Source organism: Oncorhynchus masou, unplaced genomic scaffold (assembly GCF_036934945.1).
Source record: "Oncorhynchus masou masou isolate Uvic2021 unplaced genomic scaffold, UVic_Omas_1.1 unplaced_scaffold_893, whole genome shotgun sequence".
In the NCBI taxonomy this organism is placed as follows: Eukaryota; Metazoa; Chordata; class Actinopteri; order Salmoniformes; family Salmonidae; genus Oncorhynchus; species Oncorhynchus masou.
This window is the reverse complement of record NW_027016860.1, coordinates 115705-187793: the sequence shown is the minus strand read 5'-3', so window position 1 is coordinate 187793 and position 72089 is coordinate 115705. Positions and strand designations below refer to the sequence as shown.

The 72089-nt window shown below is 42.3% G+C and overlaps 1 protein-coding gene and 3 long non-coding RNA genes across 9 annotated transcripts in view; 3 read left to right on the top strand and 1 right to left on the bottom strand.

Moving 5' to 3' along the window:
* LOC135539271 (uncharacterized) overlaps nucleotides 1-2275 on the top strand; it is a 15458-nt gene extending 13183 nt beyond the window's left edge. The window contains exon 3 of the long non-coding RNA XR_010455593.1: nucleotides 1642-2275. This is a non-coding gene — a long non-coding RNA (uncharacterized LOC135539271). The remainder of the gene's footprint in view (nucleotides 1-1641) is intronic.
* The window catches only part of LOC135539268 (myosin heavy chain, embryonic smooth muscle isoform-like), a 94261-nt gene extending 77762 nt beyond the window's left edge, over nucleotides 1-16499 (top strand). For 3 of the 6 annotated variants that reach the window (XM_064965101.1, XM_064965100.1, XM_064965095.1), the window contains 5 exons: nucleotides 7751-7771; nucleotides 8574-8594; nucleotides 11559-11579; nucleotides 13373-13447; nucleotides 13887-16499. In XM_064965101.1, coding sequence (XP_064821173.1) covers nucleotides 7751-7771; nucleotides 8574-8594; nucleotides 11559-11579; nucleotides 13373-13447; nucleotides 13887-14044 — 296 coding nt within the window. In that variant the 3' untranslated portion in view covers nucleotides 14045-16499. The remainder of the gene's footprint in view (nucleotides 1-7750; nucleotides 7772-8573; nucleotides 8595-11558; nucleotides 11580-13372; nucleotides 13448-13886) is intronic. The other 3 variants (XM_064965099.1, XM_064965098.1, XM_064965092.1) reach the window with 2 other exon arrangements.
* Nucleotides 3205-6015, bottom strand: LOC135539265 (uncharacterized). The gene is made up of 3 exons (XR_010455591.1): nucleotides 5979-6015; nucleotides 5697-5798; nucleotides 3205-3700 (listed from the first exon to the last, which is right to left on the bottom strand). It is a non-coding gene; the product is annotated as an uncharacterized LOC135539265 (long non-coding RNA).
* Nucleotides 16500-47564: 31065 nt separating the features above from the next.
* LOC135539264 (uncharacterized) lies at nucleotides 47565-63218 on the top strand. Its single transcript, XR_010455590.1, has 3 exons — nucleotides 47565-47650; nucleotides 49381-49851; nucleotides 62858-63218. It is a non-coding gene; the product is annotated as an uncharacterized LOC135539264 (long non-coding RNA).
* Nucleotides 63219-72089: the final 8871 nt, after the last annotated feature.

Genomic DNA, 72089 nt, shown 5'->3' with positions numbered 1-72089 from the left:
ATATACAGGGGGTACCAGTACATAGTCAATGTGGAGGCTATATACAGGGGGTACCGGTACAGAGTCAATGTGGAGGCTATATACAGGGGGTACCGGTACAGAGTCAATGTGGAGGCTATATACAGGGGGTACCGGTACAGAGTCAATGTGGAGGCTATATACAGGGGGTACCAGTACATAGTCAATGTGGAGGCTATATACAGGGGGTACCGGTACAGAGTCAATGTGGAGGCTATATACAGGGGGTACCGGTACAGAGTCAATGTGGAGGCTATATACAGGGGGTACCGGTACAGAGTCAATGTGGAGGCTATATACAGGGGGTACCAGTACATAGTCAATGTGGAGGCTATATACAGGGGGTACTGGTACAGAGTCAATGTGGAGGCTATATACAGGGGGTACCGGTACAGAGTCAATGTGGAGGCTATATACAGGGGGTACCGGTACAGAGTCAATGTGGAGGCTATATACAGGGGGTACCAGTACAGAGTCAATGTGGAGGCTATATACAGGGGGTACCAGTACATAGTCAATGTGGAGGCTATATACAGGGGGTACTGGTACAGAGTCAATGTGTGGGGGTTACGGTACAGAGACAATGTGGAGGCTATATACAGGGTACTACGGTGCAGTGTCAATGTGGAGGCTATATACAGGGGGAACCAGTACATAGTCAATGTGGAGGCTATATACAGGGGGTACTGGTACAGAGTCAATGTAGAGGCTATATACAGGGAGAACCAGTACAGAGTCAATGTGGAGGCTATATACAGGGGGAACCAGTACAGAGTCAATGTGGAGGCTATATACAGGGGGTACCAGTACATAGTCAATGTGGAGGCTATATACAGGGGGTACCAGTACATAGTCAATGTGGAGGCTATATACAGGGAGTACCGGTACAGAGTCAATGTGGAGGCTATATACAGGGGGTACCGGTACAGAGTCAATGTGGAGGCTATATACAGGGGGTACCGGTACAGAGTCAATGTGGAGGCTATATACAGGGGGTACCAGTACATAGTCAATGTGGAGGCTATATACAGGGGGTACTGGTACAGAGTCAATGTGGAGGCTATATACAGGGGGTACCGGTACAGAGTCAATGTGGAGACTATATACAGGGGGTACCAGTACATAGTCAATGTTGAGGCTATATACAGGGGGTACCGGTACAGAGTCAATGTGGAGGCTATATACAGGGGGTACTGGTACAGAGTCAATGTGGAGGCTATATACAGGGTATTACGGTACAGAAACAATGTGGAGGCTATATACAGGGTGTACCGGTACAGAGTCAATGTGGAGGCTATATACAGGGTATTACGGTACAGAGTCAATGTGTGGGGGCTATATACAGGGGGTACTGGTACAGAGTCAATGTGGAGGCTATATACAGGGGGTACTGGTACAGAGTCAATGTAGAGGCTATATACAGGGGGTACCGGTACAGAGTCAATGTGTGGGGGCACCGGTTAGTCGAGGTAATTGAGTCCAGTGGTGTAAATTACTTAACAGAAATGTATTTAAAACTTCACTACATTCTGTTTATATCTGTACTTTTACTCTCTGTTTCTTTATAACTTTTAATTTTACTTCACTACATTTCTAAAGAAAATAATTTATGTTTTACTCCAGACAGTTTCCCTGGCACCCAAAAGTACTTGTTTCATTTCAAATGCTAAGCCGGACAGGAAAATGGTCCATATCACACACTTATCAAGAGAACATCCCTGGTCATCCCTACTGCCTCTGATCTGGAGGACTCACTAACCAGAGAACATCCCTGGTCATCCCTACTGCCTCTGATCTGGAGGACTCACTAACCAGAGAACATCCCTGGTCATCCCTACTGCCTCTGATCTGGAGGACTCACTAAACAGAGAACATCCCTGGTCATCCCTACTGCCTCTGATCTGTAGGACTCACTAAACAGAGAACATCCCTGATCATCCCTACTGTCTCTGATCTGGAGGACTCACTAAACAGAGAACATCCCTGGTCATCCCTACTGCCTCTGATCTGGAGGACTCACTAAACAGAGAACATCCCTGGTCATCCCTACTGTCTCTGATCTGGAGGACTCACTAAACAGAGAACATCCCTGGTCATCCCTACTGCCTCTGATCTGGAGGACTCACTAAACAGAGAACATCCCTGGTCATCTCTACTGCCTCTGATCTGGAGGACTCACTAAACACATGCTTTGTTTGTAAATTATGTCTGAGTGTTCCCATGGCTATTTCTTAAATAAAAAAACTAACGAACCCCACCTCAACATTGTATAATTTTATAATCCAATTTCTCGTTCGGTCTAACGTACTTCCGGTTCCCACCTCAACATTGTTCTGTCAAGGCAGCAAAAGCAAGTTGGCGTGAAAGGAATTTAACTCACAACCTCTCCTTTGGGAATTCACCACCATAACTACTACTACAACTATTTGTAAACTATCTTAACATGTTTCTTTCTTCAGGGGGACCAAGACTAGGAACACCTTTGAATGGTCTACAAAGAATGGCCCCAGGTAAAAGTTGGCTTTTGCAGAGTATGGTTGTGTTGTTACTCCACAGCATAGTATGTTATCACAACTCTATTCAAATTACATTTGAAACAAGGTGTCACTTCATTCTTGCTATTTGATGGGAACTAGCCCCTTTTCCCCTATATACCTCTGGTTTGCTCTTTCAGGCCCACAAAGACAACAAGAAGTTTCTCCATTAACTGTTTCTCTGGGATTTGATCTCTCTGGTTTGGGGAGCAACCACCATAACCACTCCACCAGACAGACAGACAGAGATGTTAAGGTCTACACCTGTTGTATTAAGCACGTGATGAATACAATTTTATTTTATTTGACAGCATGGCGTCAGAATTGTAGGTAGAGTAATCTGATCCTAGATCTGTGGTTAGGGACAACTTCTATTTAAATTATCATCCATGTCTGCAGCCAGGGAATGTAATAGATGTATCACAGTGTTTAGTATTACACCATTACAACACATGGAGCACTGCCGTCTAGTGGACAAATGGAGCACTGCCATCTAGTGGACACATGGAACACTGCCATCTAGTGGACAGATCAGGATACAACACATGGAGCACTGCCATCTAGTGGACAAATGGAGCACTGCCATCTAGTGGACACATGGAACACTGCCATCTAGTGGACAGATCAGGATACAACACATGGAGCACTGCCATCTAGTGGACAGGTCATGGAAGCTTTATTTGGCAAGTTGGCACCATAAACTGGTGTTGCTCAAGATAAACACACAATAACATTCAAGTAAAATGCAATTTACAATTTTACATAAACAATTAGAATATAAAACACATTGAAGCCTTCACATCATTCATCATGGACACAACACTACAACTTTCCTTCTGTTAGTAGTAATGACGTCTTTACAACTGATACTGTCAGCTGGTTCCAGTCAGTGGTGTCTGTATGTTCTCATGATAAACTAACTCTAACTGTGTTGTGGAAACTTCGCACCTCTCTGTTGCTGAAGCTGTTGATGGAGGTCAAGGCTGCAGTGTCTAAAGATAAGTCCGTTGGTGTGAAAAAGGAAGGAGGGAGAGAGAAGATAAGAGAAAGGAGAAGTTAAGAGATGGACTGACAGGGTTGTGGTTATTCACCGCTGCTGAAGAGAGCATATTTTTCCTTCCACCATGACGTTCTGATGAACAGGGTCACTAGGTAAAGAGAGAGGAGAGAGAGATGAGTGAGGGTCAGGGGAGCAGATCCAGTCTACTACAATGAAGACTTCCAACACCATGACGTTCTGATGAACAGGGTCACTAGGTAAAGAGAGAGGAGAGAGAGATGAGTGAGGGTCAGGGGAGCAGATCCAGTCTACTGCAGTGAAGACCTCCAACACCATGACGTTCTGATGAACAGGGTCACTAGGTAAAGAGAGAGGAGAGAGAGATGAGTGAGGGTCAGGGGAGCAGATCCAGTCTACTATAGTGAAGACCTCCAACACCATGACGTTCTGATGAACAGGGTCACTAGGTAAAGAGAGAGGAGAGAGAGATGAGTGAGGGACAGAGGAGCTGATCCAGTCTACTACAGTGAATACCTCCAACGCCATGACGTTCTGATGAACAGGGTCACTAGGTAAAGAGAGAGGAGAGAGAGATGAGTGAGGGACAGAGGAGCTGATCCAGTCTACTGCAGTGAAGACCTCCAACACCACAGGAACAGTTATAGACCCCAACAGGTCTCAGTGTTTAATGTGTAGTTAGATACATTTATAGACCCCAACAGGTCTCAGTGTTTAATGTGTAGTTAGATACAGTTATACACTTGTGTGTGTGTGTGTGTTGTTTTCCTGTGAGGCTCAGTTGGTAGAGAATGGCCCTTGCAACGCCAGGGTTGTAGGTTCAAATCCCACGGGGGACCAGTACAGGACAAAGTACAATAATGTATCAACTCACTACTGTAAGTTGCTCTGGACAAGAGTTAAATGACCTAAAAATGATGAAATGTGTGACAGAGGAACAGAGGTGTTTAACAATGGGTGATGTTGTTCACAAACAGCTACAACCTCAAACAGACACAGATCTACTGCAGATCTACTGCTCTGATATGTCTATGTGTGGGGTGGAGACAGCCTCTATTTTTACGAATGCTTTGAGTTGTAAGAATATTTGGCTTGGTGACTTTGGGTATTTTGAGCATCATGTTATACTGTTTAAATGTCAGCCACCAGACCAGAGCATCATGTTATACTGTTTAAATGTCAGCCACCAGACCAGAGCATCATGTTATACTGTTTAAATGTCAGCAACCAGACCAGAGCATCATGTTATACTGTTTAAATGTCAGCAACCAGACCAGAGCATCATGTTATACTGTTTAAATGTCAGCAACCAGACCAGAGCATCATGTTATACTGTTTAAATGTCAGCCACCAGACCAGAGCATCATGACCTTGTATAGCCCACGTTATTTACTGATTTCTCTGATCTATTGTCCTTGTGAACTGTGATAAAAATCATTGTGTTGGGCGATTTAAATGTTGACAAAAAGACTGACTCCAATGCCATTGAATTTCTGAATCATTTTAGCTCTATGGACTTTATCCAACATGTTACTGGGCCCACCCATAACCACAGTCATACTCTGGGCCTGGTTATTACCAAGGGGCTTTCTACTGGGCCCACCCATAACCACAGCCATACTCTGGACCTGGTTATTACCAAGGGGCTTTCTACTGGGCTCACCCATAACCACAGCCATACTCTGGACCTGGTTATTACCAAGGGGCTTTCTATTGACATATCCTCTATAGTTGATGTTGCTTTATCTGATCACCACTGTGGATTTATACCTTGTTGCCCACAGGGTAGTTCTGAACGCATTATTAAGTACTGTTCAGTTTATATAGGTTACCCCTTATCAGTTATCAGATAGCACAGCATTGATTTTCAATGCTACGCAGACCATACACGATTTTCAATTTCTGTGACACCAGAGGATTTAGGCTCCATGGAGAAATTATTAGACTGTATTAGTGATTTAAATACTTGGTTGGCTCACAATTTCCTCCAGTAAATCAAGACTTGACCGAGGTACTTATTGTTGAACCAAAGCACTGCTATACAGTATTACAGTACCTGTGGTGTTATAGTGTTATACAGTATTGCAGTACCTGTGGTGTTATAGTGTTATACAGTATTACAGTACCTGTGGTGTTGAATACTCATTATACATGGCTGTATGTTAGAGTCTTATACAGTACTACAGTCTTCACTGCAGAGTCGACTCGATCAGCTCCTGGAGACTTCTCTAGAGGAGAAGAGACAATGGTTTAAAGACATAAAGACACTGTACTGTGTGTGTGTGTGTGTGTGTGTGTGTGTGTGTGTGTGTGTGTGTGTGTGTGTGTGTGTGTGTGTGTGTGTGTGTGTGTGTGTGTGTGTGTGTGTGTGTGTGTGTGTGTGTGTGTGTGTGTGTGTGTGTGTGTACCTCTCCTTCTCCTGGATTCTGGTTCCTGTATGATTCTCACGTCAGCATACGTAACATCTCTGGGTTCAGCTGCTACATCTTTGTTCCTCTTGCAGAACAGGACCAGTAGAATGATCAGAGAGATGGAGAGAGCAGCCACCAACCCAGAGACAGACAGAGGGAGGAGGAGAGAGGGGGGGAGGGGGTTGGGGAGGGCTTTGGGAGGAGAGGAGGATGGGGTGGGTGGGCGGGGGGTGGTAGCTTGAAAAACACCAGAGGAAACAACACAGTAAATAGTTAGAAACTGTGATCTGATCTTAGATCTTCGTATGAATTACTTATATTGATCAATTAGAGATAATAACTATTATGAATTTAATGTCTCACTCATGATGAACCTGGAACCACCCAGTTTATAATGCAGGTTTCAGCACCTCTTAACAGTGTAAAGAAGAACCACCCAGTTTATAATGCAGGTTTCAGCACCTCTTAACAGTGTAAAGAAGAACCACCCAGTTTATAATGCAGGTTTCAGCACCTCTTAACAGTGTAAAGAAGAACCACCCAGTTTATAATGCAGGTTTCAGCACCTCTTAACAGTGTAAAGAAGAACCACCCAGTTTATAATGCAGGTTTCAGCACCTCTTAACAGTGTAGAGAAGAACCACCCAGTTTATAATGCAGGTTTCAGCACCTCTTAACAGTGTAAAGAAGAACCACCCAGTTTATAATGCAGGTTTCAGCGCCTCTTAATAGTGTAAAGAAGAACCACCCAGTTTATAATGCAGGTTTTGTAGTAGAAAATCGGATCAAATACAACGCATTACAGAACTTGTGAAGTCAATTCGGCTTTTTAATACAAGAATATAGCAAGCCGGGAAGGTCCATGGAACACACTCCACTTCCCAGAGCCCCGGCTCCAGTATTTATCCACATATTGCATATGAGCCCATCCCACATGCAAATAAAGTTACATTCCAATCCGTGCATCCCGCTTGTTCAGCTCAACAACGCCCATACCTGCTTTCCGTCAGATTATGATGACAAGACCCTTGCCTTGTTCTTGTATTTAGCTAAAAGCATTACTTTGTTTGTGGACTATCCAGGATCAGCAGACTATGTGTCTCCTCAGTTTCTAGCATGTCCAGCTATACTAAAAATAGTTTACATTCCTCTATTTTACAGCCCTATGCTTTGGCTCTGTAATTAACTCTGTGTCCCTTTTGTGTGTGTGTCTTCATCTCCTTTAGCTTTAGGGTGCCCAGCTGTTCTGGTCGCCTTCACTTCATAGGGTTGTCTAAGATCAAACAGACTTGTATCTCCCCTGTGATGTGATTGATATCTGTAATCCATCAGTTGGTCCTTTGGCTGACCCCCTCCTTATACAACCTCTGACCTTTGTATGTCCAGCTGGACTAGGCTTCTATGTGTCCTTCTCTTCATGTAGTCTGGTTTTAATGTTCAGCTATTCTGTACATCTTATGCATTTGTCTATGTGTTATATTTGCTCCCACAGTCCCCACAGCAATGCTCCATCATCTAGTGGAAAGCCTTCTCAGAATAGTGGAGGCTGTTATAGCAGGGGGGGACCAACTCCATATTTATGCCCATGATTTTGGAATGAGATGTTCATTGAGCAGGTGTCCACATACTTTTGGTCATGTAGTGTATCTACCTACTGTTAGATAATAGCAGGTGTCCACATACTTTTGGTCATGTAGTGTATACATCTCATCATTCAATGATTATTTAATTATCACTATCTCACTATCTTTGTTTTATTTTTACACCAGATGAACTCAAAGGAGAGCTGAGTAAGTAGTGTGTGTGTTTGTGTCTGTGTGTCTGCGTTGTCATGTTAAGATTTACTCACCAACGTGTGTTCTGACTGACTCTGTTCTTGTTGAGATGTTCAATGAGCAGGTGTAGTGTATAAATCTCATGATTCAATTATTATTTAATTATCACTGTCTCACTATCTTTATTTAATTGTGATGTTGTTACTCACCAACGTGTTCTGACTGACTTTCTGTTCTTGTTTATCTATAGTCAGATATATGGATCTATCTGTTAGATAGTCAGATATATGGATCTATCTGTTAGATAGTCAGATATATGTAGGATGTAGTCTGTCTTCATGGTCTAGTACCCATAATACATCATGTTTTATCTACTGTCTACAGAGGAGGTCAGAATAGAGAGGATGTAGTCTGTCTTCATGTTCTCGTACCCATAATACATCATGTTTTATCTACTGTCTACAGAGGAGGTCAGAATAGAGAGGATGTAGTCTGTCTTCATGTTCTAGTACCCATAATACATCATGTTTTATCTACTGTCTACAGAGGAGGTCAGAATAGAGAGGATGTAGTCTGTCTTCATGTTCTAGTACCCATAATGCATCATGTTTTATCTACTGTCTACAGAGGAGGTCAGAATAGAGAGGATGTAGTCTGTCTTCATGTTCTAGTACCCATAATGCATCATGTTTTATCTACTGTCTATATCTATATCTACTGTCTACAGAGGAGGTCAGAATAGAGAGGATGTAGTCTGTCTTCATGTTCTAGTACCCATAATGCATCATGTTTTATCATCTCTATCATCTGTCTACAGAGGAGGTCAAAGGAGAGAGGGGTGAGTTGCACAACTCCATGAAAGTCTGCATGCATTTCATTGATTTAAGTGATTTAAAAAATTAATACACTATATATTACACTATATATTACATTGGTTAACTACACTATATATTACACTGGTTAACTACACTATATAATACACTGGTTAACTACACTATATATTACACTGGTTAACTACACTATATATTACACTGATTAACTACACTATATATTACACTGATTAACTACACTATATATTACACTGGTTAACTACACTATACATTACACTGGTTAACTACACTATATATTACACTGATTAACTACACTATATATTACACTATATATTACACTGGTTAACTACACTATATATTACACTATATATTATACTGGTTAACTACACTATACATTACACTGGTTAATGACACTATATATTACACTATATATTACACTGGTTAACTACACTATATATTATACTGATTAACTACACTATACATTACACTGGTTAACTACAATATACATTACACTGGTTAACTACACTATATATTACACTATATATTATACTGGTTAACTACACTATATATTATACTATATATTACACTGGTTAACTACACTATATATTACACTGGTTAACTACACTATATATTATACTGATTAACTACACTATACATTACACTGGTTAACTACACTATACATTACACTGGTTAACTACACTATATATTACACTATATATTACACTGGTTAACTACACTATATATTACACTATATATTATACTGGTTAACTACACTATATATTACACTATATATTATACTGGTTAACTACACTATATATTACACTGGTTAACTACACTATATATTATACTGATTAACTACACTATATATTACACTGATTATATTTCAGCCACACCCGTTGCTGACAGGTGTATAAAATCAAGCACACAGCCATGCAATCTCCATAGACAAACAGTGTCAGTAGAATGGACTTACTGAAGAGCTCAGTGACTTTCAACGTGACTTTCAACGTGACACTGTCATAGGATGCCACCTTTCCATCAAGTCAGTTCGTCAGGTTTCTGCCCTGCTAGAGCTAACCCAGTCAAGTGTAAGTGCTGTTATTGTGGAGTGGAAACATCTAGGAGCAAAAATGTGTCAGTCGTTTAGTGGTAGGCCACAGAATCTCACAGAATGGGACCGCCAAGTGTTGAAGGGCGTAAAAATCGTCTGTCCTCGGTTGCAACACTCACTACAGAGTTCCAAACTGCCTCTGGATGCAACATCAACACAATAACTGTTTGTCTGGAACTTCATGAAATGGGTTTCCATGGCCGAGCAGCCGCACACAAGCCTAAGATCACCATGCTCAATGCCAAGCATCGGGCGGAGTGGTGTAAAGCTCACCGCCATTGGACTCTGGACTAGTGGAAATACGTTCTCAGGAATGATGAATTACGCTTCACCATCTGGCAGTCCGACAGATTAATTTGGGTTTGGCGGATGCCAGGAGAACGCTACCGCCCCAATGCATAGTGCCAACTGTAAAGTTTGGTGGAGGAGGAATACTGTTCTGGGGCTGTTTTTCATGGTTCGGGCCCCTTAGTCCCAGTGAAGGGAAATCTTAACATTACAGCATACAATGACATTCTAGACGATTCTGTGCTTCCAGGTTTATGGCAACAGTTTGGGGAAGGCTCTTTCCTGTTTCAGTATGACAATGCCCCCGTGCACAAAGCGAGGTCCATATAGAAATGGTTTGTTGAGCTCGGTGTGGAAGAACTTGACTGGCCTGAACAGAGCCCTGACCTCAACCTCATCAAACACATTTGGTATGAATTGGAACGCCGACTGCGAGCCAGGCCTAATCGCCCGGCATCAATCCATCAATCAAATGTATTTATAAAGCCCTTTTTACATCAGCTGATGTCACAAAGTGCTGTACAGAAACCCAGCCTAAAACCCCCAAACAGCAAGCAATGCAGATGTAGAAGCACGATGGCTAGGAAAAACTCCCTAGAAAGGCCAGAACCTAGGAAGAAACCTAGAGAGGAACCAGGCTCTGAGGGGTGGCCAGTCCTCTTCTGGCTGTACTGGGAAGAGAGGAACCAGGCTCTGAGGGGTGACCAGTCCTCTACTGGCTGTACTGGGTAGACCAGAGGAACCAGGCTCTGAGGGGTGACCAGTCCTCTACTGGCTGTACTGGGTAGACCAGAGGAACCAGGCTCTGAGGGGGGACCAGTCCTCTACTGGCTGTACTGGGTAGAGAGGAACCAGGCTCTGAGGGGTGGCCAGTCCTCTACTGGCTGTACTGGGTTGACCAGAGGAACCAGGCTCTGAGTGGTGGCCTGTTTGACTCACGTTGGCCACGGTGAAGGAGAGTCCAAAGGTTTTGGTAGCGGGCCGTGTCGGTGGCATTGTATTGTCCTCAAAGCGAGCAAAGAAGTTGTGTTAATTTGTCTGGCAGCAAGACGCCGGCTGGCTTTCTGTTTGTAATCCGTGATTGACTGTAGACCCTGCCACGTACCTCTTGTGTCTGAGCCATTGAAATACGACTCTAATTTGTCTCTATACTGACGCTCAGCACAACCAGGTGGACTGGGGACAGCAAGGAGTCATCAGGCCAGATAGTCCTGAGGCATGGTCCTAGGGCTCAGGTCCTCTGAGAGAAGAGAGAGAGGGAGACCTCACTAATGCTCTTGTGGCTGAATGGAGTCCCCACAGCAATGTTCCATCATCTAGTGGAAAGCCTTCCCAGAATAGTGGAGGCTGTTATAGCAGCAAAGGGGGACCAACTCCATATTAATGCCCATGATTTTGTAATGAGATGTTCAATGAGCAGGTGTCCACATACTTTTGGTCATGTAGTGTATCTACCTACTGTTAGATAATAGCAGGTGTCCACATACTTTTGTTCATATAGTGTATAAATCTCATGATTCAATGATTATTTAATTATCACTATCTCACTGTCTTTATTTAATTCTTACACCAGATGAACTCAAAGAAGAACTGAGTAAGTAGTGTGTGTCTTTGTTCACGTGTGTCTGTCATGTTAAGATAACTCACTAACATGTGTTTCTGACTATCTGTTCTTGTTCTGAAGAGACCATCTAAACCATCCAACATCTATCTGTTATATACAATTGATGGTCAGTTTATTGCAGTGCCTTGCGAAAGTATTCGGCCCCCTTGAACTTTGCGATCTTTTGCCACATTTCAGGCTTCAAACATAAAGATATAAAACTGTATTTTTTTGTGAAGAATCAACAACAAGTGGGACACAATCATGAAGTGGAACGATATTTCAAACTTTTTTAACAAATCAAAAACTGAAAAATTGGGCAGGCAAAATTATTCAACCCCTTTACTTTCAGTGCAGCAAACTCTCTCCAGAAGTTCAGTGAAGATCTCTGAATGATCCAATGTTGACCTAAATGACTAATGATGAAAAATACAATCCACCTGGGTGTAATCAAGTCTCCGTATAAATGCACCTGCACTGTGATAGTCTCAGAGGTCCGTTAAAAGCGCAGAGAGCATCATGAAGAACAAGGAACACACCAGGCAGGTCCGAGATACTGTTGTGAAGAAGTTTAAAGCTGGATTTTGATACAAAAAGATTTCCCAAGCTTTAAACATCCCAAGGAGCACTGTGCAAGCGATAATATTGAAATGGAAGGAGTATCAGACCACTGCAAATCTACCAAGACCTGGCCGTCCCTCTAAACTTTCAGCTCATACAAGGAGAAGACTGATCAGAGATGCAGCCAAGAGGCCCATGATCACTCTGGATGAACTGCAGAGATCTACAGCTGAGGTGGGAGACTCTGTCCATAGGACAACAATCAGTCGTATATTGCACAAATCTGGCCTTTATGGAAGAGTGGCAAGAAGAAAGCCATTTCTTAAAGATATCCATAAAAAGTGTTGTTTAAAGTTTGCCACAAGACACCTGGGAGACACACCAAACATGTGGAAGAAGGTGCTCTGGTCAGATGAAACCAAAATTGAACTTTTTGGCAACAATGCAAAACGTTATGTTTGGCGTAAAAGCAACACAGCTCATCACCAATCCCCACTGTCAAACATGGTGGTGGCAGCATCATGTTTTGGGCCTGCTTTTCTTCAGCAGGGACAGGGAAGATGGTTAAAATTGATGGGAAGATGGATGGAGCCAAATACAGGACCATTCTGGAAGAAAACCTGATGGAGTCTGCAAAAGACCTGAGACTGGGACGGAGATTTGTCTTCCAACAAGACAATGATCCAAAACATAAAGCAAAATCTACAATGGAATGGTTCAAAAATAAACATATCCAGGTGTTAGAATGGCCAAGTCAAAGTCCAGACCTGAATCCAATCGAGAATCTGTGGAAAGAACTGAAAACTGCTGTTCACAAATGCTCTCCATCCAACCTCACTGAGCTCGAGCTGTTTTGCAAGGAGGAATGGGAAAAAAATTCAGTCTCTCGATGTGCAAAACTGATAGAGACATACCCCAAGCGACTTACAGCTGTAATCGCAGCAAAAGGTGGCGCTACAAAGTATTAACTTAAGGGGGCTGAATCATTTTGCACGCCCAATTTTTCAGTTTTTGATTTGTTTAAAAAGTTTGAAATATCCCATAAATGTCGTTCCACTTCATGATTGTGTCCCACTTGTTGTTGATTCTTCACAAAAAAATACAGTTTTATATCTTTATGTTTGAAGCCTGAAATGTGGCAAAAGGTCGCAAAGTTCAAGAGGGCCGAATACTTTCGCAAGGCACTGTATGTATTATATCTGACTATCTGTTCTTGTCCTCAGGGAAAGCTAGAGAGACCATCCAATCCCTCTCCACCTCTCCAGGAGGTCAACAGGAAACACAGACTCCTTCCCAAAGTAATCAGTCTTTATGATTCTAATGTTTCTACAATGGTCAGTCTGTCTGGTCAGTTTATTATATCTCTCTCTGTCTGGTCAGTTTATTATCTCTCTCTGTCTGGTCAGGTTATTATATATCTCTGTCTGGTCAGTTTATTATATCTCTCTGTCTGGTCAGTTTATTATATCTCTCTGTCTGGTCAGTTTATTATATCTCTCTGTCTGGTCAGTTTATTATATCTCTCTGTCTGGTCAGTTTATTATATATCTCTGTCTGGTCAGTTTATTATATCTCTCTGTCTGGTCAGTTTATTATCTCTCTCTCTCTCTCTCTCTCTCTCTGTCTGGTCAGTTTATTATCTCTCTCTCTCTCTGTCTGGTCAGTTTATTATCTCTCTCTCTCTCTCTCTCTGTCTGGTCAGGTTATTCTGATGTTGTTCCTTTCTATCTTTAATAGAGTCTAAGAGGATTGAAGGGATGGAGATGAAGTCTTTACCTGGTTCAGGGTCTTTACCTGAGAAGAGGCCTTTACTGGGTCCTGGACCACAGAATGATGATCTGGATGAGATGGAGAGGGGAGGAAGAGTTACTATAGACAATAACTCTATGCTATAGGGTTACTATAGAGGGACTATAACTCTATGCTATAGGGTTACTATAGAGAGACTATAACTATAGAGCTGAGTTACTATAGAGAGACTATAACTATATGCTCTAGGGTTACTATAGAGAGACAATAACTATATGCTATAGGGTTACTATAGAGAGACAATAACTATATGCTATAGGGTTACTATAGAGAGACTATAACTCTATGCTATAGGGTTACTATAGAGAGACTATAACTATATGCTCTAGGGTTACTATAGAGAGACAATAACTATATGCTATAGGGTTACTATAGAGAGACTATAACTATAGAGCTGAGTTACTATAGAGAGACTATAACTATATGCTATAGGGTTACTATAGAGAGACTATAACAATATGCTATAGGGTTACTATAGAGAGACTATAACTATAGAGCTGAGTTACTATAGAGAGACTATAACTATATGCTATAGGGTTACTATAGAGAGACTATAACTATAGAGCTGAGTTACTATAGAGAGACTATAACTATATGCTATAGGGTTACTATAGAGAGACTATAACTTTCTATAGAGACCTGTCCCACCTAACAAAGCTGGGTTATTATAGAGAGACTATAACTATAGAGTTTGAATGGAATAATGGACTAATGTCTCATTATTGTAATGTATCAGGTATATCAACCAGACCACAGGACTAATGTCTCCTGGTACAGACTCTCTTATGTCCAGTACCTGATCATCAGGTATATCAACCAGACCACAGGACTAATGTCTCCTGGTACAGACTCTCTTATGTCCAGTACCTGATCATCAGGTATATCAACCAGACCACAGGACTAATGTCTCCTGGTACAGACTCTCTTATGTCCAGTACCTGATCATCAGGTATATCAACCAGACCACAGGACTAATGTCTCCTGGTACAGACTCTCTTATGTCCAGTTAGAATTTGTTGAAATGTTTATATTGTAGCTTCAACCTGTCAGCTTCTATTGTAGCTTCAACCTGTCAGCTTCTATTGTAGCTTTAACCTGTCAGCTTCAACCTGTCATCTTCTATTGTAGCTTCTATTGTAGCTTCAACCTGTCAGCTTCTATTGTAGCTTCAACCTGTCAGCTTCTATTGTAGCTTCAACCTGTCAACTTCAACCTGCTTCTGTGAACAAGACTGATAAAACCATTTATTGAAATGTTTATATTTTAGCTTCATGTCAATGTGCCAGTTTTTTATTTGACTTTAAGTGTTAAATTTTGCTCTACTTTTTTATTGTCACCTTGATTATATACAGAGGGGTCAAATTATTGACACCCTTGCTGAAGATCATGACTATATTAAATAAATAATGTACTGACCTATTGTATGCTCAAAATACATTGTAAATTATATTATTTTAAAATAATATAATTGTTCAGAGAAATATATGTTTGTGTAATGTATTTTTGTTGTAAAAGGTTAGGGGTCAAAATGATTGACAGCCAAAATCTACAGGAGTGTGATGATGTCATTGCTATGAATATAGAACCAGATACTGACCTTGTGACTAGTTTATTACTCTTTAGGGGGGTCAATCATTTAGAAAATAAATACTACTTGTTAAACTAAATATTTTAATCAGATCAATCGTATTAGTATAAAATAATATAATTGACATGTTGTTGAGCAGATGATAGAGCTCAGTATTTAAATTATTCATCTATAAGTCCAGACCCACTGTATATTATATATTGATCATGTTTATACAGTCATTATTATCTTTATCAAGGGTGTCTATAATTCCAGACCCACTGTATATTATATATTGATCATGTATATACAGTCAGTATTATCTTTATCAAGGGTGTCTATAATTCCAGACCCACTGTATATTATATATTGATGTATTTTATACAGTCATTATTATCTTCATCAAGGGTGTCTATAATTCCAGACCCACTGTATATTATATATTGATGTATTTTATACAGTCATTATTGTCTTCATCAAGGGTGTCTATAATTCCAGACCCACTGTATATTATATATTGATGTATTTTATACAGTCATTATTATCTTTATCAAGGGTGTCTATAATTCCAGACCCACTGTATATTATATATAGATGTATTTTATACAGTCATTATCTTTATCAAGGGTGTCTATAATTCCAGACCCACTATATATTATATATTGATGTATTTTATACAGTCATTATTATCTTTATCAAGGGTGTCTATAATTCCAGACCCACTGTATATTATATATTGATGTATTTTATACAGTCATTATTATCTTTATCAAGGGTGTCTATAATTCCAGACCCACTGTATATTATATATTGATGTATTTTATACAGTCATTATTATCTTTATCAAGGGTGTCTATAATTCCAGACCCACTGTATATTATATATTGATCATGTTTATACAGTTGAATGGTATTTTCCATGTATTGATGATTTATTGTTTTAATAAACTATGACACCATTGTGTCAGAACGTGACTCCAGTGTGATATTTAACATTATTGAATGTTACGAGGTAGTGTCACTGTTTCCTTGGTGACCTGTGTTGTGGAAATATAAAATAAATAATATAAATAAATATAATACGAACCCAGTCTTCACTTAGTCTTTCATACATCAATTGTCTTAAATAATTTATTTATTACTAAGTAATTCAAAGAAATGCATAAACAAACAGACAAAGTAAATATGGTTACAAGAAATGATAGGAGGCTTGGCGGCTTGTTAGACAAAAGGGGTCGACTAAGAAGTCACTACAGAGTTAATTATAACAATTGAAATGCTAATCCTTTGCACATGAACGCTCACTCATTCGGGAACAATTTCAATCAATATATTTATTTACGCTCAGTGTGTCGTCTTGATCGCTTTTGAAAAGTTAGTTTCTGTTGGAGAGTTTCCGTCCTCTCTCTCTCTCTCTCTCTCTCTCTCTCTCTCTGTCGTGGTTAGAGTGGATAGTTCAGAATGACATTCATTCGTGTTGTTGTAGAATGGATGTTTGTCGTTCTTCACGTTCAATGATACCGAATTCCTAGCTGCAGACTAGTAATTAACATCAAAGACTTAAAGACTTTATTGAATTGAAGACTCTAGACCCACTCCAATTTGCTTCCCGCCCTAATAGGTCCACAGACAACGCAATCTCAACCACACTGCCCTAACCCATCTGGACAAGAGGAATACCTATGTGAGAATGCTGTTCATCGACTACAGCTCAGCATTTAACACCATAGTACCCTCCAAACTCGTCATCAAGCTCGAGACCCTGGGTCTAGACCCCGCCCTGTGCAACTGGGTACTAGACTTCCTGACGGGCCGCCCCCAGTTGGTGAGGGTAGGTAACAACATCTGGGGACCCACAAGGGTGTGTTCTCAGCCCTCTCCTGTACTCCCTGTTCACCCACGACTGCGTGGCCACGCACGCCTCCAACTCAATCATCAAGTTTGCGGACGACACAACAGTGGTAGGCTTGATTCCCAACAACGACGAGACGGCCTACAGGGAGGAGGTGAGGGCCCTCGGAGTGTGGTGTCAGGAAAATAACCTCACACTCAACGTCAACAAAACTAAGGAGATGATTGTGGACTTCAGGAAACAGCAGAGGGAACACCCCCCTATCCACATCGATGGAACAGTAGTGGAGAGAGTAGCAAGTTTTAAGTTCCTCGGCATACACATCACAGACAAACTGAATTGGTCCACCCACACAGACAGCATCGTGAAGAAGGCGCAGCAGCGCCTCTTCAACCTCAGGAGGCTGAAGAAATTTGGCTTGTCACCGAAAACACTCACAAACTTTTACAGATGCACAATCAAGAGCATCCTGGCGGACTGTATCACCGCCTGGTACGGCAACTGCTCCGCCCACAACCGTAAGGCTCTCTAGAGGGTAGTGAGGTCTGCACAAGGTATCACCGGGGGCAAACTACCTGCCCTCCAGGACACCTACACCACCCGATGTCACAGGAAGGCCATAAAGATCATCAAGGACATCAACCACCTGAGCCACTGCCTGTTCACCTCGCTATCATCCAGAAGGCGAGGTCAGTACAGGTGCATCAAAGCTGGGACCGAGAGACTGAAAAACAGCTTCTATCTCAAGGCCATCAGACTGTTAAACAGCAACCACTAACATTGAGTGGCTGCTGCCAACACACTAACTCAACTCCAGCCACTTTAATAATGGGTATTGATGGAAATTGATGTAAAGTATATCACTAGCCACTTTAAACAATGCTACTTAATATAATGTTTACATACCCTACATTACTCATCTCTTATGTATAGACTGTACTCGATATCATCTCATGCATCTCTATGTAATACATGCATCACTAGCCACTTTAAACTATGCCACTTTGTTTACATACCCTACATTACTCATCTCATATGTATATACTATACTCTATATCATCTACTGCATCTTGCTTATGCCGTTCTGTACTTGTGTGTATAAGGTAGTAGTTGTGGAATTGTTAGTTAGATTACTCGTTGGTTATTACTGCATTGTTGGAACTAGAAGCACAAGCATTTCGCTACACTCGCATTAACATCTGCTAACCATGTGTATGTGACCATTAACATCTGCTAGCCATGTGTATGTGACCATCTGCTAACCATGTGTATGTGACCATTAACATCTGCTAACCATGCGTATGTGACCAATAACATTTGATTTGATCTTCCAAGCGTAGCTGTATTGTGCGTAACAGGCCACCCATATCATGATGCAATACTTTGCTGTCTTGCTCGTCATATACTGCCGAAAAGATAAAGTTCTGTGAGGTGGAAGAAATTCCTTTGTTCTCTATGAAAATGTACCGTCCTCTTATACTGTGTGGCCATGGGTCTCCTCAGGAATTTATGACCTCTCTCTCACAGCAGCCTAGTTGTAGGGGGTTGGTATATATATATCCAAATAGGGCAACGTCATGACAGGAGTCACAATGTATTCCATTATGCTCCTCCCCCCCAAGGCCCGTTCTGTACCTCCTCCCCCCAAGGCCCGTTCTGTACCTCCTCCCCCCCAAGGCCCGTTCTGTACCTCCTCCCCCCCCAAGGACCGTTCTGTACCTTCGCCCCCCCAAGGCCCGTTCCGTACCCCCCCCCCCAAGGCCCGTTCTGTACCCCCCTCCCCCCAAGGCCCGTTCTGTACCTCCTCCCCCCAAGGCCCGTTCTGTACCTCCCTCCCCCCAGGCCCGTTCTGTACCTCCTCCCCCCAGGCCCATTCTGTACCTCCTCCCCCCAAGGCCCGTTCTGTACCTCCCCCCAAGGCCTGTTCTGTACCTCCTCCACCCCCAAGGCCCGTTCTGTACCTCCTCCACCCTGCCCAAGGCCCGTTCTGTACCTCCTCCCCCCCCAAGGCCCGTTCTGTACCTCCTCCCCAAGGCCCGTTCTGTACCTCCTCCCCCCCAAGGCCCGTTCTGTACCTCCTCCACCCCAAGGCCCGTTCTGTACCTCCTCCCCCCAAGGCCCGTTCTGTACCTCCTCCACCCCAAGGCCCGTTCTGTACCTCCTCCCCCCCCAAGGCCCGTTCTGTACCTCCTTCACCCCAAGGCCTGTTCTGTACCTCCTCCACCCCCAAGGCCCGTTCTGTACCTCCTCCACCCTGCCCAAGGCCCGTTCTGTACCTCCTCCCCCCAAGGCCCGTTCTGTACCTCCTCCACCCCAAGGCCCGTTCTGTACCTCCTCCACCCTGCCCAAGGCCCGTTCTGTACCTCCCCCCCCCCAACGGCCCGTTCTGTACCTCCTCCACCCCAAGGCCCGTTCTGTACCTCCTCCACCCTGCCCAAGGCCCGTTCTGTACCTCCCCCCCAAGGCCCGTTCTGTACCCCCCCCCCCCCCCCAAGGCACGTTCTGTACCTCCTCCCCCCAAGGCCCGTTCTGTACCTCCTCCCCCCAGGCCCATTCTGTACCTCCTCCCCCCCCAAGGCCCGTTCTGTACCTCCTCCACCCCAAGGCCCGTTCTGTACCTCCTCCCCACCCGAGGCCCGTTCTGTACCTCTTCTGCCTCAATGAGCCGAGTTTGTCCTTTGGCCTGGAATTTCATTCAGACTCTTACTGTCATTCTATATTTAATTTATCTTTGTTACATAGTTTAGTTTCTTCTTCTTTGTGTTTAGTTTAGTTACCTGATTTCTCAATTTACTGTATGTTTTCCAGTCTGCTGTGTTGGTTGACTTATCTGCTATTCCCTCTGCCTCATCCCTCTCAGCCATACAGTTTTTCAATTCATAATCTATCTGAGGGCATTTGGCAGTTCTAACAGTTCGTTTCATGATGGGCCTATCAGTAACCAGAAGAAGCTGTTTCAGTTGCTTCAAGTGCAGCGTCCGGATGTTCCTCACACATCAGACCAACAAATATTTTTCACATCTTCAACATGACATTCATTGCAAAACGTCTTGTATGATCGTTTATACACAATTTTAGGTCCAGTCTTTGGAACATTGGTTTTCAAGATATGGCTATTATATTATGATGTGTGGATATAGATTTAGAGCAGATTTCTGTAGTAAATATATGATCAATACAGGTGGATGATTTAGTTCCTGTTCTGTTTTGTAAATGACCTGGTAGGTTGACTGATAACTTTAACTAGAATCTAAGCACGGGTTATTTGCAGCTTCTTATTGAGTGGGCAGCTTGTCTACAACCAGTCAATATTTAGGTCACCTAGAAAATATCTCTCTTTGTTGATATCACATATATTTTCCAACATTTCACACATATAGTCTAAATACGGACTTTTATTAAATGGTGGTCTATAGAAACTTCCTACAAGGCTTTAAGTAGATGAACCTGTAGCCATATTACTTCCACATCATCTGACATGAGATCCTCTCTCAGCCTAACAGGAATATGACTCTGGACATACATGGCAACACCTCCTCCATGAGAATGTATATCTTTCCTGTATATTCTATAACCATGTATAGAGAATGTTGTAGTCCTCCATGAGAATGTATATCTTTCCTGTATATTCTATAACCATGTATAGAGAATGTTGTAGTCCTCCATTAGAATGTAAATCTTTCCTGTATATTCTATAACCATGTATAGAGAATGTTGTAGTCCTCCATGAGAATGTATATCTTTCCTGTATATTCTACAACCATGTATAGAGAATGTTGTAGTCCTCCATGAGAATGTATATCTTTCCTGTATATTCTATAACCATGTATAGAGAATGTTGTAGTCCTCCATGAGAATGTATATCTGTCCTGTATATTCTATAACCATGTATAGAGAATGTTGTAGTCCTCCATGAGAATGTATATCTTTCCTGTATATTCTATAACCGTTTATAGAGAATGTTGTAGTCCTCCATTAGAATGTATATCTTTCCTGTATATTCTATAACCATGTATAGAGAATGTTGTAGTCCTCCATGAGAATGTATATCTTTCCTGTATATTCTATAACCATGTATAGAGAATGTTGTAGTCCTCCATTAGAATGTATATCTTTCCTGTATATTCTATAACCATGTATAGAGAATGTTGTAGTCCTCCATGAGAATGTATATCTTTCCTGTATATTCTATAACCATGTATAGAGAATGTTGTAGTCCTCCATGAGAATGTATATCTTTCCTGTATATTCTATAACCATGTATAGAGAATGTTGTAGTCCTCCATGAGAATGTATATCTTTCCTGAATATTCTATAACCGTGTATAGAGAATGTTGTAGTCCTCCATTAGAATGTATATCTTTCCTGTATATTCTATAACCATGTATAGAGAATGTTGTAGTCCTCCATGAGAATGTATATCTTTCCTGTATATTCTATAACCATGTATAGAGAATGTTGTAGTCCTCCATGAGAATGTATATATTTCCTGTATATTCTATAACCGTGTATAGAGAATGTTGTAGTCCTCCATTAGAATGTATATCTTTCCTGTATATTCTATAACCATGTATAGAGAATGTTGTAGTCCTCCATTAGAATGTATATCTTTCCTGTATATTCTATAACCATGTATAGAGAATGTTGTAGTCCTCCATTAGAATGTATATCTTTCCTGTATATTCTATAACCGTGTATAGAGAATGTTGTAGTCCTCCATGAGAATGTATATCTTTCCTGTATATTCTATAACCTTGTATAGAGAATGTTGTAGTCCTCCATGAGAATGTATATCTGTCCTGTATATTCTATAACCATGTATAGAGAATGTTGTAGTCCTCCATGAGAATGTATATATTTCCTGTATATTCTATAACCATGTATAGAGAATGTTGTAGTCCTCCATGAGAATGTATATCTTTCCTGTATATTCTATAACCGTGTATAGAGAATGTTGTAGTCCTCCATTGGAATGTATATCTGTCCTGTATATTCTATAACCGTGTATAGAGAATGTTGTAGTCCTCCATTAGAATGTATATCTGTCCTGTATATTCTATAACCATGTATAGAGAATGTTGTAGTCCTCCATTAGAATGTATATCTTTCCTGTATATTCTATAACCGTGTATAGAGAATTTTGTAGTCCTCCATTAGAATGTATATCTGTCCTGTATATTCTATAACCATGTATAGAGAATGTTGTAGTCCTCCATTAGAATGTATATCTTTCCTGTATATTCTATAACCATGTATAGAGAATGTTGTAGTCCTCCATGAGAATTTATATCTTTCCTGTATATTCTATAACCATGTATAGAGAATGTTGTAGTCCTCCATTAGAATGTATATCTTTCCTGTATATTCTATAACCATGTATAGAGAATATTGTAGTCCTTCTTCAGTTCCTCAGATTGCTGAAAGTGAATGTTGTTAAATCCAACGAGTGACAATGGTGACAATATTCGAATAGTTGTCTAGAACTGTGGGTAGAAGGGAGTAGATGTCTTGGATACGGGCGCCTGGGTGACAGTGGACCTTGGTCAGGCTGCAGGCTGCAGGCAGTCCAATATCTCTCACTATCAAGCTGCCCAAGATGATGGTGGTGGTGATGGAATCCGATGGGGAAGGAAGAGGGGGACAGAACGGGCATGCCTTGGGCAGGGAGGAGGAGGTGGGCTTCGACTCATGTCTGCCTGACTCACCGCACATGTTCCAGTAGCAGCGGATGGTGTCGGAATCCTCGAGGAGACCTTGTTTCCTTTAGTCAGCGACCGGCTGAGCCTGGACGGCAGCTGGCTGTTGGTGATCAGGATCAGAGTGTGTCCGTCTCCAGTAAGCTGTTTAAAATCAAATCAAATCAAATTTTATTTGTCACATACACATGGTTAGCAGATGTTAATGCACGTGTAGCGAAATGCTTGTGCTGCCAGTTCCGACAATGCAGTAAAAACCAACAAGTATTCCAACTAACAATTCAAAAACGAATTTCTTATACACAGTGTAAGGGGATAAAGAATATGTACATAAAGATATGAATGAGTGATGGTGCAGAGCAGCATAGGCAAGATACAGTAGATGGTATCGAGTACAGTATATACATATGAGATGAGTATGTAAACAAAGAGCATAGTTAAAGTGGCTAGTGATACATGTATTACATAAGGATGCAGTAGATGATAGAGTACAGTATATACGTATACATATGAGATGAATAATGTAGGGTATGTAAACATTATATTAGGTAGCATTGTTTAAAGTGGCTAGTGATATATTTTACATCCTTTCCCATCAATTCCCATTATTAAAGTGGCTGGAGTTGAGTCAGTGTGTTGGCAGCAGCCACTCAATGTTAGTGGTTACTGTTTAACAGTCTGATGGCCTTGAGATAGAAGCTGTTTTTCAGTCTCTCGGTCCCAGCTTTGATGCACCTGTACTGACCTCGCCTTCTGGATGATAGCGGGGTGAACAGGCAGTGGCTCGGGTGGGTGTTGTCCTTGATGATCTTTATGGCCTTCCTGTAACATCGGGTGGTGTAGGTGTCCTGGATGTCAGGTAGTTTGCCCCCGGTGATACGTTGTGCAGACCTCACTACCCTCTGGAGAGCCTTACGGTTGTGGGCGGAGCAGTTACCGTACCAGGCGGTGATACAGCCCACCAGGATGCTCTCGATTGTGCATCTGTAAAAGTTTGTGTTTTTGGTGACAGGCCAAATTTCTTCAGCCTCCTGAGGTTGAAGAGGCGCTGCTGCGCCTTCTTCACGATGCTGTACGGTGCTGTACGATGGTGTACGGTGTTTCCTCCGACACATTGAAACCAAATTGATGAAACCAAAATATAACTTTTTGGTAAAACTCAACTCGTCGTGTTTGGAGGACAAAGAATGCTGAGTTGCATCCAAAGAACACCATACCTACTGTGAAGCATGGGGGTGGAAACATCATGCTTTGGGGCTGTTTTTTTGCAAAGGGACCAGGACGACTGATCCATGTAAAGGAAAGAATGAATGGGGCCATGTATCGTGAGATTTTGAGTGAAAACCTCCTTCCATCAGCAAGAGCATTGAAGATGAAGCGTGGTTGGGTCTTTCAGCATGACAATGATCCCAAACACACCACCCGGGCAACAAAGGAGTGGCTTCGTAAGAAGCATTTCAAGGTCAGTCTCCAGATCTCAACCCCATAGAAAATCTTTGGAGGGAGTTGAAAGTCCATGTTGCCCAGCAACAGCCCCAAAACATCACTGCTCTGGAGGAGATCTGCATGGAGGAATGGGCCAAAATACCAGCAACAGTGTGTGAAAACCTTGTGAAGACTTACAGAAAACATTTGACCTCTGTCATTGCCAACAAAGGGTATATAAAAAAGTATTGAGATAAACTTTTGTTATTGACCAAATACTTATTGTCCACCATAATTTTCAAATAAATTCATTAAAAATCCTACATTTTGTCTGTCATAGTTGAAGTGTACCTATGATGAAAATGACAGGCCTCTCTCATCTTTTTAAGTGGGAGAACTTGCACAATTGGTGGCTGACTAAATACTTTTTTGCCCCACTATATCTATAATTCCATGTGTTAGCCAGTCAGTGAGATAGCCAGTCAGTGTTTGCCAAATAGTGTGATAGCCAGTCAGTGTTTGCTAAATAGTGAGATAGCCAGTCAGTGTTTGCCAAATAGTGTGATAGCCAGTCAGTGTTTACCAAATAGTGAGATAGCCAGTCAGTGTTTGCCAAATAGTGAGATAAATAGTGAGATAGCCAGTCAGTGTTTGCCAAATAGTGAGATAGCAAGTCAGTGTTTGCCAAATAGTGAGATAAATAGTGAGATAGCCAGACAGTGTTTGCCAAATAGTGAGATAAATAGTGAGATAGCCGGACAGTGTTTGCCAAATAGTGAGATAAATAGTGAGATAGCCAGTCAGTGTTTGCCAAATAGTGTGATAGCCAGACAGTGTTTGCCAAATAGTGAGATAAATAGTGAGATAGCCAGTCAGTGTTTGCCAAATAGTGAGATAGCCAGACAGTGTTTGCCAAATAGTGAGATAAATAGTGAGATAGCCAGTCAGTGTTTGCCAAATAGTTTGATAGCCAGTCAGTGTTTGCCAAATAGTTTGATAGCCAGTCAGTGTTTGCCAAATAGTGAGATAGCCAGTCAGTGTTTGCCAAATAGTGAGATAGCCAGACAGTGTTTGCCAAATAGTGAGATAAATAGTGAGAGAGCCAGTCAGTGTTTGCCAAATAGTTTGATAGCCAGTCAGTGCTTGCCAAAGAGTGTGATAGCCAGTCAGTGCTTGCCAAATAGTGGGCCACTATTTCCCTCCAGCTATTAACCACTTATAAATGCACTTACAAGTGCGTATAATATTGAACCCTTTTGTATCATCATGCAACCTTATTTTAAATGTTTGACAGTTAAACAATTATTATTTTCTCACTTTTTGATGCATTATTGCTCCGTCCCAGGAACAGAAATGGTTTTCAGACCAGTTGTTGTTACGTTTGAAGCCCTGATGATGCATTAATGCGATATAACAGTTTCTTAATGGTTAATAATATATTTATAAATAATTAAATAGTCGTTAATATTGTAATTATACACTTTTTGCAAATGGAACCTTTTCGTAAAGTGTTCCCCTTTAAGTTTGGAGGATTATGAGTGGTGCACATCTCATGTCTGTTTATGTGGAGGAGAGAGAGAGAGACAGAGAGATATAGAGAGCGATTTAACAAGCCTTTATTGTGCAATTCCGGAATCCACAGTTTAAATTCAATGTGACAGCCACAGAATCAAGAGAAAGACCACATGTCATCTGATTGCATGTCAGCATTTTCTCACCTAGGGAAGAGCAGAAAGATAGTGAAGATACTGTGTTTATCGTGATCATCATAGAGCCTAAAGCCAGAATCCAGTTCCATGTAGATCACATCCCTTTCCTCCAGCTCTAGAATCACTGCAGTGGAAACATGCTGATGATCTGCTACATTCCTCTGACCTGCCCACATTATGTGGTACTTGCCATTCTTTTTCATGGAGACACCCACCCTTGTTGAGATGCGGTTGTCCATACCAGTGAATCTGATGTAGTAGACACCTCTCACTGGTGCTGTGAAGGCCCCTGTAACTGGGCTGGAGGCATTACCAATGTTCGTGATGACATTGTTGGACACTAGTGTGACAGCAGTAGTGAAGGGTCCCACTGGACGACCTAAAGCAGCAGAGAAGGCTACCTTCGGTCTGTCTGTGTTCTCTCTCTTCAGCTCCTCCACCTCCTGCTCACTAGAACTCAGTCTGGCCTCCAGTTCGAACCACTCTGCATCTTGGTCTTGGTTCTTCGCCTCAACGCGTGCCAGTCTAATCCGCAACTCTCCATTCTCTCTCTTCAGCTCCTCCACCTTCCCCTCCCTGGCATCCAGTCTCTCCCGCATGGTGGACAGCTCTGCTGCATGTGACACGTTCTCTCTCTTCAGTTCTTCCACGGTGTTCTTGTGGAACTCCACTCTCGGTTCCACCATCATGTCTCTCAGTTCAGCCCAGTCATCAGGTTGGGTGGTCTCTGTAGTGTCATTCTCTCTGACCTCTCCACTCTCTTGCTGAGCCCATGTTCCAGACAGATGGAACAGCAACACCAGCACCAGCACAGCTACAGCCCCCCTCATTCTGAAACAGCAGGCCTTTTCAGAGTATTTAGTCTATGAAACTCAGTCCCCCACTTTCTATACACATCAGAGGTGGCTGGTGGGGAGGAGAGATATTGGAGGACAGGCTCATTATAATGGCTGGACTCAAACACATGGAAACCATTTGTTTGATGTGTTTGGTTCCTGTCCATTTATTCCACTTCGGGCATTTCAATGAGCCTGTCCTATGATATCTCCTCCCACCAGTCAAAACTGATAAACATTGGTCTTGGTGGACTAATACATAGAAACTTTAACAGGTGTCCTCAACACATATAGAGAACATAACCAAGTCACTGTGTTTGATGTAACAGAGCCCAGGTAAAGATGAATGAAATCTGGGGTTGTTTAAGGCCAGAGTACATCTTCCTCCTCCTCCTTTTCTTCTCCTCCTCCTCCTCTTTCTTCTCCTGCTCCTCCTCTTCTTCCTTCTTCTTCCTCCTCCTCCAGCTCCTCCTTCTCCTCCTCTTCTTCCTTCTTCTTCCTCCTCCTGCTCCTCCTCCTCCTTTTCTTCTCCTCCTCCTCCTCCTCCTTTTCTTCTCCTCCACCTCCTCCTCTTCTTCCTTCTTCTTCCTCCTCCTGCTCCTCCTCCTTTTCTTCTCCTCCTCTTCCTCCTTCTTCTCCTGCTCCTCCTCCTCCTTCTCCTCCTCTTCCTCCTTCTTCTCCTGCTACTCTCTCCTTTTTCTTCTTTACCTGCTCCACCCCCTCCTCCTCCTCCTCCTCCTTGTGTGTTTGTCTGGCTCCTGTGCATGCCTGCATGCTTTCGTACATACACGTGTGTGTGTGTGCTTGTCAATGTGTGTGTACTGGCTGGCCCTGCTTGTGTGAGATACTTCTTGCTTCAGTAAGCGGGTGGCAGCTCTTGACTAAAAACGCCTCTTGCCAGTCTAACCAACCAGGAATCCAATCTTCACACACCTCCTCAGCTGTGTCTTTGAGAGCCCACGCCAATCCTCTGAACATCCACAACTTCCTTTTTCCATCAGAGTGTAGGAGAAAACCCTTTTTTGAGGCTTATCTGAGTCCCATTACCTCCAAACAGAGACACATAGACACTCCTGGCCGCTCCGCTATCCCAATAGCTTCTCTACTTGCACCTGATTGAATTTTCAAATTTCTAATTTTGATTGTGATGGTAAAGATGGAAATGACAAATTGAACCACATATCTCAGATTTTTTTTGTGGTGAAAGTAGTGACCTCATTTTGACAACATAATGCATAATCTTTTGACCATTTTCTGAGCCTTAGGGTCAGTTTATACCTGGGCCTTAGGGTCAGTTTATACCTGGGCCTTAGGGTCAGTTTATACCTGGGCCTCAGGGTCAGTTTATACCTGGGCCTTAGGGTCAGTTTATACCTGGGCCTTAGGGTCAGTTTATACCTGGGCCTTAGGGTCAGTTTATACCTGGGCCTTAGGGTCAGTTTATACCTGGGCCTTAGGGTCAGTTTATACCTGGGCCTTAGGGTCAGTTTATACCTGGGCCTTAGGGTCAGTTTATACCTGGGCCTTAGGGTCAGTTTATACCTGGGCCTCAGGGTCAGTTTATACCTGGGCCTTAGGGTCAGTTTATACCTGGGCCTTAGGGTCAGTTTATACCTGGGCCTCAGGGTCAGTTTATACCTGGGCCTCAGGGTCAGTTTATACCTGGGCCTCAGGGTCAGTTTATACCTGGGCCTCAGGGTCAGTTTATACCTGGGCCTCAGGGTCAGTTTATACCTGGGCCTCAGGGTCAGTTTATACCTGGGCCTCAGGGTCAGTTTATACCTGGGCCTCAGGGTCAGTTTATACCTGGGCCTTAGGGTCAGTTTATACCTGGGCCTTAGGGTCAGTTTATACCTGGGCCTTAGGGTCAGTTTATACCTGGGCCTTAGGGTCAGTTTATACCTGGGCCTTAGGGTCAGTTTATACCTGGGCCTTAGGGTCAGTTTATACCTGGGCCTTAGGGTCAGTTTATACCTGGGCCTTAGGGTCAGTTTATACCTGGGCCTTAGGGTCAGTTTATACCTGGGCCTTAGGGTCAGTTTATACCTGGGCCTTAGGGTCAGTTTATACCTGGGCTTTAGGGTCAGTTTATACCTGGGCCTTAGGGTCAGTTTATACCTGGGCCTTAGGGTCAGTTTATACCTGGGCCTTAGGGTCAGTTTATACCTGGGCCTTAGGGTCAGTTTATACCTGGGCCTTAGGGTCAGTTTATACCTGGGCCTCAGGGTCAGTTTATACCTGGGCCTCAGGGTCAGTTTATACCTGGGCCTCAGGGTCAGTTTATACCTGGGCCTTAGGGTCAGTTTATACCTGGGCCTTAGGGTCAGTTTATACCTGGGCCTTAGGGTCAGTTTATACCTGGGCCTTAGGGTCAGTTTATACCTGGGCCTTAGGGTCAGTTTATACCTGGGCCTTAGGGTCAGTTTATACCTGGGCCTTAGGGTCAGTTTATACCTGGGCCTTAGGGTCAGTTTATACCTGGGCCTTAGGGTCAGTTTATACCTGGGCCTTAGGGTCAGTTTATACCTGGGCCTTAGGGTCAGTTTATACCTGGGCTTTAGGGTCAGTTTATACCTGGGCCTTAGGGTCAGTTTATACCTGGGCCTTAGGGTCAGTTTATACCTGGGCCTTAGGGTCAGTTTATACCTGGGCCTTAGGGTCAGTTTATACCTGGGCCTTAGGGTCAGTTTATACCTGGGCCTCAGGGTCAGTTTATACCTGGGCCTCAGGGTCAGTTTATACCTGGGCCTTAGGGTCAGTTTATACCTGGGCCTTAGGGTCAGTTTATACCTGGGCCTCAGGGTCAGTTTATACCTGGGCCTTAGGGTCAGTTTATACCTGGGCCTTAGGGTCAGTTTATACCTGGGCGACTCGGAAGAGTTAAGTACCGTCACATTTTGCAGACGGAAACACAAACGCTTCCTTAGCTGTGTCTTTTGAGACTGATGGAACACATCAAAACATTTAGCCAAACTATTATTTCTTCACATTTTAAGGCTACCTACAATATGCGCAAATGTTATTTATAATTTTGTTTCATGAAAAGAGAGATCCAAAGATGCAATGACTAACATGAGTTGCTCATATGACATAGGATTGTGCCTTTGGCTGCCGAAACAAAGTTTATTTGAAAACCAAGACAACAGAAGACAAATGCTAGTTTCAAATGGCATATGGAAGTGTTTATAAAAAATAATTCCCTCAACATTTCCATGGTTGGATTTTAGCTATAGGTTACTTTGAAGCAAGGTAAGACATGGCTAATTATAATCAGTAAAACGTCCAAACGTTACAAAACATGTCTTTCTCTCCGCTCTTGTGACCATTTGATCTGAATGAGTAGCCAGACAGGACCAAGTGTTAGTCATTATGGACCAAAGCTCTAAAGTCTAAATTGTCCTGTGACTCTATCAGGACCACATTGGACTGATATGAATTGCTTGTTGGGCCATGTGGTGGAGGCTTTACAATGAGTTGGTTCTGGCTGGAACCGGATCTGACGGCTGCCTGCTGTGTATAATTTGAGCTTTAAGTCTCTGTTGGGGAAGACTCACTTCTGGTAACATGTTTTGTCCCCGAAGGTGAATTCTATCATAAATTACTGAAGATCAGCCACTCAGGGATTGATACTATGAGGACCAAATGCTTAATGTTTTAACCCTCTTCAAAGCCATTTACACACACAGTCTAACTCACACAATCAATAATGAGGAGAGACTAGGTCAATCACCAACTAGTATATTAACTTTATTAAAAATGTAACAATACGGGAGCTGGTCACACCACTCACAAAGTGAATGGAGTGAGAGCCCACTGAGTGGAGTGAGAGCCCACTGAGTGGAGTGAGAGCCCACTGAGTGGAGTGAGAGCCCACTGAGTGGAGTGAGAGCCCACTGAATGGAGTGAGAGCCCACTGAATGGAGTGAGAGCCCACTGAGTGGAGTGAGAGCCCACTGAATGGAGAGAGAGCCCACTGAGTGGAGTGAGAGCCCACTGAGTGGAGTGAGAGCCCACTGAATGGAGTGAGAGCCCACTGAGTGGAGTGAGAGCCCACTGAATGGAGAGAGAGCCCACTGAGTGGAGTGAGAGCCCACTGAGTGGAGTGAGAGCCCACTGAATGGAGTGAGAGCCCACTGAGTGGAGTGAGAGCCCACTGAGTGGAGTGAGAACCCACTGAATGGAGTGAGAGCCCACTGAGTGGAGTGAGAGCCCACTGAGTGGAGTGAGAGCCCACTGAATGGAGTGAGAGCCCACTGAGTGGAGTGAGAGCCCACTGAATGGAGTGAGAGCCCACTGAATGGAGTGAGAGCCCACTGAATGGAGTGAGAGCCCACTGAATGGAGTGAGAGTACATACTACAATCAGCAAAATCACTACAGTAATTACTATAGTACATACTACAATCAGCTAAATCACTACAGTAATTACTATAGTACATACTACAATCAGCTAAATCACTACAGTAATTACTATAGTACATACTACAATCAGCTAAATCACTACAGTAATTACTATAGTACATACTACAATCAGCTAAATCACTACAGTAATTACTATAGTACATACTACAATCAGCTAATTCACTACAGTAATTACTGTAGTACATACTACAATCAGCTAAATCACTACAGTAATTACTATAGTACATACTACAACCAGCTAAATCACTACAGTAATTACTATAGTACATACTACAATCAGCTAATTCACTACAGTAATTACTATAGTACATACTACAGTGTTTTTCCTACAGTATTTAACTGTAAATGCTACAGTATACTACAGTCATGTCGGCAAAAACAGTACAGTGAAAACTACAGTAAAGTCTGCAAGGAATACTATAATATTTATACCATATTATAAACTCTGTGGTTCGAGCCCTGAATGCTGATTGGCTGACAGCCGTGGTATATCAGACCGTATGACAAAACATGTCTTTTTACAGCTCCAACTACGTTGGTAACCAGTTCATAATAGCAACAATGAGGCACCTCGGGGGGTTGTGATATATGGTTAATATGCCACGGCTACGGACTGTGTCCAGGCACTCTGCGCTGCGTCGTACCTAAGAACAGCCCTTAACCGTGGTATATTGGCCATATACCACACCCACATGTGCCTTATTGGTTAAGTATACTATAGTATTTGTTCATGTGGGACACACCCAATGCACCCACCTCCTACCAACACACACATTCTCTGATCCCTCCCCATTACTTCAGTCTATTATCATTCCCCTAAGGCTGGTAGTTCATCCCAGAACCATGCCTCAGTATCCCTCTCTCTCTCACACACACACACACACACACACACACACACACACACACACACACACACACACACACACACACACACACACACACACACACACACACACACACACACACACACACACACACACACACACACACACACACCCCACTACATAAGCCAGGTTCTGCCCGGAATACCAAGAGAGACAACAGAGAGGGATAGAAGACCTGTCTTTGTGATGCTGTATGACTGTAGCCAGGCTGAAGACACAGTGCCATGCTGACCCCTGGTGGCAGCTACGGAGAACTGCAACACTAACAGGTTCCAGTCAACAGCAAGAGAGGAGTGTTTCACAAAGAATAGATGTTAGGAAGTGCTTCATTTGTAAATCGGGAGGTGCCGGAAGAAAAAGTGAGCGTGGGGGGGGTGACCTGGGGGCTCTGAGGCTTGAAAAAACTAACTTTATAGTAAAGCATTGGATGCATATCATAGCATTTGCGTAGTGGCATAGAGCAGTATAGTAGAGGCACATGCAGAACCCAGCTAGTGGATCTGGGCTGATTCCAGATGAGAGTCAGACTCGACCAACGTGATGATTCGAATGTATTGCCAGGGGCCCGGGCCGATTCCGGTGTGAGTTATCTGGCCCAAATATATTGCTAGGGGCTCGGTCCGATTCCGGTGTGAGTTATCTGGCTAAATGTATTGCTAGGGGCTCGGGCCGATTCCGGTGTGAGTAATCTGGCCAAATGTATTGCTAGGGGCTCGGGCCGATTCCGGTGTGAGTTATCTGGCCCAAATGTATTACTTGGGGCTCGGGCCGATTCCGGTGTGAGTTATCTGGCCAAATGTATTACTTGGGGCTCGGGCCGATTCCGGTGTGAGTTATCTGGCCCAAATGTATTACTTGGGGCTCGGGCCGATTCCGGTGTGAGTTATCTGGCCCAAATGTATTACTTGGGGCTCGGGCCGATTCAGGTGTGAGTTATCTGGCCCAAATGTATTACTTGGGGCTCGGGCCGATTCCGGTGTGAGTTATCTGGCCCAAATGTATTACTTGGGGCTCGGGCCGATTCCGGTGTGAGTTATCTGGCCCAAATGTATTACTTGGGGCTCGGGCCGATTCCGGTGTGAGTTATCTGGCCCAAATGTATTACTTGGGGCTCGGGCCGATTCCGGTGTGAGTTATCTGGCCCAAATGTATTACTTGGGGCTCGGGCAGATTCCGGTGTGAGTTATCTGGCCCAAATGTATTACTTGGGGCTCGGGCCGATTCCGGTGTGAGTTATCTGGCCCAAATGTATTACTTGGGGCTCGGGCCGATTCCGGTGTGAGTTATCTGGCCCAAATGTATTACTTGGGGCTCGGGCCGATTCCGGTGTGAGTTATCTGGCCCAAATGTATTACTTGGGGCTCGGGCCGATTCCGGTGTGAGTTATCTGGCCAAATGTATTGCTAGGGGCTCGGGCTGATACCGGTGTGAGTTATCTGGCCAAATGTATCACTTGGGGCTCGGGCCGATTCCGGTGTGAGTTATCTGGCCCAAATGTATTACTTGGGGCTCGGGCCGATTCCGGTGTGAGTTATCTGGCCCAAATGTATTGCTAGGGGCTCGGGCTGATTCCAGTGTGAGTTATCTGGCCCAAATGTATTACTAGGGGCTTGGGCTGATTCCGGTGTGTGTTATCTGGCCCAAATGTATTACTTGGGGCTCGGGCTGATTCCGGTGTGAGTTATCTGGCCCAAATGTATTACTTGGGGCTCGGGCCGATTCCGGTGTGTGTTATCTGGCCAAATGTATTACTTCGGGCTCGGGCCAAATGTGGCTATTTATTTTTACATATTTTATCATTGTTTCTGGGATCAAAAAATAAATTTAACATTGAAATTAAATTATTTAAGAGTCTTCCCTGTTTAAGTAGTATTTTTGTATTTTGATATTTAAAAAACTTTGTGGATGGGGCCTCCCAAGTGGCGGTCTATGACGCTGCCTGTCTAAAAATGTCTTGCATAATCACCAAACATGAGCCCTTTTGGGGGATGCTCTGGATTGACGTGTACGACAGCGTGTTCCAGTTCCTGCCAACTTCACACAGCCGTTGAAGAGTAGTGGGACAACATTCCACAGGCCACAATCAACAGCCTGATCAACTCTATGTGAAAGAGATGTGTCACGCTGCATGAGGCAAATGGTCACACCAGATACTGACTGGTTTTCTGATCACACCAGATACTGACTGGTTTTCTGATCCACTACCTTTTTAAAGGTGTCTGTGACCAACAGATGCATATCAGTATTCCCAATCCTGTGAAATCCATAGATTAGGGCCTCATTTCTTTATTTCAATCCAAGATGGCGCAGCAGCAAGACGTGGTTGTTTTTGGCACGTTTTTGTCCCGTGTAAATATTTATTTTTGTATTTCTACTTGCACATCCTCATCTATCACTCCAGTGGTAATTGCTAATTGTGATTACTTCACCACTATGGCCTATTTATTGCCTTACCTCCTTACTTCATTTGCACACACTGTATACAGATCTTCTATTGTGTTATTGACTATATGTTTGTTTATTCCATGTGTAACTCTGTGTGGTTGTTTGTGTCACACTGATTTGCTTTGTCTTGGCCAGGTCTCAGTTGTAAATGAGATCTTGTTCTCAACTGGCCTACCTGGTTAAATAAAGGTGTTCTCAACTGGCCTACCTGGTTAAATAAAGGTGTTCTCAACTGGCCTACCTGGTTAAATAAAGGTGTTCTCAACTGGCCTACCTGGTTAAATAAAGATGTTCTCAACCGACCTACCTGGTTAAATAAAGGTGTTCTCAACCGACCTACCTGGTTAAATAAAGGTGTTCTCAACCGACCTACCTGGTTAAATAAAGGTGTTCTCAACTGGCCTACCTGGTTAAATAAAGGTGTTCTCAACTGGCCTACCTGGTTAAATAAAGGTGTTCTCAACTGGCCTACCTGGTTAAATAAAGGTGTTCTCAACTGGCCTACCTGGTTAAATAAAGGTGTTCTCAACTGGCCTACCTGGTTAAATAAAGGTGTTCTCAACTAGCCTACCTGGTTAAATAAAGGTGTTCTCAACTGGCCTACCTGGTTAAATAAAGGTGTTCTCAACTGGCCTACCTGGTTAAAAAAAGGTGTTCTCAACTGGCCTACCTGGTTAAATAAAGGTGTTCTCAACTAGCCTACCTGGTTAAATAAAGGTGTTCTCAACTGGCCTATCTGGTTAAATAAAGGTGTTCTCAACAAGCCTACCTGGTTAAATAAAGGTGTTCACATTTTTTATTCTTGAGTCAAGACATAGCCTTGGTGCAATGGAGACGTAACAAGAAGGTGGTTCTACCCACGGGTAATGTAAACTAGACATAACAAGAAGGTGGTTCTACCCACGGGTAATGTAAACTAGACATAACAAGAATGTGGTTCTACCCACGGGTAATGTAAACTAGACATAACAAGAAGGTGGTTCTACCCACGGGTAATGTAAACTAGACCTAACAAGGTGGTTCTACCCACGGGTAATGTAAACTAGATGTAACAAGAAGGTGGTTCTACCCACGGGTAATGTAAACTAGACCTAACAAGGTGGTTCTACCCACGGGTAATGTAAACTAGATGTAACAAGAAGGTGGTTCTACCCATATACTGGATATACTGAACAATTAACACCATATGTATTGAGGATATACTGAACACTCAACACCATATGTATTGAGGATATACTGAACACTCAACACCATATGTATTGAGGATATACTGAACACTCAACACCATATGTATTGAGGATATACTGAACACTCAACACCATATGTATTGAGGATATACTGAACACTCAACACCATATGTATTGAGGATATACTGAACACTCAACACCATATGTATTGAGGATATACTGAACACTCAACACCATATGTATTGAGGATATACTGAACACTCAACACCATATGTATTGAGGATATACTGAACACTCAACACCATATGTATTGAGGATATACTGAACACTCAACACCATATGTATTTGGACAGTGATGCTAAAATGTACAATTTGACTCTAAACTAGAATTTGGGATTTGGGATCAAATGTTTCATATGAGGCGATAGTACAGGTCACCTTTCCACAATTTAGAAAGGAAATCACTTTATATATATAGTCTCCCCAATTTGAAGAAGCCATAATGATTTGGACAAATTCACTTAAAGTGTATTAAAGTTATAGTAAATGAAACCTTTTATTTAAATACTAAATTATAAATTATATTATAATATATTATAATTATAAATTATATAGATAAAAATTTCACATTTTAGCTTCCCTCTCCAAATACATGTGGTTTTGGCTGTACCTTGGTATTGGTCGTTACAGTGCCTTGCAAAAGTAGTCAGACCCCTTGGAAACGCCTTTGACAGTGATAACAGCTGTGAGTCTTCTTGGGTGAGTCTTTTAGAGTCATTACAGCTGTGAGTCTTCTTGGGTGAGTCTTTTAGAGTCATTACAGCTGTGAGTCTTCTTGGGTGAGTCTTTTAGAGTCATTACAGCTGTGAGTCTTCTTGGGTGAGTCTTTTAGAGTCATTGCAGCTGTGAGTCTTCTTGGGTAAGTCTTTTAGAGTCATTACAGCTGTGAGTCTTCTTGGGTGAGTCTTTTAGAGTCATTACAGCTGTGAGTCTTCTTGGGTAAGTCTTTTAGAGTCATTACAGCTGTGAGTCTTCTTGGGTGAGTCTTTTAGAGTCATTACAGCTGTGAGTCTTCTTGGGTAAGTCTTTTAGAGTCATTACAGCTGTGAGTCTTCTTGGGTAAGTATTTTAGAGTCATTACAGCTGTGAGTCTTCTTGGGTAAGTATTTTAGAGTCATTACAGCTGTGAGTCTTTTAGAGTCATTACAGCTGTGAGTCTTTTAGAGCTTAACACATCAGGATTGTGAAAAATTAGCCCATTATTCTTTTTATAATTCTTCAAGCTCTGTCAATATGTTGGGGATCATGTCTAGACAACAATTTAAAAGTCTTGCAATAGATTTCCAATCAGATGTAAGTCCTTGAACTTGTCAACTCAGGAACATCCACGGTCTTCTTGGTGAGCAGCTCCAGTGTAGACGTGTCATTGTGTTGTAGGTTGTTGTCCTGCTGAAAGGAGGATTCCTCTCCCAGTGTCTGGTGGGAAACAGGCTTTGCATTTAGGCCAGAAAGTATTTTCCTTTGCAGTGTTTTCAGTACTAACTCCAGTGCCTTGTTGCATTCAAGATGCACGATGGTTTCTCTTCTGTATATTTCTATTCTTCTTTTCACTGTAGTTTCAGTCATTATTGTGGCGTTACTACAATGATGTTTGAGTTTGAGTTTATTTTTATTTTTACAGGGACAGTGCACATTAATCAACGTTGCAGTAAAAGTGCCGGTTTTAGCCAGCCGGCTAATTTTCAACCGCAGTCCCTGGGCAGGTTATTAAAAACAATTACAATATAGACAATAGCAACATAGAACAAGCAAGACATAGCAACATAGGACAAGCAAGACATAGTATACAGACAGAGCAACATAGAACAAAAAGCAGCAAGACAAAATTCATAAAAGCGACAATACAAAATTCATAAAAGCTCTCACAGAGAATGCAGATTTACTAAAGGTGCTTTTCCTTAGGGGAACTATACAGTCACCTCTCATGGCAGACCTTGTGGATCTGCTGCCGTATGTCTGGGTTTTCTGTTTAACAAAAATATTGAGTGGAGGGGGAGCCAGGCCATTAAGGATCTTGAATACAAGACATGCGTCGGTGTATTGCACAAGATTTTCCCAACTCAAGAGCTCATGCTTTCTAAGGATGTGACAATGATGATGGCTATTGGGCTTCCTATCAAGCACTTTGAGAGCCTGTTTGTAGACAGACTGAATAGGTTTTAATGTTGTACAGCAAGCTTGGGCCCAACTAGTCAAGCAGTATGTTAAGTGGGGGAGTATCATAGAGTTGAAGTACAGTTTTGCTACCTCTGTAGTCAAACAATTTCGTATAAATCGGAAATGAGCTAGGTTGAATTTAGTTATTTGAATTACCTTTTTCACATGCTTTTTAAAAGAGAGGTTGGAATCAAGTATGATGCCAAGGTACTTATAATCGGATACCACCTGGAGCTACTCCCCTGACACATAGACATCTGGCTCAGTAGCATCTGTTGCCCTCTTTGTGAAGAACATGCAAACAGTTTTTTTCACATTGAGATGCAAACACGAGTCACTGAGCCACTTTGTAACCTGGACCATTACAGTAGTGAGTTCTTGTGCAGCTTGTTGTTTGCTCTTTGCATGCACATACATCACTGTATCATCTGCATACATACATCTGCAACTTCAGACCCAGTACAGACAGAAGGCAGATCATTAATGTACAGGCTGAACAGGAGGGGCCCCAGTATTGACCCTTGGGGCACGCCCACATCATAGCTACGAGTGGGCGACAGCTCATTGCTCACTCTGACACACTGAGTTCTGCCTTCAAGGTATGATTTCATCCATCTCAAGGCATCAGGGGAAAAGTTGAACTTGGACAATTTTGTGATGAGAATCTCATGGTTAACAGTATCAAAAGCCTTCCTTAGGTCCAGAAACACAGCCCCAACAGCACCCCTTTGTCCATCTTGGACTTCACATTTTCAGAAGAAAGCAGTTGGCCGTTTCTGTGGAGTGTTTCGCTCTGAAGCCAAACTGCATGGAGTGTAATGTGAAGGGGCTGTTGTTGAGGTGGGCAATCAGTTGTTCTGCTACACACTTTTCAACAACCTTTGACACCACAGGTAGTATACTAATGGCCCTGTAGTTACTCACGTCAGCAGGGTCGCCTGATTTAAAGATGGCCGTTATTATGGCCGACTTCCATACCCTTGAAACACACCGAGACCAATAGATGTGTTGGTGACCTTAGTAATGGGGCCAATGAGTGACTCTTTGTAGTTTTTAAGAAAGGTAGAGTCCATCCCAAACACATCTTTGGCTTTAGAGTTCTTTAGTGAGCTAATCACCTTGTTCACCTTTGACTCAGAAACCTCCCTTATGATGAAGACAGGTTGAGTGTCATTCACTAGCACTGAGCCCAAGAAACCGGTGGAGGGGTTCTGTGTCAGTACCCTGACAGAGTCAATAAAGTAGGAATTGAAGTCTATTGCTATTTCGACTGCATCCTGTGTTAGATTGTTATTCACCATGATTTCTAGTCTTTTGCAGTGTTACTATGGTCTTTCCCTGTTAACGTTTTTAGATTCTCCCATATCAATTTAGAATTTCCCTTTGCTTCACCAATTATGTTAATAAAAAAGTTTGCCTTGGCCTGTCTGATTTCTTTCATCACCTTATTTCTCAACATGGTAAACCTACGTCTGTCATGCTCTAATTTAGATTTTAGGGCTATTTTTAGAGCATAATCTCGTTCTTTCATCAATTTTCAGATTTCTCCATTTAGCCAAGGAAGAGTGCTCTTTTGGCCAGGTTTGGATTTGATTTTCTTTAGGAAGCCATTTATTGTAGTCTGGATTGTGGATAGAAAAACCTGACTATCAGCTTCCACATCTGTATAGGACAAGAGATCATTCCAGTTTATTCCCTTAATTGCTTTTTCAAAATAGTTTAATTCACTCTTAGGGATTCTGAGTTGATCCGGCTTTCTTAACAGTAGAGAGGTTAAACCTGCTCTTAGACTGCTTTCTGGCTATAAGTGTCAGATTATGATCATGATCAGATTATGTTGATCCATCCTCAGTGTTTCTACCATGACAGCCTGTAACTGTAAAATCACCAATGGCCTCATGGTAACACCCCTGAGCAGTTGCATTCATGTCCTGCAGTTCAGAAGGACGACTGTCTTTGATGTGTCTGGGTGGTTTAATACATATTCCACACCATGATTATTAACTTGACAATGATGCTAAAAGAGATATGCAATGTCTGATTGGTTATTGTGACCCATCTACCAATCACTGCCCTTCAATGTCTGATTGGTTATTGTGACCCATCTACCAATCACTGCCCTTCAATGTCTGATTGGTTATTGTGACCCATCTACCAATCACTGCCCTTCTTTATGAGGCTTTCCAAAAGCTCCCTGGTCTTTGAAGCTTGAAATTCAATACCTGACTGAGGGACCTTCCAGATGTTCTACGTATAGCCTACAGAGGTATGGGTAGTTATTCAACAATAATGTTAACCCCTATTGAGTCATATAACATATTATGTGATTTGTTAAGCCACATTTTACTTGTGAACTAATTTAGACATGCCTTTATAAAAAATCTACATTTACTTCCACTTTGACATTAGAGTACACCATTTTGAGTTGCTTGTTGACAGAAAAATATAAATTAAATCAATTTCAATCCAACTTTGTAACACAATAAAATGTGGCTAAATCCAAGGGGTACGAATACTTTTGCAAGGTACTTTATGTAGTTGAAATATTATATTTGAGAGGAGAAGAAGGTGCTTGACCAACGTGAGATTAGGTTTAACCAAAAATCATAAAACCCTCTGAAAGGAATAGGTGCAACCCTTTCTCACGATTACATATTGAATGATTTATTTTCTATTTCTGCTTAAAAACATGACATTTCTTATGTTTTCTTTCTTGTCTTACAGTGGCAAGAAATGGGACGATGACTGGATCAAGGCCGAGGACCGCGTTTCTCCAGTTTAACCTACTTTATTCACTAATGTCCTCTCCCTTCACATGTATCCCTGTCAATCATAAATGGTTGGTCAAATTCACCCTGATTTACCACTGAAACATTCATGGAGCGTCACCATGCCAACCATTTGATCTCAATCAGGTTCATGAGAATATGCATTTGTAACAGATGTATATGTGCTCTCCATGCGTTGTGTTTTCTCAAAATAAATCACTTCGGCCAGTGGTCCCAGTTGAGCATAATTTATTTCTGCTGTTGTTAAATGGGAAACAGCACGTTAGTTGTGCAGGGCTTAAAGGTATTGATGGCTGTCGATGGCAACATCTGTAGCATGAAGACAACTGTGTTAGCAGCGGGCTTATGTGACCATTACATCGGTGTATGCTAGCTAACACACTTATTTACAGCAATCATATGCCAAAGCACATCCCAGAAAGCCCCTCAATCCCTAACAGGTACCATATACCCACACATGTATGAATCAGTAACGTACAGCAAACTTGTACACATTGTAAAATATAAAATATAAAACAGTATTCAGAACTTGACCTACCCCTTGCATCACATTTTCATACTGGGGAGACCTGATGTTCGCGATCTCCCCCTATCTGCAAGCGGGGCCAATCACAACACACCTTATTGTCATCAGAGTTGAACTAACCAATAAGAATGCTTGAACATTAACTACACATTTCTTTAGAGGCAAGTGGAAACATAACCAACCCTGTTACACATTCAGATGTTCTTCATATAAAGTGAGCGACAAAAGTATTGCAACAGTGACACATTTTGTTGTTGTTTTGTATCTGTACTCCAGAACTTTGTATTTGAAATAATACAATGACTATGAGGTTAAAGGTCAGACTATCAGCTTTAAATGACCCAATGACTATGAGGTTAAAGGTCAGACTATCAGCTTTAAATGATCCAATGACTATGAGGTTAAATGTCAGACTATTAGCTTTAAATGACCCAATGACTATGAGGTTAAAGGTCAGACTATCAGCTTCAAATGAGCCAATGACTATGAGGTTAAAGGTCAGAATATCAGCTTTAAATGATACGATGACTATGAGGTTAAAGGTCAGACGATCAGCTTTAATTTGAGGGTATTTTCATCCATATCTGGTGAACTGGTTATAAATTACAGTACGTTTTGTACAGAGCCCCACATTTTAGGGGACCAACAGTATTGTGATAAAGTCTCTTATGTGTATTAAAGTAGTCAGAAGTTGAGTATTGTTTTCTATTCTATTTCTCATTTTTTACCTTCAGTCTATTTCTATAAAGGTACTGGATCATTTCTCTCCAAATGCCACCCTGTTCCCTTGAAAGTGCACTACTTTTGACCAGATGCCGAGGCACATAGTACCATGTTGATATATTAGATATGAGCAGTGGATTGGGCTGATCAACTTTAGTACTTAGTGAATGTCTCAGGTATGAGAGAAGAATCATCAGTGATGAGAATGTTGCATTTTGGCCGACTGACCTTGAACTTCACCATTCATATCCAAGTTTATTATAGGACTATAGGCTAGACTATATATTATAATACATAGGACTATAGACTAGACTATATATTATAATACATAGGACTATAGGCTAGGCTATATATTATAATACATAGGACTATAGGCTAGGCTATATATTATAATACATAGTCCTATAGACTATATATTATAATACATAGGACTATAGGCTAGACTATATATTATAATACATAGGACTATAGGCTAGACTATATATTATAATACATAGGACTATAGACTAGACTATATATTATAATGCATAGGACTATAGACTAGACTATATATTATAATACATAGGACTATAGGCTATATATTATAATACATAGGACTATAGACTATATATTATAATACATAGGACTATAGGCTAGACTATATATCATAATACATAGGACTATAGGCTAGACTATATATTATAATACATAGGACTATAGACTAGACTATATATTATAATACATAGGACTATAGGCTAGGCTATATATTATAATACATAGTCCTATAGACTATATATTATAATACATAGGACTATAGGCTAGGCTATATATTATAATACATAGTCCTATAGACTATATATTATAATACATAGGACTATAGGCTGGACTATACATTATAATACATATGACTATAGACTAGACTATATATTATAATACATAGGACTATAGGCTATATATTATAATACATAGGACTATAGACTATATATTATAATAAATAGGACTATAGGCTAGACTATATATTATAATACATAGGACTATAGGCTAGGCTATATATTAGAATACATAGGACTATAGGCTAGTCTATATATTATAATACATAGGACTATAGGCTATATATTATAATACATAGAACTATAGGATATATATTATAATACATAGGACTATAGACTATATATTAGAATACATAGGACTATAGGCTATATATTATAATACATAGGACTATAGACTATATATTGTAATACATAGGACTATAGGCTAGACTATATATTATAATACATAGGACTATAGGCTATATATTATAATAGATAGGACTATAGGCTAGGCTATATATTATAATACATAGAACTATAGACTAGGCTATATATTATAATACATAGGACTATAGGCCAGACTATATATTATAATACATAGGACTATAGATTAGACTATATATTATAATACATAGGACTATAGGCTAGTCTATATATTATAATACATAGGACTATAGGCTATATATTATAATACATAGGACTATAGACTATATATTAGAATACATAGGACCATAGACTATATATTATAATACATAGGACTATAGACTAGGCTATATATTATAATACATAGGACTATAGACTAGGCTATATATTATAATACATAGGACTATAGGCTATATATTATAATAGATAGGACTATAGGCTAGGCTATATATTATAATACATATGACTATAGAATATATATTATAATACATAGGACTATAGGCTAGACTATATATTATAATACATAGGACTATAGACTATAGACTATAATACATAGGACTATAGATTAGACTATATATTATAATACATATGACTATAGGCTAGTCTATATATTATAATACATAGGACTATAGACTATATATTAGAATACATAGGACTATAGACTATATATTATAATACATAGGACTATAGACTAGACTATATATTATAATACATAGGACTATAGGCTATATATTATAATACATAGGACTATAGACTAGGCTATATATTATAATACATAGGACTATAGACTATATATTATAATACATAGGACTATAGACTAGGCTATATATTATAATACATAGGACTATAGGCTAGACTGTATATTATAATACATAGGACTATAGGCTAGACGATATATTATAATATATAGGACTATAGGCTATATATTATAATACATAGGACTATAGGCTAGACTATACAGTATATTATAATACATAGGACTATAGGCTAGACTATATATTATAATACATAGGACTACGTGTATATCAACATAGCTTACATACTGTATGTATGGATTATCCTTGATGTAGACCTACCCCTGATATAGACCTACCATTGATTTAGGCCTACCCCTGATATAGACCTACCCCTGATATAGGCCTACCCCTGATATAGACCTACCCCTGATATAGACCTACCCCTGATATAGACCTACCCCTGATATAGGCCTACCCCTGATATAGGCCTACCCCTGATATAGACCTACCCCGGATATAGACCTACCCCGGATATAGACCTACCCCGGATATAGACCTAACCCTGATATAGGCCTTCCCCTGATATAGACCTACCCCTGATATAGGCCAACCCCTGATATAGGCCTACCCCTGATATAGACCTACCCCTGATATAGACCTACCCCTGGTATAGACCTACCATTGATATAGGCCTACCCCTGATATAGACCTACCCCTGATATAGGCCTACCCCTGATATAGACCTACCCCTGATATAGGCCTACCCCTGATATAGACCTACCCCTGATATAGACCTACCCCTGATATAGGCATACCCCCGAGTCATACTGACCTGCATCATGTTTAGTGCATAGAGGCAGACCGTCTATCTGCTTGGTCTCTAGGCTAGTTGTCCATAGAACATATTTAATGAAGGTGAAAGCCAAATAATTTCACATCTTTTTTTTTGAACAGGCAGTGAGAATTAATGTTCATCATTGTTGCTCATCAGGAATATGATGTGCCGAGGACCACGGCAATAGAGGTGTGGTTATAAGGCCTTGTGGGTAATGGGTATCGGGGTTGAAAGGCCACATATAGACTGTTGAATGGCTACTTCTGAACTTCTAGAAGCGTCAATATCGATGTAACAATGTTAATATAAGCATTTCTATACATTGTTGGATTCTGTATTTTACATTATAGCCATTAGTATATATATGATTAAATATCATCTGATGTTGGTTGTGTGAGGTGTCTGCATTTGTGCACTGGAGCATCATTATGAGATTAAACAACTGCTTGCTACTTGCCTGTTTGTGTGTGACAAGAACTGAGTAACATGGTGTGACCTGCATGTTGCAAAACTGTAGAAAACAGCCCAGCAGATGCTTTGTCCTTGTGTTTGTATGTAACAATACTGAGCACATGGTGTGACTTGCTGTATCTTACAAAGTTGTGATGGGGAGGGGTGGTCATCACGAGGTTTAACTGAGATGGAAAGATACTGAACTAAACAATAGCAGGAACTGAGCAACTGTTGTAACTAGGCTGCGATACCAGAACAGTAAGGATCTATACATCGACGGAGGGAGGACTCCAAGAGGCGGGGACCCGCCTGAGTGCCTGCGATAGGCTGGGCAAGTTTAAACCACGCCCAGTCTCTACTGTGATAGGCCAACAGATGGGTTCGCCTATGTCCATCACAGTATAAGAACACTGTTTACATACATAGAGTTCTCTGTTCTGCCCTGCGTGGTATTACAGTGAGCCCGTATATACGAAAGTTGCATTTGCCATTTATTACTTAGCTAATAAAAAATACATAGTAGAAAATCAGTGACTGATTGTTATATTTATCCTGATACCAGATTTGAATTTACGCAACTCTAACAACACACACTTGTTTTCTGCCATGAACCTTTATACACCCCTAGGAAACCTTTGTAAGAGGTCAACTCGGGTCATAGAGTCCCCCAAAAATAGATATATATATTTTTTTGTGGCTCAGTCTTATGGCTTGGCACAAATTATCCTATGCATGAATTAAACATAATTCTGCAATCCCCCTGGTGGCCATGGGGTGCTCAGTAGCACCACCAACAGTTGGCTTTTCCCCCAAACGTTGATGATTTTTAAATCAAGAATAGATTAACATATCTGAACGTTATTTGACATGAAGGTTTAGTAAGGGGTCCTTATTAAATCAAAAGAACACATGTCAAATTTAAATAGTTACCACGAAAAACACCTTTCAAAAAGTGCACTACTTCAGACATTGAATTGGCATGTGCTGATGCAGTACAGCGTTATGTATGTCTTAATGAATGTACATATCATTCTACACATCAATTAGAATGATAATAGCAAAGATATTGATGACAAAAACGGTTAGGGTTAGTAAAGGAACTACAAAATGGTGTCGCATTTGTAGTTCACAACTTCCGGTTTCTGTAACAAGATTTTATCTGTTACATCAATTATTTAATAGAATCCGACAATGTTTACGACATTAAAATGAAAGTAATATTGCGCAAGAATAATTTGTGAATATTTTAAAAATGAAATCAGAAAATTCAGAAATGTAGTCTATTACGTCACGGGCATTGCGACGCACAAAACCAAAACAAGCCGACTGAACAACCAAACCGACGACGTGTCCGAACAATGCAGATATATATACGTGCATGTTCACAATTCTCCCACTATGTCAGGACTGCCTGCATAAAATTTATTTCATCTAATTTTAGTAATAATACGGTGTTGCTAATAGTATCGATAAGAGTATGTCACTTGCAACCGGCTTGTTCAGGATGGGACAACCCCCATTTCAATAGAAACATTTCCACGTTTGTATCTTAACACACAAGGCTATGCATTATTCTTCCCAGAAGATGTCATGGGTCAGAATAATAAAATACAATAATCACTTCAATCATTATGTGTCCATACTTTTGATGATTCATTGCGAGTGTCTGTATATTCTAGGCAACATTTTTCAACTAACCGGTTTCATCTGCAGCTGATGGGAGTCAGTTATTGTACAAGTAAAGTAGCCATCTGGAAAACAACTTGAGAGTCTAGAAGTAACTGGTCAAAGTATTAAGTACTAGTTCAGCATTTGTACATCTCATTAATACATAAGGAATCGTTGACTTAAAATAGGGTGACCAGACGTCCCAGTTTTCCGTGAGCTGTCACCGGCTGGAGATGTCCCCGTTTTTAATTGTGCGTTAAAAACAGACTGCAAAGTGAAATAATATTTTACGTGGCAAGAAAGACCGGGCATCAGAGTCAACCGGTTGACGTCTCAATCTTGTTGTGCTTGTTTTGTCCAGCAGAGGGGCCGCTCGCGACAGCAGCTTCATTCACTCTTCTTCTTCTACTAACTACTTGCTCGCGCCAGTTTTAGAGGAAACTGCTCTGGAAAACTCGGCCGGAAGTGTCATGTGAATCCATAACATCACCACAAACGTCTTTTCAAGCCAGGTAAATTACACTCGTTTGAGATACTAGCTAATGATGTTATGTCACAACTTATTGTATAGTTAAATGTTCTGCGGTATATGGTTTTAAATAGGTTATGCTAGCTAATATTAGCTATGTCGACTAAGTTATCTTGCTCGGTTCGCCAGCTGCTGTCATGGTAACGAGGTTAAAAAACGTTCACATGTAAACATTCAGTGGACGGGCTATTTTGAAAATATGATTATATTAAATTAATGCACAATTAATTCTGATAATATTCATTTGTAGATTACAATTGTAATGGTTTGGCATTATAAGTTGTGTGAACATATATTTAGACATTTTCATGGATAACATTAGCGTAATGTTTTCTGCTAAAGTGGAGAGGAGTAAGACTGGATAGGAAGAAGAGTGAGATAGAGGAGGAAAAGTTAAGATATGATTACAGAGCCTGCCAATTTATTATTCCAAACAATGTTTTTAAGATAAAATACAAAATGAGGCAAGCAATGGGAATCTGTTAACCAAAGTATTATATCTAATAGTGTTCTATTTATTAATAAAGATTGGAGAAGGACAAATTAAGGGAGTAAAAAGAGTGAAGCAAGGAGAGTGTGGAAGAGTGAGGTGGAAAGGTGAAGAGAAGGAAAGGAAGAAAGATCAGGAAGTTGAGAGTAAGAAGAGTGACACAAGGAGAGTGAAGAAGAGCAGACAGAGGAGGAACAATGGCTCTTTCATCCAAAAATGTAACCTGCAAAACAAAGTTGTCATTCTCTGCCGACAACACAAATAGCAACCTTGGAGGACTGAATAGAGTGGGGAGGGTCAATGTCCATACCAACCTTGGAGGACTGAATAGGCTGGGGAGGGTCAATGTCCATACCAACCTTGGAGGACTGAATAGGCTGGGGGGGTCAATGTCCATACCAACCTTGGAGGACTGAATAGCCTGGGGAGGGTCAATGTCCATACCAACCCTGGAGGACTGAATAGGCTGGGAGGGTCAATGTCCAGACCAACCTTGGAGGACTGAATAGGCTGGGGAGGGTCAATGTCCATACCAACCTTGGAGGACTGAATAGGCTGGGGAGGGTCAATGTCCATACCAACCTTGGAGGACTGAATAGGCTGGGCAGGGTCAATGTCCATACCAACCTTGGAGGACTGAATAGGCTGGGCAGGGTCAATGTCCATACCAACCTTGGAGGACTGAATAGGCTGGGGAGGGTCAATGTCCATACCAACCTTGGAGGACTGAATAGCCTGGGGAGGGTCAATGTCCATACCAACCCTGGAGGACTGAATAGGCTGGGAGGGTCAATGTCCATACCAACCTTGGAGGACTGAATAGGCTGGGGAGGGTCAATGTCCATACCAACCTTGGAGGACTGAATAGGCTGGGGAGGGTCAATGTCCATACCAACCCTGGAGGACTGAATAGGCTGGGAGGGTCAATGTCCATACCAAAGTTAAAAATGCTCTGCAGCGGGAGGTGATTGGCTTTGGTTGTCCTGCCCACATCATTCATAACACGGCCAGAACAGCTTTGGATATGGTTCCCCTTGAAGTTGAGTACCCGCTCACAAAGATATTTTCATATTTTCAGAGTAGAAAAGACTGAAGAGCTGCAATGTCTAAAGAGCTTTCTCAAAACCTCCCAATCATTCTTCACTACGGCTGTGAACTACTTGCAGGTATTGGGGAAAGCACACAGATAATCTAAAATATATATATTGTCTCCTTTTAAACAGGCAACCTCAGCGTGAAGAGATCCAGAAGGCAGCAGCCACACTGCAGGAAAAATGCCCCCATGTGACCATCAATGAGGATGCATTGTTTGACGAGGTTACTGGCCTGCAAGAGTTCCTAAAGGGGGGATCGCTTGAATAATGGAAAACATCGGAGACACCGCTTAGTCAGAGATGGAGTTACCCACTTCAAAGAGAACCACATCCCACACTCTAACCTGGCTAGATTAGCGTCTGTTGTCATGTGCTTACCTGGAAGTAATACACCAGTCGAGAGAGTGTTCTCCCAAATGAATGCTCTATGGACAGCAGCAAGAAATAGGTTCCCTGTTCCTACCATCAAGGCCATGCTTATTGTGAAGACAAACGCCAACCTCCCCTGCCAGGAGTTCATGGAGAAGCTGGCCAAAGACAGAGCAATCCTGAAGAAGATACATTCTTCTGAGAAATATACAGATTAGGTTGGAATAAGTGGTAACTACATAATCTCATCACCGTCTTATTTCTTCATTATGTTAAATATTTCACATAGACTATTTTCTGTTTTTTAAAGGTCACATGTTCTCTTCTGCTCTTATTCTACCCAGACTAGCAGGACCACTGATTGGCTGTTCAGATCAGTTCTACCCAGACTAGCAGGACCACTGATTGGCTGTTCAGATCAGTTCTACCCAGACTAGCAGGACCACTGAATGGCTGTTCAGATCAGTTCTACCCAGACTAGCAGGACCACTGAATGGCTGTTCAGATCAGTTCTACCCAGACTAGCAGGACCACTGAATGGCTGTTCAGATCAGTTCTACCCAGACTAGCAGGACCACTGAATGGCTGTTCAGATCAGTTCTACCCAGACTAGCAGGACCACTGATTGGCTGTTCAGATCAGTTCTACCCAGACTAGCAGGACCACTGAATGTCTGTTCAGATCAGTTCTACCCAGACTAGCAGGACCACTGATTGGCTGTTCAGATCAGTTCTACCCAGACTAGCAGGACCACTGATTGGCTGTTCAGATCAGTTCTACCCAGACTAGCAGGACCACTGATTGGCTGTTCAGATCAGTTCTGTCTTGTCTATAGTTTTTCTATAATATAGTTGTTTTCTCTGTCACAGTGGGCCTGTTAGACTAAATACATGAAACCGGAATTATCCCCCTTTATTTCATAGATAATAACATTGGATATTTTAATGATATATTGATATTATATATAATAGATAATAACAGTGGATATTTTAATGATATATTGATATTATATATAATAGATAATAACAGTGGATATTTTAATGATATATTGATATTATATATAATAGATAACAACATTGGATATTTTAATGATATATTGATATTATATATAATAGATAATAACAGTGGATATTTTAATGATATATTGATATTATATATAATAGATAATAACAGTGGATATTTTAATGATATATTGATATTATATATAATAGATAATAACAGTGGATATTTAATGATATATTGATATTCTATATAATAGATAATAACAGTGGATATTTTAATGATATATTGATATTATATATAATAGATAATAACAGTGGATATTTTAATGATATATTGATATTATATATAATAGATAACAACATTGGATATTTTAATCATATATTGATATTATATATAATAGATAATAACAGTGGATATTTTAATCATATATTGATATTATATATAATAGATAATAACAGTGGATATTTTAATCATATATTGATATTATATATAATAGATAATAACAGATATTTTAATGATATATTGATATTATATATAATAGATAACATAGATATTTTAATGATATATTGATATTATATATAATAGATTAATAACATTGGATATTTTAATGATATATTGATATTATATATAATAGATTAATAACATTGGATATTTAATCATATATTGATATTATATATAATAGATAATAACATTGGATATTGTAATGATATATTGACCTCCGACCTGTAAATGTCCCCCGGTTTTAATTTCAGAAATCTGGTCACCTTAACTTAAAATCCCATGACTAATGTACTGATGTAGCTCCATGGGAGGAGTGAAACCCGCAGGCTCACCGTGGAATGAGTTGGACACATGCTAGTGTATGTTTACATTTACTTTGTTTACAAACATTGGAGTAGAACAAAAACATCTATTTTGGGATCTGATGGGGTACGGCAGTTGAACTATATTCATGAGGCATTTATAAATGATATTCTTCAAGCATCCATAAGTGGATGTATCAACTGCAGATTGGCCATTTAAAGGGGTCATGTGACCTGGTCATGTGACCTGGTCATGTGACCGGGCAAAAGCAGTAACAGACGAGCACCCTTCTCAAATCTGTACCCCATGATCACATTGTCAACCAGGAAGAAACATAAACCTTTATTTTCCATAAAATGTTCAAACTATTTTTCCTTAGGAAGGCAGACAAAGCATATCTACAAAACAAATGGAATCCCTTTCCACCCAATGCAAACTGCACCCACCCAAACGAACACCGTCAGTCTGGGACAGATTCCTCGTCATCAGAGCTGTATTGGATGCTGTCATCTAGGTCCTCTTCCACGAGGTCATACAATATCAATTACAGGGTGCCAACATCAATACATATTAATGAACGTTCCCCTACTACTAATACAATGACGTATTCCTTAAATACAATATCAATTACAGGGTGCCAACATCAATACATATTAATGAACGTTCCCCTACTTTGCCTGCTTAGGTCAGGTGCCACATGTGAAGCCAGGTCTTGCACATTCTCCGATCCCCTCTTTAGGCTTTCCCAGTGCTGCTGGACTTCCTTTAGGACAATTACCTCTTCCTCCTTCAGCTGTCTCAGGAGCATCACCCGGTCAAAGGCTATTTTCTTTGTGAGTAGGTCAGCTGTAAATTCACAAGAATGCAATGTGGATTTGTAACTTTAATGGCAGTGTGGTCTGTGTTTGAGCAACTGAACAAACACCGATAACAAAACAGAAACATAGTTATTGTGACACACAAACATACTACTTACTTTGTCCATGCAGCTCACAAGGCCACTCTGCTCCCAGGGCCACTCAGCTCCCTGGGCCACGCAGCTCCCAGGGCCACTCAGCTCCCAGGGCCACTCCGCTCCCAGGGCCACTCAGCTCTCAGGGCCACTCAGCTCTCAGGGCCACTCAGCTCCCAAGGCCACTCAGCTCCCAAGGCCACGCAGCTCCCAGGGCCACGCAGGTCCCAGGGCCACTCTGCTCCCAGGGCCACTCAGCTCCCAGGGCCACGCAGCTCCCAGGGCCACTCAGCTCCCAAGGCCACGCAGCTCCCAAGGCCACGCAGCTCCCAGGGCCACTCAGCTCCCAGGGCCACTCTGCTCCCAGGGCCACGCAGCTCCCAGGACCACTCAGCTCCCAAGGTCATTGGAGTACACCCTCTAAGGGTCATTGGAGTACACCCTCTAAGGGTTAGCGCTCAGGGTCATTGGAGTACGCCCTCTAAGGGTCATTGGAGTACACCCTCTAAGGGTCATTGGAGTACACCCTCTAAGGGTCATTGGAGTACACCCTCTAAGGGTCATTGGAGTACGCCCTCTAAGGGTTAGCGCTCAGGGTCATTGGAGTACGCCCTCTAAGGGTCGTTGGAGTACGCCCTCTAAGGGTCATTGGAGTACACCCTCTAAGGGTTAGAGCTCAGGGTCATTGGAGTACGCCCTCTAAGGGTTAGAGCTCAGGGTCATTGGAGTACGCCCTCTAAGGGTTAGAGCTCAGGGTCATTGGAGTGCACCCTCTAAGGGTTAGAGCTCAGGGTCATTGGAGTACGCCCTCTAATGGTCATTGGAGTACGCCCTCTAAGGGTCATTGGAGTACACCCTCTAAGGGTTAGAGCTCAGGGTCATTGGAGTACGCCCTCTAAGGGTCGATGGAGTACGCCCTCTAAGGGTTAGCTCTCAGGGTCATTGGAGTACACCCTCTAAGGGTTAGCGCTCAGGGTTATTGGAGTACGCCCTCTAAGGGTTAGCGCTCAGGGTCATTGGAGTACGCCCTCTAAGGGTTAGCTCTCAGGGTCATTGGAGTACGCCCTCTAAGGGTTAGCTCTCAGGGTCATTGGAGTACGCAAGCCTCTCCACTAGGTCAAGGTGACAGTCCAGGAGAGTTACATTTAGGATGATTTATTTGATGTATTCTTTACCTGTATTAGCCCATTGCTGAACTTCCATTGTCCAGTTGTACAGAGTCTCATCTCCTTCTTAAACTTTTCGAGAGTTTGGGTCTCCTCCTTGATTTTAGCTGTTGTCTGAGATGGTTAACATGTTCCCCCCCACGGCCTGGATGGTTAACATGTCTGTTCCCCCCCACGGCCTGGATGGTTAACATGTCTGTCCCCCCCATGGCCTGGATGGTTAACATGTCTGTTCCCCCCCACGGCCTGGATGGTTAACATGTCTGTTCCCCCCACAGCCTGGATGGTTAACATGTCTGTTCCCCCCCACAGCCTGGATGGTTAACATGTCTGTCCCCCCCACGGCCTGGATGGTTAACATGTCTGTTCACAGCCTGGATGGTTAACATGTCTGTTCCCCCCCACGGCCTGGATGGTTAACATGTCTGTTCCCCCCCACGGCCTGGATGGTTAACATGTCTGTTTCCCCCCACAGCCTGGATGGTTAACATGTCTGTTCACAGCCTGGATGGTTAACATGTCTGTTCCCCCCCACGGCCTGGATGGTTAACATGTCTGTTCACAGCCTGGATGGTTAACATGTCTGTTCCCCCCCATGGCCTGGATGGTTAACAGGTCTGTTCCCCCCACAGCCTGGATGGTTAACATGTCTGTTCCCCCCACGGCCTGGATGGTTAACATGTCTGTTTCCCCCCCACGGCCTGGATGGTTAACATGTCTGTTCACTCCCACAGCCTGGATGGTTAACAGGTCTGGTCCCCCCACAGCCTGGATGGTTAACATGTCTGTTTCCCCCACAGCCTGGATGGTTAACATGTCTGTTCACAGCCTGGATGGTTAACATGTCTGTTTCCCCCACGGCCTGGATGGTTAACATGTCTGTTTCCCCCCCACAGCCTGGATGGTTAACATGTCTGGTCCCCCCACAGCCTGGATGGTTAACATGTCTGTTTCCCCCACAGCCTGGATGGTTAACATGTCTGTTCCCCCCACAGCCTGGATGAATAACATGTCTGTCCCCCCCACGGCCTGGATGGTTAACATGTCTGTTTCCCCCCCACGGCCTGGATGGTTAACATGTCTGTTCACTCCCACAGCCTGGATGGTTAACATGTCTGGTCCCCCCACAGCCTGGATGGTTAACATGTCTGTTCCCCCCACAGCCTGGATGGTTAACATGTCTGTTCCCCCCCACGGCCTGGATGGTTAACATGTCTGTTCACGGCCTGGATGGTTAACATGTCTGTTTCCCCCACAGCCTGGATGGTTAACATGTCTGTTTCCCCCCACAGCCTGGATGGTTAACATGTCTGTTCCCCCCACAGCCTGGATGGTTAACATGTCTGTTCCCCCCACGGCCTGGATGGTTAACATGTCTGTTCCCCCCACAGCCTGGATGGTTAACATGTCTGTTCCCCCCACAGCCTGGATGGTTAACATGTCTGTTACCCCCCACAGCCTGGATGGTTAACATGTCTGTCCCCCCACAGCCTGGATGGTTAACATGTCTGTTCCCCCCCACAGCCTGGATGGTTAACATGTCTGTCCCCCCCATGGCCTGGATGGTTAACATGTCTGTTCACAGCCTGGATGGTTAACATGTCTGTTCCCCCCCACGGCCTGGATGGTTAACATGTCTGTTCCCCCCACAGCCTGGATGGTTAACATGTCTGTTCCCCCCACAGCCTGGATGGTTAACAGGTCTGTTACCCCCCACAGCCTGGATGGTTAACATGTCTGTTTCCCCCCACGGCCTGGATGGTTAACATGTCTGTTCCCCCCCACAGCCTGGATGGTTAACATGTCTGTTCCCCCCCATGGCCTGGATGGTTAACATGTCTGTTACCCCCCACGGCCTGGATGGTTAACATGTCTGTTCCCCCCCACGGCCTGGATGGTTAACATGTCTGTTCCCCCCACAGCCTGGATGGTTAACATGTCTGTTCCCCCCCATGGCCTGGATGGTTAACATGTCTGTTACCCCCCACAGCCTGGATGGTTAACATGTCTGTTTCCCCCCACGGCCTGGATTGTTAACATGTTTCCCCCCCACGGCCTGGATGGTTAACATGTCTGTTCACGGCCTGGATGGTTAACATGTCTGTTCCCCCCCACAGCCTGGATGGTTAACATGTCTGTTCACGGCCTGGATGGTTAACATGTCTGTTCCCCCACAGCCTGGATGGTTAACATGTCTGTTCCCCCCCACGGCCTGGATGGTTAACATGTCTGTCCCCCCCACGGCCTGGATGGTTAACATGTCTGTTCCCCCCCACAGCCTAGATGGTTAACATGTCTGTTCACGGCCTGGATGGTTAACATGTCTGTTCCCCCCACAGCCTGGATGGTTAACATGTCTGTTCCCCCCACAGCCTGGATGGTTAACATGTCTGTTCCCCCCACGGCCTGGATGGTTAACATGTCTGTTCCCCCCCACGGCCTGGATGGTTAACATGTCTGTTCCCCCCCACGGCCTGGATGGTTAACATGTCTGTTCCCCCCCACAGCCTGGATGGTTAACATGTCTGTTCCCCCACGGCCTGGATGGTTAACATGTCTGTTCCCCCCCACAGCCTGGATGGTTAACATGTCTGTCCCCCCCACGGCCTGGATGGTTAACATGTCTGTGCCCCCAACGGCCTTGATGGTTAACATGTCTGTTCACAGCCTGGATGGTTAACATGTCTGTTTCCCCCACAGCCTGGATGGTTAACATGTCTGTTCCCCCACGGCCTCGATGGTTAACATGTCTGTTCCCCCCACAGCCTGGATGGTTAATATGTCTGTTCCCCCCACAGCCTGGATGGTTAACATGTCTGTTCCCCCCACAGCCTGGATGGTTAACATGTCTGTTCCCCCACAGCCTGGATGGTTAACATGTCTGTTCCCCCCACAGCCTGGATGGTTAACATGTCTGTTCCCCCCCACAGCCTGGATGGTTAACATGTCTGTTTCCCCCCACAGCCTGGATGGTTAACATGTCTGTTCACAGCCTGGATGGTTAACATGTCTGTTCACAGCCTGGATGGTTAACATGTCTGTTTCCCCCCACAGCCTGAATGGTTAACATGTCTGTTCCCCCCAGATAAGTAGTAACATAGCTGAATAGAACTCCTTATTCCAGATAAGTAGTAACATAGCTGAATATAACTCCTTATTCCAGATAAGTAGTAACAGCTGACTAGAACTCCTTATTCCAGATAAGTAGTAACATAGCTGAATAGAACTCCTTATTCCAGATAAGTAGTAACAGCTGAATAGAACAAACAAATAGTTTTCCTCTTTTGGACATTTGCTTGGAACAGATTGCAGCCCTCAACAGGAAGCTGTTCCCTTGTTCCACTTCCTCCCCCAGAGTTGTGCCAGCTCCTTCCTGATTCCGTCCTCCCCACTTAATCTTAATTTACATTTAAAAAATATATATTGTAAAAACATATTGACTTAATATTGTAATTCTGTGAATAACAAACATCTAAATGGGAAGCCGTGTAAAGAACTGAAGCTGGAACTTCTCTTTGAACAGTTTCATAAAGAAAAACTTACCTCGCATTTCAAACGATGTGCCTTTGCATGCATGACGGAAAGCAGTGGCTTCATGTCTAGAAAAGTGGTGAGCTCTGGACAATGAAGGGCAACTTTGGTCAGGTGTGTGGCCAAAATGTGCAGATCACATCCGTACACATGAATTGTGTGTTCCTACTGCCAGACAATTCCTTCTGCAAGAACAGTGTTGTACGTAAATATCTCTCCAGCATCATGTTGAGGGGTGGGTATAATTTGAGGAACGTAAATATCTCTCCAGCATCATGTTGAGGGTATAATTTGAGGAACGTAAATATCTCTCCAGCATCATGTTGAGGGTATAATTTGAGGAACGTAAATATCTCTCCAGCATCATGTTGAGGGTATAATTTGAGGAACGTAAATATCTCTCCAGCATCATGTTGAGGGTTGGGTATAATTTGAGGAACGTAAATATCTCTCCAGCATCATGTTGAGGGTATAATTTGAGGAACGTAAATATCTCTCCAGCATCATGTTGAGGGGTGGGTATAATTTGAGGAACGTAAATATCCCTCCAGCATCATGTTGAGGGTATAATTTGAGGAACGTAAATATCTCTCCAGCATCATGTTGAGGGTATAATTTGAGGAACGTAAATATCTCTCCAGCATCATGTTGAGGGGTGGGTATAATTTGAGGAACGTAAATATCTCTCCAGCATCATGTTGAGGGTATAATTTGAGGAACGTAAATATCTCTCCAGCATCATGTTGAGGGTATAATTTGAGGAACGTAAATATCTCTCCAGCATCATGTTGAGGGGTGGGTATAATTTGAGGAACGTAAATATCCCTCCAGCATCATGTTGAGGGTATAATTTGAGGAACGTAAATATCTCTCCAGCATCATGTTGAGGGTATAATTTGAGGAACGTAAATATCTCTCCAGCATCATGTTGAGGGTATAATTTGAGGAACGTAAATATCTCTCCAGCATCATGTTGAGGGGTGGGTATAATTTGAGGAACGTAAATATCTCTCCAGCATCATGTTGAGGGTATAATTTGAGGAATGTAAATATCTCTCCAGCATCATGTTGAGGGTATAATTTGAGGAACGTAAATATCTCTCCAGCATCATGTTGAGGGTTGGGTATAATTTGAGGAACGTAAATATCTCTCCAGCATCATGTTGAGGGTATAATTTGAGGAACGTAAATATCTCTCCAGCATCATGTTGAGGGGTGGGTATAATTTGAGGAACGTAAATATCCCTCCAGCATCATGTTGAGGGTATAATTTGAGGAACGTAAATATCTCTCCAGCATCATGTTGAGGGTATAATTTGAGGAACGTAAATATCTCTCCAGCATCATGTTGAGGGTATAATTTGAGGAACGTAAATATCTCTCCAGCATCATGTTGAGGGTATAATTTGAGGAACGTAAATATCTCTCCAGCATCATGTTGAGGGTATAATTTGAGGAACGTAAATATCTCTCCAGCATCATGTTGAGGGTATAATTTGAGGAACGTAAATATCTCTCCAGCATCATGTTGAGGGTATAATTTGAGGAACGTAAATATCTCTCCAGCATCATGTTGAGGGTATAATTTGAGGAACGTAAATATCTCTCCAGCATCATGTTGAGGGGTGGGTATAATTTGAGGAACGTAAATATCTCTCCAGCATCATGTTGAGGGTATAATTTGAGGAACGTAAATATCTCTCCAGCATCATGTTGAGGGTATAATTTGAGGAACGTAAATATCTCTCCAGCGTCATGTTGAGGGGTGGGTATAATTTGAGGAACGTAAATATCTCTCCAGCATCATGTTGAGGGTATAATTTGAGGAACGTAAATATCTCTCCAGCATCATGTTGAGGGGTGGGTATAATTTGAGGAACGTTCCAGCAGGAATCCGTTCCAAAAACGTCATAAATAACAAGGTTGTCAACAAACAACACATACAGAGTCATATAACAGTAGAATGAGATACCGGGTAGGGAGTGAGCTATGTAATTACGTTTTTCACTCACCACGTTTATTCGGACAAATGTCTCTCTTCATGCTGGTTGCCTCCACCATTTCTCGTTCGTTGGTTTAGTAATTATTTCCGGTGTTCCTGCATTTGCCGGAGAACTCTGTTGTGCCTCAATTAGGGAATCGCTGTGGTTGAAATGTAACTAATGACCGCAAGCCCCAGTATTTTATTAGGTAGGTGGCTTGTACACAATTGTTATACAGTACTGTATATACTGTAATGAAACAGGCAGGGTCTTGAACCCTCAACCTTCTAGCCCGAGGACCGGCGCGCAAAAGCTTGGGTCCTATCCTGCGCTTATAAACACAGGGTCCTTACACTACTCCCTCCTTTCAAAGAGCTCTTCCTCGCGCTAGCTTACGGGTCCACGTCTTACAGGAACGCGCTCACCGGCCAAGCCCACGCACTGTCGTCGGTGCAAGGTCCGATCACTTCCGACACCAATGTAATGAAACAGGCAGGGAGCAGGTCTCGACCTTCTAGCCCGAGGTCCGGTGCGCTATCAACTGTGCCGCAAAATCATACTCGTGCGGCAGTGTCGATTTCCGTGCTTATATACTTTGACCTATTTCAGGTAACCCCAAGATGCGTGATTCACTACAGCTGCTTTTGAATAACTTTCCAGTCGTTTTGTTTTACATTCCGACTTTTGAACGTCTGTTTATTGGACATATATATTAGTGTCTAATAAAAAAATAGCAACTTATGTAAAGCATCCCATCTGTGTTAAAGTGTGTGTGTATGGTGTTGTTTCTCTTGATGTCCACTAGGTGTCAGCACAGCTTCAATAATGTCACACCAGGATCACAACATGTTTTCATGTGTAACAAATCAAATTGTATTTGTCACATGCGCCGAATACTACATGTTTAAACATTGGAGTGAAATGCTGAAATGAAGCCCGTAACCAACAATTTATTTGTAAGAAAAATGTGTTAAGTAAAAAATAAGAAATAAAAGTACAACAAATAATTAAAGATCAGCAGTAAAATAAAAAATAGTGAGGCGATATACAGGGGGTACCAGTACAGAGTCAATGTGGAGGCTATATACAGGGGGTACCAGTACAGAGTCAATGTGGAGGCTATATACAGGGGGTACCAGTACAGAGTGAATGTGGAGGCTATATACAGGGGGTACCAGTACAGAGTGAATGTGGAGGCTATATACAGGGGGTACCAGTACAGAGTCAATGTGGAGGCTATATACAGGGGGTACCAGTACAGGGTCAATGTGGAGGCTATATACAGGGGGTACCAGTACAGAGTCAATGTGGAGGCTATATACAGGGGGTACCAGTACAGAGTCAATGTGGAGGCTATATACAGGGGGTACCGGTACAGAGTCAATGTGGAGGCTATATACAGGGGGAACCAGTACAGAGTCAATGTGGAGGCTATATACAGGGGGTACTAGTACAGAGTCAATGTGGAGGCTATATACAGGGGGTACCAGTACAGAGTCAATGTGGAGGCTATATACAGGGGGTACCAGTACAGAGTCAATGTGGAGGCTATATACAGGGGGTACCAGTACAGAGTCAATGTGGATGCTATATACAGGGGGTACCAGTACAGAGTCAATGTGGAGGCTATATACAGGGTACTACGGTACAGAGTCAATGTGGAGGCTATATACAGGGGGTACTGGTACAGAGTCAATGTAGAGGCTATATACAGGGTATTACGGTACAGAAACAATGTGGAGGCTATATACAGGTTGTACCGGTACAGAGTCAATGTGGAGGATATATACAGGGTATTACGGTACAGAGTCAATGTGGAGGCTATATACAGGGGGTAGCAGTACAGAGTCAATGTGGAGGCTATATACAGGGGGTACCAGTACAGAGTCAATGTGGAGGCTATATACAGGGTACTACGGTGCAGTGTCAATGTGGAGGCTATATACAGGGGGTACTGGTACAGAGTCAATGTAGAGGCTATATACAGGGGGTACCAGTACAGAGTCAATGTGGAGGCTATATACAGGGGGTACCGGTACAGAGTCAATGTGGAGGCTATATACAGGGGGTACCAGTACAGAGTCAATGTGGAGGCTATATACAGGGGGTACCAGTACAGAGTCAATGTGGAGGCTATATACAGGGGAACCAGTACAGAGTCAATGTGGAGGCTATATACAGGGGGTACTGGTACAGAGTCAATGTGGAGGCTATATACAGGGGATACCGGTACAGAGTCAATGTGGAGGCTATATACAGGGGGTACTGGTACAGAGTCAATGTGGAGGCTATATACAGGGGGTACTGGTACAGAGTCAATGTGGAGGCTATATACAGGGTACTACGGTGCAGAGTCAATGTAGAGGCTATATACAGGGGGTACTGGTACAGAGTCAATGTGGAGGCTATATACAGGGGGTACTGGTACAGAGTCAATGTGGAGGCTATATACAGGGGGTACCGGTACAGAGTCAATGTGGAGGCTATATACAGGGGAACCAGTACAGAGTCAATGTGGAGGCTATATACAGGGGGTACCGGTACAGAGTCAATGTGGAGGTTATATACAGGGGGTACCGGTACAGAGTCAATGGGGAGGATATATACAGGGTGTTACGGTACAGAGTCAATGTGGAGGCTATATACAGGGGGTACCGGTACAGAGTCAATGTGGAGGCTATATACAGGGGGTACCAGTACAGAGTCAATGGGGAGGATATATACAGGGTGTTACGGTACAGAGTCAATGTGGAGGCTATATACAGGGGGTACCGGTACAGAGTCAATGTGGAGGCTATATACAGGGGGTACTGGTACAGAGTCAATGTAGAGGCTATATACAGGGTACTACGGTACAGAGTCAATGTGGAGGCTATATACAGGGGGTACTGGTACAGAGTCAATGTAGAGGCTATATACAGGGTATTACGGTACAGAGTCAATGTGGAGGCTATATACAGGGGGTACCAGTACAGAGTCAATGTGGAGGCTATATACAGGGGGTACCAGTACAGAGTCAATGTGGAGGCTATATACAGGGGGTACCAGTACAGAGTCAATGTGGAGGCTATATACAGGGGGTACCGGTACAGAGTCAATGTGGAGGCTATATACAGGGGGTACCAGTACATAGTCAATGTGGAGGCTATATACAGGGGGTACTGGTACAGAGTCAATGTGGAGGCTATATACAGGGGGTACCAGTACATAGTCAATGTGGAGGCTATATACAGGGGGTACCGGTACAGAGTCAATGTGGTGGCTATATACAGGGGGTACCGGTACAGAGTCAATGTGGAGGCTATATACAAGGGGTACCGGTACAGAGTCAATGTGGAGGCTATATACAGGGGGTACCAGTACATAGTCAATGTGGAGGCTATATACAGGGGGTACTGGTACAGAGTCAATGTGGAGGCTATATACAGGGTATTACGGTACAGAAACAGTGTGGAGGCTATATACAGGGTGTACCGGTACAGAGTCAATGTGTGGGGGCTATATACAGGGGGTACTGGTACAGAGTCAATGTGGAGGCTATATACAGGGGGTACCGGTACAGAGTCAATGTGGAGGCTATATACAGGGGGTACCGGTACAGAGTCAATGTGTGGGGGCACCGGTTAGTCGAGGTAATTGAGTCCAGTGGTGTAAATTACTTAACAGAAATGTATTTAAAACTTCACTACATTCTGTTTATATCTGTTTGTATCTGTACTTTTACTCTCTGTTTCTTTATAACTTTTAATTTTACTTCACTACATTTCTAAAGAAAATAATATATGTTTTACTCCATACAGTTTCCCTGGCACCCAAAAGTACTTGTTTCATTTCAAATGCTAAGCCGGACAGGAAAATGGTCCATATCACACACTTATCAAGAGAACATCCCTGGTCATCCCTACTGCCTCTGATCTGGAGGACTCACTAACCAGAGAACATCCCTGGTCATCCCTACTGCCTCTGATCTGGAGGACTCACTAAACAGAGAACATCCCTGATCATCCCTACTGCCTCTGATCTGGAGGACTCACTAAACAGAGAACATCCCTGGTCATCCCTACTGCCTCTGATCTGGAGGACTCACTAAACACATGCTTTGTTTGTAAATTATGTCTGAGTGTTCCCATGGCTATTTCTTAAATAAAAAAACTAACAAACCCCCAACATTGTATAATTTTATAATCCAATTTCTCGTTCGGTCTAACGTACTTCCGGTTCCCACCTCAACATTGTTCTGTCAAGGCAGCAAAAGCAAGTTGGCATGAAAGGAATTTAACTCACAACCTCTCCTTTGGGAATTCACCACCATTACAAATAGTTGTAGTAGTAGTTAACTATCTTAACATGTGGCTTTCTTCAGGAGGACCAAGACTAGGAACACCTTTGAATTGTCTACAAAGAATGGCCCCAGGTAAAAGTTGACTTTTGCAGAGTATGGTTGTGTTGTTACTCCACAGCATAGTATGTTATCACAACTCTATTGAAATGACATTTGAAACAAGGTGAAACTTCATTCTTGCTATTTGATGGGAACTAGCCCCTTTTCCCCTATATACCTCTGGTTTGCTCAGGCCCACAAAGACAACAAGACGTTTCTCCATTAACTGTTTCTCTGGGATTTGATCTCTCTGGTTTGGGGAGCAACCACCATAACCACTCCACCAGACAGACAGACAGAGATGTTAAGGTCTACACCTGTTGTATTAAGCACGTGATGAATACTATTTTATTTAATTTGACAGCATGGCGTCAGAATTGTAGGTAGAGTAATCTGATCCTAGATCTGTGGTTAGGGACAACTTCTATTTAAATTATCATCCATGTCTGCAGCCAGGGAATGTAATAGATGTATCACAGTGTTTAGTATTACACCATTACAACACATGGAGCACTGCCATCTAGTGGACAGATCAGGATACAACACATGGAGCACTGCCATCTAGTGGACAGATCAGATCAACATACAACACATGGAGGATACACTGCCATCTAGTGGACTGATAAGGATATAACACATGGAGCACTGCCATCTAGTGGACAGATCAGGATACAACACATGGAACACTGCCATCTAGTGGACTGATAAGGATATAACACATGGAGCACTGCCATCTAGTGGACAGATCAGGATACAACACATGGAGCACTGCCATCTACTGGTTAAATCAGGATACAACACATGGAGCACTGCCATCTAGTGGACAGATCAGGATACAACACATGGAACACTGCCATCTACTGGACAGATCAGGATACAACACATGGAGCACTGCCATCTAGTGGACAGATCAGGATACAACACATGGAGCACTGCCATCTAGTGGACAGATCAGGATACAACACATGGAGCCCTGCCATCTACTGGACAGATCAGGATACAACACATGGAGCACTGCCATCTAGTGGACAGATCAGGATACAACACATGGAGCACTGCCATCTACTGGACAGATCAGGATACAACACATGGAGCACTGCCATCTGGTGGACAGATCAGGATACAACACAGGATACAACACATGGTCTGTACCATCACTCATTCATATATCCTTATGTACATATTCTTTATCCCCTTACACTGTGTATAAGACAGTAGTTTAGGAATTGTTAGTTAGATTACTTGTTGGTTATTACTGCATTGTCGGAACTAGAAGCACAAGCATTTCGCTACACTCGCATTAACATCTGCTAACCATGTGTATGTGACAAATACAATTTGATTTGATTTGATTTGACACATGGAGCACTGCCATCTAGTGGACAGATCAGGATACAACACATGGAGCACTGCCATCTAGTGGACAGATCAGGATACAACACATGGAGTACTGCCATCTAGTGGACAAATCAGGATACAACACATGGAACACTGCCATCTAGTGGACAGATCAGGATACAACACATGGAGTACTGCCATCTAGTGGACAAATCAGGATACAACACATGGAACACTGCCATCTAGTGGACAAATCAGGATACAACACATGGAACACTGCCATCTAGTGGACAGATCAGGATACAACACATGGAGTACTGCCATCTAGTGGACAAATCAGGATACAACACATGGAACACTGCCATCTAGTGGACAGATCAGGATACAGCACATGGAGCACTGCCATCTAGTGGACAGATCAGGATACAACACATGGAGCACTGCCATCTAGTGGACAGATCAGGATACAACACATGGAGCACTGCCATCTAGTGGACACATGGAGCACTGCCATCTAGTGGACAGATCAGGATACAGCACATGGAGCACTGCCATCTAGTAGACAGATCAGGATACAACACATGGAGCACTGCCATCTAGTGGACAGATCAGGATACAACACATGGAACACCGCCATCTAGTGAACAGATCAGGATACAACACATGGAGCACTGCCATCTAGTAGACAGATCAGGATACAACACATGGAGCACTGCCATCTAGTGGACAGATCAGGATACAACACATGGAGCACTGCCATCTACTGGTTAAATCAGGATACAACACATGGAGCACTGCCATCTACTGGTTAAATCAGGATACAACACATGGAGCACTGCCATCTAGTGGACAGATCATGGATGCTTTATTTTGCAAGTTGGCACCATAAACTGGTGATGCTCAAGATAAACACACAATAACATTCTAGTAAAATGCAATTTACAATTTTACATAAACAATTAGAATATAAAACACATTGAAGCCTTTCCAACAATCATCATGGACATAACACTACAACTTTCCTTCTGTTAGTAGTAATGAAGTCTTTACATCATTCATCATGGACACAACACTACAACTTTCCTTCTGTTAGTAGTAATGAAGTCTTCACATCATTCATCATGGACACAACACTACAACTTTCCTTCTGTTTGTAGTAATGAAGTCTTCACATCATTCATCATGGACACAACACTACAACTTTCCTTCTGTTTGTAGTAATGAAGCCTTTACAACTGATACTGTCAGCTGGTTCCAGTCAGTGGTGTCTGTATGTTCTCATGATAAACTAACTCTTGTTGTTGATAGTTCAAGTCAGTGGTGTCTGTATGTTCCCATGATAAACTAACTCTTGTTGTTGATAGTTCCAGTCAGTGGTGTCTGTATGTTCTCATGATAAACTAACTCTAACTCTGTTGTGGAAACTTCACACCTCTCTGTTGCTGATGTTGTTAATGGCGGTCAAGGCTGCAGTGTCTAAAGATAAGTCCGTTGGTGTGAAAAGGGAAGGAGGGAGAGATAATTTGAACAGGGTCACTAGGTAAAGAGAGAGAGAGAGATGAGTGAGGGACAGAGGAGCTGATCCAGTCTACTACAGTGAAGACCTCCAACACCATGACGTTCTGATGAACAGGGTCACTAGGTAAAGAGAGAGGAGAGAAAGATGGGTGAGGGACAGAGGAGCTGATCCAGTCTACTGCAGTGAAGTCCTCCAACACCATGACGTTCTGATGAACAGGGTCACTAGGTAAAGAGAGAGGAGAGAGAGATGAGTGAGGGACAGAGGAGCTGATCCAGTCTACTACAGTGAATACCTCCAACACCACAGGAACAGTTATAGACCCCAACAGGTCTCAGTGTTTAATGTGTAGTTAGATACATTTATACACCCCAACAGGTCTCAGTGTTTAACCTCTTGAAACTCCCCATCCCGGATCCGGGATTGTGACTAAGCCTCAGGCTCATTAGCATAACGCAACGTTAACGATTTCTGAAAATCGCAAATAAAATTAAAATAATGCGTTTGCTCTCAAGCTTAGCCTTTTCTTAACAACACTGTCATCTCAGATTTTCAAAATATGCTTTTGAACCATAGAAATTGACTAATTTGTGTAAGAGTATGCAAAGCTAGCATAGCATTTTGTGTAGCATGTAGCACGCAACATTTTCACAAAAGCCAGATAACCAAATAAATAAAATCATTTACCTTTGAAGAGCTTCTGATGTTTTCAATGAGGAGACTCCCAGCCACATACCAAATGCGCAGTGTTTCCTGAAAGCGTCTGTGTGTAGGAGAAATCGTTCCGTTTTCTACATTGCGCCTGGCTACCGAAACGAACCGAAAATGCAGTCACCTACAACGTGAAACTTTTTCCGGATTAACTACATAATATCGACCGAAACATGGCAAACGTTGTTTGGAATCAATCCTCAAGGTGTTTTTTCACATATCTCTTCATTGACATGCAGTTCATGGAAGCTTGCTTCTCTCTCTGTGCCCCATGGAAAAATACTGGCAGGTGACTTTTGCGCACCAATTTCGGCGCAGGACACCGGGCGGACACGTGGTAAATGTGGTCTCTTATGGTCAATCTTCCAACGATCTGCCTACAAATACGTCACAATGCTGCAGACACCTTGGGGAAACGACAGAAAGGGCAGACTCATTCCTCTTGCGTTCACAGCCATATAAGGAGATCATGAAAGACAGAGCCTCAAAAATCCTTGTCATTTCCTGGATGCCAAGTCATCTTGGTTTTGCCTGAAGCTCACGTTAAAGGGCACGCACAGAGAAGATATTTGTATTTCTGGACACGTCAGAGTGTTTTCTTTCGAACAGTAGCAATTATATGTAGAGTCGAGCATCTTTTTGTGACAAAATATCTTGTTTAAAACGGGAACGTTTTTCTTCCAAAAATGAAATAGCGCCACCATAAGTGTAAGAGGTTAATGTGTAGTTAGATACATTTATACTCCCATAACATGTCTCAGTGTTTAATGTGTAGTTAGATGCATTTATACACCCCAATCTGTCTGTGTGTTTTTGTGTGTTCGTCTGATTCCAGTGTGGCTCAGTTGGTAGAGAATTGCCCTTGCAATGTAGGGTTGTGGGTTTGATTCCCACAGGGGACCAGTACAGGACAAAGTACAATAATGTATCAACTCACGACTGTAAGCTGCTCTGGACAAGAGTTAAATGATCAAAATTATATGTGAAATGTGTGACAGAGGAACAGAGGTGTTTAACAATGGGTGATGTTGTTCACAAACAGCTATAACCTCAAACAGACACAGACCTACTAATCTGATAAGTCTCTCTCTATATATATACATCTATAGACATACAGCTATAACCTCAAACAGACAGAGACCTTCTGCTCTGATTCGTCTATATGTGGGGAAGAGACAGCCTCTATTTTTACTAATGATATCATTTGAAAGGACATTTGGCTTGGTGACTTTGGGTATTTTGAGCTTCATGTTATACTGTTTAAATGTCAGCCACCAGACCAGAGAATCATGTTATACTGTTTAAATGTCAGCCATCAGACCAGAGCATCATGTTAAACTGTTTCAATGTCAGCCACCAGACCAGAGCATCATGTTAAACTGTTTCAATGTCAGCCACCAGACCAGAGCATCATGTTATAATGTTTAAATGACAGCCACCAGACCAGAGCATCATCTTATACTGTTTAAATGTCAGCCACCAGACCAGAGCATCATGTTATAGTGTTTAAATATCACCCACCAGACCAGAGCATCATAACCCTGTTTTGGCCACGTTCTTTACTGGTTTCTCTGAACTATTGTATGTTGTCCTTGAGAAGGGCTTTCTCCTGGGCCCACCCATAACCACAGCCATACTCTGGACAAGGTTATTACCAAGGGGCGTTCTACTGGACCCACCCATAACCACAGCCATACTCTGGACCTGGTTATTACCAAGGGGATTTCTACTGGGCCCACCCATAACCACAGCCATACTCTGGACCTGGTTATTACCAAGGGGCTTTCTACTGGACCCACCCGTAACCACAGCCATACTCTGGACCTGGTTATTACCAAGGGGCTTTCTACTGGACCCACCCGTAACCACAGCCATACTCTGGACCTGGTTATTACCAAGGAATTTTCTACTGGGCCCACCCATAACCACAGACATACTTTGGACCTGGTTATTACCAAGGGGTTTTCTACTGGACCCACCCATAACCACAGCCATACTCTGGACCTGGTTATTACCAAGGGGCTTTCTATTGACATATCCTCTATTGTTGATGTTGCTTTGATCACCACTGGGGATTTATACTACCTTGTTTCCCACAGCTCAGGGTAATACTGAATGAAAATCCTACCCCCGCAAACCTATGTGAACTCTACACATCTAAATGCAGCATATTTCAGAGATAAGATTCAACATTAGACTGGGTATCAGTCAAGACCTGACTGGAAGTCTGATGATATGTGTACCAGCCTACCACACAAAGGTACCATGGATTTTTTTCCTGGTCGACACAGACATGTTCGGGAAAGTGACATCACAACTTAACCTTATCCTATCCCCACCACCTTCTCCCTGCCTTCTCCATCCTATCCCCACCACCTTCTACCTGCCTTCTCCATCCTATCCCCACCACCTTCTCCCTGCCTTCTCCATCCTATCCCCACCACCTTCTACCTGCCTTCTCCATCCTATCCCCACCACCTTCTCCCTGCCTTCTCCATCCTATCCCCACCACCTTCTACCTCCTTCTCCATCCTATCCCCACCACCTTCTACCTGCCTTCTCCATCCTATCCCCACCACCTTCTACCTGCCTTCTCCATCCTATCCCCACCACCTTCTACCTGCCTTCTCCATCCTATCCCCACCACCTTCTACCTGCCTTCTCCATCCTATCCCCACCACCTTCTACCTGCCTTCTCCATCCTATCCCCACCACCTTCTACCTGCCTTCTCCATCCTATCCCCACCACCTTCACCTGATCCTATCCCCACAATCAAAACCTGTTTTGATATACAATCAAAACCTGTTTTGAAGAAGAAGTGCAAGCTATTGTTTATCCCTCCCTGTTCACAGACACTTTCCCCGCTGCACTAAAATCTGTTATGGTGAAACCCCTTCTGAAGAAATGAATCTACATTCCTCAGCTCTTAGACATTATTAACTCTTAAGCAGAGTTCTGGATTAGTTGGTGTTCCAAGAGCTACATTATTTTTTAAATTGACAACTGTTTAAAAAAAATCCTATCTAGTTTTGGTGCCCACCACAGCACAGAAACAGCCTTAGTTCAAGTGTTAAATGGTCTTAGAGCCAACACAGATGCCAAACAGCTCTCTGTCCTTGTACTCTTAAAACAATGTATATAGCCTATCAATGTGTGTAATAAAATCGATAATTGTGTACTAAAGACGTGAATGTGTTTTTGCAGAGCATACAACCATGCCGACAACCATCCGTGGAGAATGCATTGTTCCCAAGAAAGTAGTTCGTTTTGCTAGATTCTTAACATGTGTTTCTGTACTCAGCTTTTGTGTGTTGTAGTCACTTTAAATGCTTAATTGATCTACTGTTTCTATCATAGGCCACTGTAATCAATGGGGGTTCAGGGCGGTACCATTCTGCTCATATGTGGCAAGATCGTCAGGTTCACCCTGACATTTCCATTCCTCTTCTGACAACAGAACTTGACAAACCAGGAACACATCGACAACAGCCACCCTCGAAGCAGCGTTACACATTTATTTATTCTTTATTGAACCTGGCAAGTCAGTTAAGAACAAATTCTTATTTTCAATGACGGCCAGGGAACAGTGGGTTAACTGCCTGTTCAGGGGCAGAAGGACGGATTTATACCTTGTCAGCTCGGGGATATGAACTTGCAACCTTTCGGTTACTAGTCCAACTCTCTAACCATATTTTCCTAACGGATACCCTGAGGGTTTCGTTTGAATTTTTCTTGGAATAGAAACACCATAATATGAATCAAATTAATTAAGCTAAATTTGGGGCAGCTCAGTGCATCAACTAATATATTAATGTATTACTAACCCTGCATTGTAATTGGATATGAATTTAGAATCCTCTAAATGTAATTCGATCTAGCTGTCCATCACTACTTCAAATAAAAACACAGAATATCTAGGTGGCTTTTATATAATTATAATGCAGTGTTAATAATAATAATAACAATAATAATAATCTTTGGATAACAGATCACTATGACAATATTATGACAATATTACAAACTTTAATAAAATCGCTTTAGTGCGGTTCATCTGATGGAGGAGCACATGGGCCTATTTATATAATGAATATGAGATCAGAGGGTAGAAATTATTTAAATATTTTTACATTTTGAACAGCCACCACTAACATTGAGTGGATTCTGCCAACACACTGACTCAACTCCAACTCACTTTAATAATGGAAATTGATGGAAATGGATGTAAAAAAAATGTATCACTACCTACTTTAAACAATGCCACCTAATATAATGTTGACATACCCTACATTACTCATCTCATATGTATACTGCACTCGATACCATCTACTGCATCTTGCCTATGCCTTTCTGTACCATCACTCATTCATATATCTTTATGTACATGTTCTTCATCCCTTTACACTTGTGTGTATAAGGTAGTAGTTTTGGAATTGTTAGGTTAGATTACTCGTTGGTTATTACTGCATTGTCGGAACTAGAAGCACAAGCATTTCGCTACACTCGCATTCACATCTGCTAACCATGTGTATGTGACAAATACAATTTGATTTGATTTGATTTAAGTGTCAGCCATTGTTACTTTTAGTTAGTGCTAGTGTCACCGCCAGAGGGCATCTTTGAGAAGCAGTAGATTTTTTAAAATATTGGCTGTACTAGATATCTTTTTTTGTAAGAACATAGTATATGGGAATGATTTTAAGAAATGTAGCTTAATTCATTTGATTAATATTATGGTGTTTCTATTCCAAGAAAATAAAAAACAAAACCATCAGGGTTATGGCGCTGTACAACGTGACGGTCGTGAGTAGGCTACAGAGCAAAATAATCCTAACATTTCCACACCCTAATTGTACCAAAACAGAGATTCAGTGAAAAATAAAAATCTCATTTATTTATCAAGACCATAGTTGAAATAGTTGGCCACATGCCTTAAATGCCACAATGTCACTAATAATTGAACACAGACCATTTTTTAAACTCTGGGAAGGGTAATAGGAGGTGATCTGCATATTAAACTGCCATTCTTATTGCTGGATTCCACACATCACTGTGTGTGTTTCGGTACTCTCTCAGCTCACATGC